We start from the raw sequence: 72089 nt of genomic DNA, 5'->3' as shown, positions 1-72089 counted from the left end.
TTCTTTGAATGAAATGGGATGTCTTTCGTGAAGGGGAGTGAGAGACCGAGAGAGATAGGTCTCAGAGAAAAAGTATGTAGAGAAAATGAAATAAAATGATAAATAAATATTTTATATAATTGGCGGAAAAATAAATGAAAAGTAAACATATATGGCGCCTAAAATTTTACTGAGCGCGCCTTATAATTTTAACACAGGCAGGATAACACTTTTTCATTTGTGTTATACTTTAATGTTGTAGTAGTCCTAGTTTGTTGTAGTGTATGGTGTCTAAGCTAAATTGATGGGAAATTTAGGAGAATTCAATCCAAGGATTGAGGAAGAGCAAGCTAAGGAGGTCTAGAGGCTAACTTAAATTCGAATTTCCATCAAAGGTATCAAATTCTAAGCTTTAAACTTTGAAGTTTTGATTGTTTTGCTGAGTTTCTGAAGTCTAGGAGCAACTATGGTGAATTTTGGGATTAGGGGTGCATGTGGTTAGGTTTTGTATGATTGTGATACTTGGGATGAGTGGAATATGTTAATAAGCTTGTTTTTAAGTTTGGTTTAGGATTGGAAGAGTTTTGGTAAGGGTTGGCTCGAGGAAATCGCAGGAAGGGAAAATGCAGTTTTGGCTGTCTGTGACTAGCGCTACAGCGCTAGCCTTTGAGCACTGTAGCACTAGGCCAAGCATTCTGAGGGTGTTTTGGTTCTGCTTGTAGCGCTGTAGCGCCCTCCTTAGAGCACTGTAGTGCTACCCTATTTCCAGAAAGGGGTTTTTGAGTTATTTTCAAGGGTTTTTTCCTGGGGGTTCGGGGTTCGATTCCACCACCCCGTTTGGTGGAATTGGAGCTTCCCGAGGGCTCGGGATTGGTCCCGAGGCTAGGGTTCGGACTTGAGCTTTGGTGATGATTTTGATCTATGGTTGTGACTAGGTGTGCACTAGGGCTCAAGGGGGATCGTGCTCAAAGATCAAAGTGAACAAAGCTAGCTAATTTAAAGGTAAGAAAACTGCACCTGGTTATATGTTTGTGATGGGACTAAGTGTTCCTGATATCTGTATAATTTCAAGGATGGTATTACGCCATGGGACATGTGATGAGCAGCCTAAGGGTGCCGTATACAATATTTGTGCACAGGGCGCGGCTTGGCCACTGGTAGTCGAGGACAGCTTAATATTCATTGAGCTTAGTTTAAGCGGGCCGGAGTCAGTGGAATAAACAGAGGGCACGGCCTAAGGGCGCTAACCCTAGTTATCATTTGTGAACTTATTATTGTTATGAAATGATATGTTTGGTGTGCTGAATACTTGGTTATCATGGATGCTTAAACTGTTGAGAACATGTTTATGTGTTATGAGATATTGGATTGTCTGTTGATTGCTTATGCTCTGTTATTGTGTTTTCTTGTTGGGCCTTGGCTCACGGGTGCTACATGGTGCAGGTAAAGGCAAAGGCAAGTTGGACCAATCCTGAGATGGAGAGCTGCGGGGTTGAATGTACATAGTCAGCTGTTCGGTCGCCATGGCCGAGGAGTGGATCAGGACAGAGATTGCCCAACTGTCTATTTTGCCTTAATATGGCTAATACTGTACTTAATTCTCGAATCTTTTGTAAATGGTTTTAATTCTATTGTTTTTGGGATCCCGTGTAAACAGAAAATGTTACTTATAAGAAATGCGGCTTTTGAGACCAAAATCTTTTAACCCTAGTTCTGTTATAGTTTCAGTAACACGTTTTTAATTAAATGACTTGTTTAGCAAGTCTAGCACTTTTATAAACATACAGTGTAACGGTATTGGCTATCCAGGGTGTTACAATAGCCGAAGGCTATAAACAGAAAGAAGAAATTTATTACTCAAATAAATACCTTCTACTGTAACCAAGCTTAAATCTTTTTACATACTCTTATTCATTGTTTTATGCATGGATTTTGAGAGTTATTAAAATGGATATCTAAGTAGTCTTTTCTAAATGGCTGACGTGACAAAATCATTTGAAGATATCAACCAGAAAGATTCGAAATAAAAGATCAAAAGCAAAGTTACTTGCAAGGCTTCTTAAATCCACCTTTGGATTTTAACGAGTCATCAGATCTTAAAAATCTTTGATTTAATCAAAGATTCTATTGTGATTCTTACTCTTCATGTTGATAACATTTTGATCATTGGGAATGATGTAGAGAAATTATCAAAAGTAAAGAAATGGTTAGCTGAACATTTCTAAATATTAGATTTGGAAAAGCCAAATATGTTCTATACATTCAAACCTATAGAGATTGAAAGAACAATCTTTTGGCAGTGTCTCAAGCGACTTATATAGATAAGAAGCTTAAATACTTTAGTTTACAAAAGTCCAAGAAAGGATTTTTGCCTTCCTGGTCAGGAGGATGTATTATCTAAAGAATAATTTCCATTTATTCTTTTGCAAGAAAAGAAGGACATGGGACAGTTTTCCTACAACTCGGTGGTGGACTGTTTAATGTATCAAATGTTATGTGTTCAAATTAACATTTATTAAACGATGGGAATAGTCAATAGTTGTCAATCCAATGTTGGGTTGAGTCATTGAATAATTATAAGGACTTTATTTTTTGAGTATCTTGAATATAATGAGGATTATATGTTTGTGTATTTAGGCAGTGACCTAAAATCCCAAAGGATGAACTGATTTTAAACCAAATAGAAATCTTCAAAGATTGATATCAAAATCAGTTTCTATAACTGTGGAGGAAACACATTAATCTGGAAATGTATGTTTCACCATAAAAGTCGAAATGAAACAGCTATTGAGCAGTTAAATAGGCTATTTGATTTAGTTGAGTTCTTTATCATTTTGGAAAGGGTTTCAGACTTGAATAAGCTATTAGTATCTCATTGCAAAAGCAATGGAGATATAACTATTCTAGAAGAACTGAGAAATCATGAGAGGGAAAAGCACATGAAATGAAGTATCATTTAATTCAAGATAATTTTACATAATTGATGTAACGATCTTGAAGATAGCTTCAAAACAGTTTCTTACAAAACTATTTACGAAGATTTTGTTAGACAAATTTGTTCAGGGTAATGTGAGTGACACGTTGAGAGAGATGCCTCATTTTGCTTTAGGGCAAGTGGGAGATTGTTGGGAATGGTGTCCTTAAAGAAATTGAAATTGACAAATGTTTTAAATGAAATAAATAATTGAAATGGATTATTATATATATAGACCATCACCGATATTATGTTGATAATATTAAGTAAATATCATAAAATTCCAAAGTTCATCTATGTGGTCTTAATCTCATACTGGTATGAGAGGATCGAGATTGAGATAATGAACTTAAAATAGTTCGCAATAAAATAAAGTAATGGAATCTTTAGATTAATTACTACTAGTACAATTCGCTAGTATTATGAATACAAGTGACCTATATCCGGGTCACTAGTGCAGTAAGACAATTTAGTGAATGTACTTTATATATAGTGATATATAGAACTAGACCAAATGTGATTTGTTTATACTTGTTTAAATATTGTTTCGTAGTATTAATCAAACACATCAAACGATGATCATATACACGATGATCTTAATCCTAAGGTTACTATGAACTCCTATATATATCATCTAATCCTTTGATTCATGCTTTAAGGTTTGTCGGAAGGATCAAGCTAAGAACAATTATTTTGGGGACTTAATGATATATATGGTTGGGGACATAGTTTAACAAATATTGAATCTATACATTCTTATAGATTGAATAATGGTTCCCTATTGGGTTGACTTTTGGAACTAAAAAGGTTGTGAGCGCTCATGTCGCAAACTTTTTGTGATACAACCTTCACTGGTAAAGTCAATGGTACACTAGGAACTAGATATAGTTAAAAGGGTAAAACAGTAATTTTATTCCCTTTTAATTGTGAATCATTAATAGAGGATTAACGTTGTATGTAATGACTATATCAATGAACACTTTATTCTTTAATAAAATACTCTGTAAATATATGTCTATAATTATCAAGAGTTCATTCTCATATTTATAGTAGAGTAATCATGAGATTAATAAATATGATTATTTAATCAAAGAGCTTTAATTAATAATCTAATATTTATTGGAGCTTGATATTATAAGTCTATGGTCCCAAGGGTGGCTCTATCAACACCATATTAAGGTAGGAGTTGATACAAGGGTACAACTGTAATTTAGAAATTTGAGAAGAATTTTATTCTTTGGGTCAAATATATAATTATATGATAATTGAGGTTGAATAATTAATTTGGAATTAATTATTAAATTTTGAAAATATATTTATATATTTAAATATAGAATTTTCGAAATATATAATAATAAATTAATTAATCTTTGAAATTAATTATTTTATATGAGTGGGACAAAATAAAAATGGTAAGTCAAAATAGTTTTGATTTATTGATTTTTAAAAGAAGATGATAATGACGATCATTAATTTGAATTTTGAATTTTGAATTTAAAATTTAAATTTCAATTATGGTTGTGATCTTTTCTTAAAAAGATAATATCATATTTTTTGGGAAGGATTTATTTAAATAAATAAAAGCAAATAGGAAAAATGCAATATTCTCTTAAAGGGAATAATCCTACAGTCCAAGCACGTAAGCTGAGGAAAAGCATGTAATATTTGCTAATGAGATTTTGAGCTTATCGGTACGTGTTATCCCTGTTTTCCCCCCAGACACGTGGCACGACACAATGGATCTGTGGGCTCTCTCGAAGAGATCAAAGGCCCAACCTAAACCCACTGGACGGGGGAGAAGAAAGTCCTATTGGCCCAATCGTCAGCAAGCCCAACATTGTTCGATGGGCACCACCATAACGAGGGAATCGGGAGCAAGACGCAGACCCAATTCATCTTCCCGGTCTCAACCTAATGGCATCATCTGCGATGTAAGTATGGGCAGCAGGCTCAATAGTCTAAGAATACACCCTTGTCAAGAATGAACCCGAGCTCTGGTAAATGAACCAGGGTCCCGGTGAATGGATCAGGACGTTAGTAAATGAACCCGGACAAAGCTTCCGGATAGGGCAGGATTGAACTTCCCTAATGCTGACACATCCCTAAGAAACACGGAGTTTGGTCTCCTCAACTAACCTACAGAAGAGGTTACATACGGAATGTACGCTGTTATTAGGAAACAGTAATGCCACTACCCTGACAGATCTCGTCCCCAAGATCTCCTTAGAAGCCCACGCGAACCAATCTGAGGCTACGTACTGATATCAGATGTAAAGCTTGGTTATGCCCAAGTCGCCCAATGGGCCCTGATTAATGTATATTATTTAGCAAAATCCTTTGTATTAAGCCTCCATTAGTGATCCAACGATGATTATATCCCTATTGGGTCCAGATTAGTCCAGCCCAAGCCCATTGCACCCAACTGCCTATAAATAGGACCAGTTCTGTACTATAGAAGGGATCCCGAATTTTCTCTTGCAAGCAATTACTCTGCCCAAACTTGCAGAAAATTCCATTATTACAGTTTTCTAAGCTCTAATACAATAGACTTGTGGACTAAGGCTCATTAACGCCCCAACCACGTAAAAACCTTGTGTGATTGTCATTAAATCCTTTCTTTTTAGTTCTCTTATCTCTCATAATTCTAGTTTCTGAAAAACTCGATAAACATTTTGGTGCTTTCATTGAGAGCCAAAGAAATCTTGAAAAGATCTTGAACGTCTGCAACAATGGTGAACACCAAGCACACCGTATTTGATCCCGCTCACCAACAACAGGAAGGAAATGAAGAACCATTGCCCAACCAACCATTCCCTTAGGACCAACCTGAGGAAATACCCTATCAAGAGCCCCTGCCTGACGACTCCCATAACTTTAAGGACAGGGCTGACTACGACGAGGTTTACTACGAAGAAGATGAAGAGAATGAGGGGGAATATCCGGATCACGACGCCAAAGATGTTGGTCCTGAAGACATGAACCCCGAATAGGAGGACCCAAAAGTGGCTAGTCTGAGAAAACAAGTCCTAGATCAAGAGGCCAGGATAGCTGAATAGAAATAGGCCACCCGCCAGATGCAAGAGTCCCTCCTGGCTCTTCAGGCCTTCATTGCTGCCCAAGAATTGGCAGCCAATCCTCCGACCGTTCTGATTCCAGGAAAGCAACCGCTGGCCCCATCGGTTAGGACCGACGCACCTAAGAACACGAGCCCAATCCCTCCTCCGGGACCACATCCCGAAGACGACCCGTCGAATCTGGCTCAAGAAAAAGGAAAAGCCAAGATGGCTAATCCTGTGGGAAAAGCAAACCCACAGAGGAAAACTCAATCCATTCCAAAAACCAGGGCGAACCCAGGGCAGCTCCCTAGGAAACAACGGATGTGTCATGTCCCAGGACGGATCATCCAATCGATCCGCAAGGGAAGTGCTCGTAGGGTGCCAAGCCCCGGACTGTCCCTAGACAGACCGGACAAGAACAACATTTTCATCCTAGTGCCTCCATGAACAAGGATCACAGAGGACACTAGCACACGAAAGATCCGAAAGCCATCAGTTTGAGAGACGATACTTCCGGAATAGACTTATGCGATGGCCTAAATGCCCAAAAGGAACGAGCCCGTACGGAGAAGATTTACCCCCAAGGGGGTGATTTGAGGAATAACCTCAATAACAGGAGGAATGAAAGAGTGCCCCTAGATGATGGAATGGACAAACAGTTCATGGAACAGTTGGCCGCATTAAAGAAGGTCACAGACCGCTTAGTCCAGAAACAAGAGGGGGTAGGCTCCGATTCCGAAGAGGAGGAAAAAGAGTCATGCGCCAAACACATCCTGGATGTGGTGCTACCAAAAGGGTTCAAAATGTCGAACCTACCCGCCTACACTGAGAACGCAGGCCCCAAGAACCATTTGTCCTACTACAACCGCCTAATGACAGTAGCTCACGTCTACGACAATGGCAAATGCCTATGTTTTTCGATCACTCTAGCCAGACCTGCAGAGGAGTGGTGGAAAAGACTTAAACAAGGATCAATCCATTCCTGGTCCGGATTGCAATCGGCATTCAACAAACAATTTGTGGCCGCCATGAAGATGGATATGCAGATCAGTGTCCTTGCAAATGTCAAGCAACAGCCCACAGAGACCCTGAGGGCCTATATCCAATGCTTCACGGAGGAAGCATCAAAAACCAAAGTGCATGATGGATAGTTCCTGGTGGCTCTCCAGGCCGAGATTAGGGCCAGATCCCCTCTCTGGGATGATATGCAGCGCAGCAAGGTGGCCATCCTCTCTGGGTAAAGAAATACTTTAAACTCTTGTGATCCATGTATGTCTCGCACCTTTCACCATACAAGTAATGTCTCCAAACCTTAAGTGTGAATACCACTGTAGACAACTCCAGATCATGCGTGGGATATCTCTGCTCATACTCTTTTAATTGCCTTGATGCATAAGCTATTACTTTCCCAGCTTGCATCAACACACACCCCAAACCCTGTCTGGAAGCGTCACATTAAACCACGAACTTCTCATTGTCTGTCGACAGGCTCAACACTGGTGCAGTAATCAATCGCCGCTTCAATTCCTTGAAGTTATTCTCACACAGATCTGTCCACACATACTTGGTCTTCATTCTTGTCAATTCTGTCAATGGAGTAGCAATTCTGGAAAACCCCTCTACAAATCGCCGGTAGTATCCCGCCAACCCAAGGAAACTTCTGACCTCAGGAACACTGCTCGGTCTAGGCCAATCTCTCACTGCCTCTATCTTACTTGGGTCAACCAGTATCCCTTCCTTACTGACAATGTGGCCCAGAAATGTAACTTGCGGTAACCAGAACTCGCACTTGCTGAACTTGGCATATAACTTATGCTCTCTCAATCGCTACAATACCAAGCGCAGATGATGCTCATGCTCTGTCTCTGACTGGGAGTACACTAGTATATCATTGATAAATACAATCACAAACTTATCCAGATAATCCTTGAAAATCCTATTCATCATATCCATAAAAGTTGCTAGGGCATTGGTTAATCCAAAGGACATAACCAGAAATTCATAGTGCCCATACCTTGTCCGAAAAGCAGTCTTTGGTATGTCCTCCTCTTTAATCCTCAACTGATGATAACCTGACCGGAGATCAATCTTCGAAAACACTGTACTCCCCTGTAACTGATCAAATAAATCATCGATCCTAGGCAGTGGATACTTATTCTTAATAGTCAACTTGTTCAACTCCCTGTAGTCAATGCACATCCTAAGAGATCCATTCTTCTTCTTAACGAATAACACTGGAGCACCCCATGGCGAGAAACTCGGTCCAATGAATCACAAATCTAGTAACTCCTGTAACTAAATCTTCAACTCCTTTAACTCTGCCGGAGCCATTCTATAGGGTGCCCTGGATACTGGCTCCGCTCTTGGTGCCAATTCTATGATGAACTCGATCTCCCGCTGTGGCGGCAATCCAGGCAAATCTGCTGGAAATAAGTCTGGAAACTCACATACCATTCTGGTTTCATTCGGTCCCACTGTTACCACTCTAGAGGTATCTACAACACTTGCTAGGAATCCTATGCAACCTTCCTGCATCAGGTCTCTAGCTTTCAATGCTGAGATCATAGGCACTCGTGGTCCATTCACTGTCCCCACAAACACAAAAGGTACCTCACCTTCTGGTTCAAAAGTCAACATTTGCCGCTTGCAATCAATCGTTGCTCCATACCTCGTTAACCAATCCATCCCTAATATCATATCAAAATCATTCATGTCTAACTCAATCAGATCAACAAACAATTCCCTACCATCTATCTCTACTGGTAACGCTCAAATCCATCTCCTTGAGACTACCAGTTCTCCTGTTGGTAACAAAGTCTGAAAACCCCTAGCATACACAGTTGTAGGTCTACAAAGCTGGTCTATCATCCTAGCAGATACAAATTAATGGGTAGCCCCTGAGTCAATCAATGCAGTATACAAAGAACCAGCACTAGAGATCTGACCTATCACAATTGAGGGACTAGCCTCTGCCTCAGTCTGAGTCAAAGCGAATACCCTGGCAGGAGCGAGACCATCTCCCTGCTTTGGCTCCTCTTTCTTAGCTTGTGCGCAGTCTTTCTTCAAAGGTTGGCACTCCCACAAATAAAACATGCCCTAATCTGGCACTCGCCCTGATGTCATCGTCTGCATCGAGGACACACTAAAAAACCCCTCCATTTGTCACCTCCGCCCTGACGGCCACCCATAGAACCTCGTACCCTCCTGTCAGAACCAGGAGGAACAAATGAATCTGGAACTCTTCTTTTCTGCTCACTAGGGCCACTGCCCCGACTAGACCCAGTAGAAGGAGGCACCATCCTCCTAGCATCGTGCCTAACAACGCTATCTTTCCATATCTGATCCTCAGCCCTCTCTGCAGTAAGGGCCTTATCCACTGCTTGAGCATAGGTAGTAGTCTCTGAATTCAAGGTAATATTCACATCATGGGTGATCATCACATTCAACCCCCGTATGAATCTATCTCTCCTGGCCGCATCCGTCGGCACTAAGTCTGGCCCAAACTTCGCCAGTCTGTCAAATCTCAGGGCGTACTCAGTAACTGATAACCTGTTGTGAGTCAGGTTGATAAACTCATCAACCTTCGCAACTCGAACTGCTACACTATAGTATTTCTCATTAAATATACTCTTAAATTCCTCCCAAGTCATAGTTGTAATATTCCTCCGCTGACTCACTACATCCCACCAGACGTGGGCATCCTCCCTAAGCATGTAGCTAGCACAAGCTACCCTTTCATTTCCTTCAACCCTCATGAAATATAAGATTAAAGAAATCATATTCATCCACTGCTCAGCCCGCAGTGGGTATGATCCACCCTCAAAGGTAGGAGGTGGTTGCTTTCTGAATCTTTCGTACAAAGGTTCCCACCTGTTCTCAACTACAGGCTGAACCGGCACTGGCGCTACATTCTGCTGAATTGGTAACCCTGTGACCTGTGAAGGGGCCTGCTGCCTCATCTGACAAAGTTCTTCCTCTGTTCTCTGCAATCTAGCCTCCATTTCGGCTAATATCTGTTGCTAGTTCTGTGGGGCAGGTGGAGGGTCCTGACTCTAATTGTCATCCTCGGCCCGACTGCCGCGGAGTCTAGATGATTTCCGAGGCATTACAACTATATGCCTGCAATCAGTGACATCGCTCATCAGGCATGATAGAAAAATCCAATTCCACCTCCCATTCTCAACAACCAACCAAGATCAACAATCTAGATAACATACAGATAGCATATAACACACAACGGGCCATGCCCTGACATCATGCATATGTTATTTCATTCATCATGCTCCTTTAAAATAAACAGGCAAATAGGGCATTCAAGCACATATTCATTCATAATAATCAACCATACCAATCAACCCTGAGTCGAGCTTTTCAATGGCAGCGAGCATACATGTTCGATCAATCTCCAGAACCAATAAACCTTGGCTCGCTCTGATACCAAGTTGTAACGCCCTACTACCTTAGAGTCATTACTAAGTGAGTTTAAAATGTGCAATTAACTCGCTAAACGAGGTTTTTAGAACAAAAGTGTGTCTAAGCAAAAGTTAAGGCTATAATCTTTGAAAATACTCTATTTCATTGAAAATTCCAAGTGCCTTACGTTTGGGATCCCAAAATATGGTTTATAAAGCATTTACAACTCAAAATAGATTTACAGATAATTAACCATCAAAATCACAATTTAATATAGCCATTTCCCAAAATGCCCCAACCAAAGCAGTCGAGCAGGCCAAACATGTACACGCCACCCCACGCTCTCCGTACTCATGGCTGGTTTACTTTTCCCTTGCCCTTACCTGCAACACAGAGCACCCGTGAGCCGAAGCCCAGCAAGAAAACTCACACAGCACATAACATATGCATATTATATAACCATTCATATCAGATAATCCACATATAAACAGATAGTCCATCAGACTAAACATATACGGCCATGCAGTCCCAGAAGCATTACCAAAGCCTGGGATCTCGGTCCTCACCGTAAGGATATTCCATGTATCCATTAGGGTCTCACCCTGGTGGTACGCACTCCACGTGCCAAATGTTACTCTCGGCCCCACTGCCGTTCTCGGCCTTCGCCGTTCTCGGCCCTTTGCCGTTCCCGGATCCTTGCCGTTCATTCAACTATAACCACATATAGCTTAACTCAAACAACATTCAAACATATAACAGTTCAATCAAGGGCTATGTCCTAGCATATAGTAAAATCTAGGGTCGTGCCCTGCAACAACACTATGGGCCCATGCCCTGCTCTACGAGTACTACAGTTTTCTTACCTGTATCCCGAGCTTTACAATGCACCAAAGTCACGAGCACGGTCCTCTATCCCAAGCCTCTCCGAAAGCCTAGTCACAACACATATAAAACACCCTTTAATACTAACCAATCCAAAACCACTTCCCGGAACCTATCCCGTATTCTCGGGACCTCCAATCTCCCAAAACAATACAACGGAAACATCCCCCGAGCCCCCGGGGCAAAGGCCCAAAAATGCAAAAATTTCCTGCCCACAAAATAGCCTAGCGTCGCGGCGCTACCCTTGAGGGCCGCAGTGCCCAGAAAGTCAGAAAGTCCCCCAGCTCCTGATGCTGCCTCGCGCCGCAGCGCCAAAGAATAGGGTCGCGGCGCCCCTTCGCGAACCCAGAATTTTGAGTTTTCCCCTGCATTTTCCCCAAGCCAAAACACCTCCAATCCAACCCAAACACATACCTAAACCCCAAAAACAATTTAAAACCACAAGTGAACTATCTAACAACCTAAAAACACCATCAACAAGCTCAATCACATAATCACACCCAAAATCCACACTTTGGTTTCAAATTTCATAAACTTAAACCAGTAAACCAGAAACTTAAACCAAAGCTTATAGAACTTAAACCATGCTTCCAAATTTCTTAAACCACAACAGAAACAAACCACAAAATTGCATAGAATCCCTACCTCAAGTGGAGAATTCAACCTCAAGCTTCCTTGATTCCAGCTTCAAGCTAAACCCTCTGGATACTCAAACTGAATTCTTAGACAAACCACCCACAAACCATCTTTCAATTTCCAACCTAAATTCTATAGGAACTTGCTAAAACACAGAGATTTCAAAGATGAATCTTACCTCTGACCAATCTTGATTTCTGTTTGACTTCAATTGCCTCAAACCACCTTAATCCTTCTCCTTAGTCTCAAAATTTCCAACTCCCTTCCTTTCTTCCTTTTTGCCCTTAGTTCTCCTTTACTTTCAGCAAAACTGAATTGCCTGAGTGAAAAAAACGTGAATGATATTTCCCTCAGCTGAAGTTATCTAAATCCCTGCCAAAAGACTATTTTACCCATCCAAGTAATTTCTTTCCTAACTAAACCTTAAGGGCACTTTTGCCATTTCACCTTTCCTACAAATCTACCATCTTTCTCATCTAAAATCTGTTACTCTTAATGGTTACTAATGGTCACTCAAGTTACTCAATCACCACTAGCCATTAGCTCACAAACTCAAAGTATAAAATTCCCAAAATACCCCTAGGCTCCACCCGAGCCGGGTATTTAATCCCATTGTGACTTTTAAAATAATTAGCTCCCTAGGACCGTCTCGGCATGTGCATCACAATAATATCACCACTCACACGTGGTACTAATCATATAACATATTTATTACATTTACGCCCTCAGCGGGCCAAAATTACCAATTTACCCCTAACATACAAACAGGGCCCACATGCAAAATTTATTCCACCTAAACATGCATTCTAATCACATAATCATTTAAATTCATATATTAACATGTTAATTCACTTATTTCCCTCCAGGCACGCTAATCAAGGTCCTAAACCTTATTAGCAAATTGTGGTGTTACATAGAAGAGGTGTGTGTCACTGACAGCGACCCGACCAAAGTAATCCGAGTCGGGAGAAACCTGAACTCAGAAGTCAGGACTGCCATTGTCTTGGCCTGGTCCCACTCAGACATGACCAGAATCGATCGCAATGTCATATGTCACGCCCTGAACATTGACGTGAATGCAACTCCAGCCAGGCAGAAGTTGAGACCTCTAGGGGTAGAGAGGGTCGAGGCCCTCAAATTGGAAGTTGAGAAGTTGTCCTCAATCAACTTCATTCGGGAGGCCTTGTATCCCGTTTGGCTGGCCAATCCAGTGTTGGTACCAAAGCCAAATAGGACGTGGAGAACTTGCATCGACTTCACTAACCTTAACAAGGTCTGTCCCAAAGATTGTTTCCCTCTGCCCCAGATCGATCAAATGGTAGATGCAACATCCGGGTATGAAATGTTTTGTTTCATTGACGCCTACTCCAGCTATAACCAAATCTCAGTGCACATAGCAGACCAGGAACACACCAGCTTCTAGGCGGACAAGGGTGTGTACTGTTACATTGTCATGCCCTTCGGGCTCAAAAATGTCAGAGCCACTTATCAGAGGCTGGTCAACAGGATGTTCCAGACCCAATTGGGAAGGAACATGGAGATCTACATATATGACATGCTGGTCAAGTCCAAAACCTCCGAGGGACACGCTGATGATCTGGCAGAGGTGTTTTCCATCATTCGGAAGTATGGGATGAAGTTGAACCCCAAGAAGTGCACCTTTGGCGTGGCATCCAAGAAGTTCCTGGGCTTCATAGTAAGCTCACGAGGAATAGAAGCCAACCCGAACAAGATCAAAGCGCTGATCAAAATGCCCTCACCTCGGAAGCACAAAGACGTTCAGAGCTTGACGGGAAGAATAGCGACTCTAAGCCTCTTTATTTTAAAGTCCATAGATAAGTGCATCCCGTTCTTCAAAATCCTTCACGGAAGCCAGAGGTTCGAATGGACGGCCGAATGTGAAGAGGCCTTCCAGAAGTTGAAGGAACATTTGGCCCAAGCGCCAATCTTGTCGAAGCTAGTGGATGGGGAGCCGTTATACCTATATCTGGCCGTGTCCGAGCACGCCATCAGCATCACATTAGTGTGGGAAGAGGGAAAGATCTAGCTCCTGGTCTATTACGTCAGCAAAAGGTTGTTGGGCGCGGAGTCCAGATACCCATTAATCGAGAAATTAACATTTTTCTTACTGATCGCCTCCCGTAAGCTGAGACCTTACTTTCAGGCCCACGCCATTAAGGTATTAACAAACCATCCCCTGCGGCAAGTATTATAAAAACTCAAATCATCAGGAAGACTCCTGAAGTGGGCCATGGAGCTTAGTCAGATCAACATTACATATGCTCCAGGATTTCCATCAAGGGGTAACCCTGGCCGACTTCATCATGGAGTGTACCGGGATCACTAAAGATGAAGAGCCCATCGACCCCTCGTGCCTCTATGGAAGGTCTTCTTGGATGGATCCTCGAATGAAAATGGGGTCGGGGCTGGGATCATCTTAATATCCCTTCAAGGACATCAGTTGTAAAGCGCCCTACGCTTCCAGTTCGAAGCATTGAACAACGAAGTTGAGCACGAAGCCATGTTAGCCGGATTACATTTGGCCCGGGAGGTACGAGCAGCATGTATAGAAGTCCACAATGACTCCCAATTGGTGGTCAGGCAGATTTCGGGGGAATACCCAAAAAAGGGGGAAAGGATGGCCGCCTACGTGACGCAAGCCTGAGAGTTACTCCAATCCTTCAAGAAATATTTCATCCGCCAAATCCCCAGGGAACAAAATGTGTTTACAGACACATTGGAAAAGTTGGCCACGAATGTTGAATCGGACCTCTCTGGGCTTGTCCCGATCGACCATCTTCCCGCACCTAGTATTCAGGCCCTTGAAATCAATGCCATCGATTACTCCACATCCTGGATGGGCCCTCTCATCCACTACTTGACCACGAGGGGATTTCTTGCGGATAGGGTGGCCGCCAAGAAACTTCAGTACCAGGCTCCCAGATACGTCATGATGGATGGAAAACTCTATCACAAGGGGTTATCCATGCCATATTTCTAATGTGTGTCTGGGACAGAAATGAGTCCAATCATGCACGAAGTGCATGAAGGTTTTTGCGGAGATCACACAGCCGGACTCAGTTTGTCCAAGAAAATCCTAAGACAAGGATATTTTTGGCCAACGATGAAGAAGGATTGTATTGATTACGTTCACAAGTGCAAAAAATGCCAAAGGTACGCGAAGATCTCGCGAACCCCTCCAACGGAAATAACCCTGATGACCAGTCCCTGGCCCTTTGCAATATGGGGAATTGATTTGGTAGGATCGCTCCCGACCGGGAAAGGTGGTGTAAAGTTTTCCATCATGGTTGTGGACTATTACACCAAGTGGGTCGAGGCAGAACCAATGAACACCATCACCTCCAAAAAGGCCCTGGACTTCATCATCAATAACATTGTGTGCTAATACGACCTCCCTCACAAAATCGTGTCCGATAATGGGAAGCAATTTGACAGCGTCCACTTCACTGACTTCTGTGAAAGACATGGCATCATCAAAAGCTTCTCCACGGTCACCAAGCGTCAAGCAAACAGGCAAACAAAGGCCGTGAATAAGATTTTGAAGAGGACATTAAAGAAAAAGCTTCAAGCCTGCAAGAGCAAGTGGCCGAAAGAACTGCCCCTTATTCTATGGGCGTACCGGACCACAGAAAGAACATACTGCCTACTCAATGGTATCCCAGTGGAAACGACAGTCCCGTCTCACAGACGAGACACATATGATCCCATCCAGAACCACGCCTTACTCCAAGAATCCTTAGACCTCACTGAAGAGATCCAGGAAGAATCTAAGGTTTAGCTGAAGATGTATCAGGGAAAGATCACCAGGCACTTTAACTCTAAAGTTAAAAGTCAAAAATTTGAAATCGGTGATCTAGTCCTTAGAAGAGTCTTCCCTGCAACCCAAGATCCAGGAGTGGGGGTTCTGGGACTGAACTGGGAAGGACCCTACGAAATCCAAAATGAAGTATGTCCGGAACATATCGCTTAAGGCGACTAGACAAAACAGAGGTCCCAAGGCCTGAAACGTAGAACACCTCCGCTGGTACTATCAGTAATCGGGAGGGCCTGATTCTGTTCTTAATATTACTTGTAAACAGTGTACGCCCTAGGGCAATTTCTTACTTAATAAAAATGGTGTGTGCAAAACATCATAACGAAATATTATAAAGAAATAAAATTTCGCATCCATCTTTGTTCTTTTTCACTCTGACAAGTGACCCAAGACTACAGTCTTTGATCAATTGGGGGGTATGCCCGTCTATACAAACAAGTCCAGGAATACAAACAAAACAGGATGCAAAATGCAAAGTTAGTTCTGATCCGGACCGTATAGACTGGGGGTAGCAAAACCTAACAAAATCCAACAGAACGCAAGGCTCAGGCCCAGTCCTAACCCGAACATACATGGTCTGGGGGTACAAAATCCAAAGGGACATATGGCTCAGGCCCAGTCCTAAATCGGACATACATGGCCCGGAGGCATAAAACCCAGTAGGACGTATGGCTCAGGCCCAATCCTAACTTGGACATACATGGTCTGGGGTACGAAATACCTAAAAATTCGATTGACCTAGTGTGGTCTGAAATAACTGAATCCCTATTCATGTCTCCTTTATAATGGCCCAGAACAATTGGAACATGAGCCTTAGGTCTAAGTTATTTAAAATTACTTATAAATGGCCCAGACCGTTGGAACCTAACCCCTAAATTAAAAATAAGCTAATCAACTAATCTCTGATGGCCCAGGCCAATGGAACCAGAACATCAGAATCAGCACAAAGAAAATTTGATGATAATTATTAACTCCCTAGCAGTCCAAGTCGTTGGAACCTGAACACCAGGATTAAAGTGAGTTAACTAGTTAAGTCATATCTAAAAGAAATCTCTAACGGTCCAGGTCGTTGGAACCCGAACTAAGTTATATTGGTAAGTCTGAAACGGTCCAGGCCGTCAAAACCCAAACACGGGTCCCCGGACAGGCTAAATGCCTCCTACAGCATTTCTCTAATGGTCTCGGCCGTTGGAACCGGGACCCAACATTTGACTCATGTTCATGCAGAGTGGATTTTGAGGAAAAATAAATGAATGAAAAAGGGAAAACGTTGTGTAGGAAATAAAATCAATATATATAAAAAATAAAAAAGCAAACAATAAAAGTTGTCTTGGACGCATTTGTGTCCATAAAAGTGATACAAATAAAAACAAAAAAAGAAGCCATGTTTACAACACAAAGGCCCAGGCCTAGGCTTCGCCCTGATCCAGAACATCCAGGACGGTCTCGTCTTGCTCGTCCCCAGCCAAAAGCTCTGCATCGTCTTTCTCCTTAGCCTAAAACTCGGCTATCTTTGCGGTCGGATCAGGATAAATGTGGAGATTCATGTTCTTGTCCTGGAGCAAGGTCGTGTAAATGGCATCGTCAGAAGTGGCCTCCAGCAAAGCACCGGCCTGCTCCTTCTCTTGGCGAACCTCCTCATTTCGCTTTACCTCCAGCTGAAGAAGGTTGTACAGGGCCTACACTCGGGACTCGAGGGTTGCAACCTTCTCCCGGTCCTGGCGAGATTGGGCCTCAGCTAATTCCAGGAGGGCCTTGGTTGATGACTCTAAGCCTCGAACACAAAGAAGCTCCACCTCCACGCTGTCCACCAACTTCTTATGGTCGACATCCTTCCTGGAAAAAGTTTCTTCATGTTGGGCCCGATTTCGGGCGGCCTCCGTGCGATTAGCCTAGATCCGAGCAGCCTCTTTGGCCAGGGCCTCCCTAGCAGCTTCCCGTTGGTTCACGACCCCTCCAGCTCCATCTGAGTCATCTCCAGCTTCATCACCATCTCGGCCACCTAGTCCACGTTCCTATGGCCCAACAACACATCCTGGAACAAACCGAAGTTAGAAAACATAGGCAACAAATATGATAAAGTAAAAGATCGTATGAACATATAACTTACCGCAGTGGTTTGGTGACAAATGGCCTTGGAGATGAATAAGGCATCTTGATTGGCTAGGGTGGCGTACCACTTCAATTGTAGGTTGGACATAGTCATCCCAACCTTGGCCAGCAAGTCCGCGCCAGTGGAGCCGTGTCTTGCCCCAACTTAAGACAGAACCCAATCTCAGATGTGACGGGTCCACGATCAGTTGGGGAGCGCTGAAGGCGTCTGGGCGTTCAGCGAACTCTACCTTCCACCGAATAGTTATGTCTCGGTACATTTCCTCCCATTTTTCCCAGCCATCTTCCTAAGCCCAGGCCACCATTATCGCCCTCTCCTCCTAGAGGACCATGTCCCATTCCTCGAGGAGGGTTGGACTGACCAGAAACATGGGAGCCTTCAGGATCTCCCGAGTGACAATGAGGCTCTCCCCAGAAGAATGCTCCTCAATCAGGGCAAGCTCCTTGGTCTTGGCCCATTTTGCAGACTCGCTAGCGGCTGAGTCCGCAGCCATTTTCTCTGCCCTTCGACCTTACGAGGCCTCTTGCTCCAAGTCAATGACTGGGGAAAGAGCGAGCAAGGATGGAACGGTTTTAATGCGCACGTCGAAAGGACGCTTACGGCTGGAGTCCTCTCGGTAACCTCCAGGTCCAGCCTCGAATCCCCAGGATCAACTCGAGCACTTTCTTCTTGGGCTAGCCCTTGGTGGCCCTTTTCGCTGAAGCCTTGGCAGCGGCCGCCCTGGCCTCGATTATCTCCTTCATTTTGGCCATCGGGTTAGACATGTCTAGGTCGCCTTAAATAAACAGAGAAATTAATCAGTAAAGCATATAAAGGGGGACAAAAATTAAAGCAAATAGCAAGGTCTAGAGTCCTCTGAGACGAACCCTTATCTAAAGAACGAGCATGACTCAACTCCCCTAGGTGGAAGGAATGAATGCAATCCCCCATGTCTTCCAGGTCAAGAAAATTATCGTATTGTAGGACCCCGGATGAGTACATGAGGATTAGCGTATCCAAGACAATGGGACATGGAAGCCCCACTTCTCTGACAGCCCCGATCAGGTAGTCTCGGTACATTTTCCTGTCCCTAACTAAGTTTTCAAAGTGAGGGGCATAAGTTAAAAGCAAAAGATAATTACCTTGCCCCGAGATGTTGGCTCCTGGAGCCCCTGTATTTGGCTGAGCCTCCTCGATGAGGGCATCCAGCTCCTCGGACGCGGTCCTCTCCGCTTGACGGGCTTGCTCCTTTTTCTTCTTCTCCACGTCTGCCCGGGTCGCGACCTCTAGGGCCTCGATGTGGACGAGGGACAACTCCTCCCTCAGGGTGGGGTCCCTCTCGCACTGCAGCCCCTGGAAGCTAAGGGCATCTATCGTCTGGTTGGCAACGAGCATCCCAACCAGACGAATATTGTATGTGGTCACAAAGCCCCCCACGTCCAGCTCCTCCATGCTCAGGGTGGCACAGTACTTCTTCTAGTCCAAGATCGATTTGGTGAGGAGAGTATGGGTGTACGGTCTTGTTTCCCATAAATGTGAGTGGGAGATAGACAAAACAAAAGGAAAACCAAAAGAATCAAGGGGGAAAACAACTTACCCACGTGCTGGAAGTCCAGCACCAACGTGGGGTTCTTCTCTAGGAGGAACCCGGATGTCATGAACCAGTAGTGTCTGACATCCGAGCGGTTCTTCCAAGTGATGTAGGGAGCCGGATAGTTACCGCGCGGCTTCAATCTATAGAATCCATCCCGGGTCTTGTGTTTGACATTAAGCTGCGGCTCCAGCTTGTAAAAATACAACTCATCTGCGGGGGTGGGTGTCGGGATCTCCTTAGACGCTCAAAAAATGCACCACCCCACGAGCAGGTTGTAGGCCTGGGGCAGGAGTTGGCACGATGCGATTCCCACTAACTTTAGGAATTGCGCGAAGTAGTCATGAAGTGGGAGCGTAGCTCCCGCACTTATATGGCCTACACTCTAGGCCCCAAACTTGCCCACGCTAGTGTGGGCCTTGTTGCGTCCCAAATTTGCTAATAGGGCTTAGGGCCTTCATTAGCGTGCCTGGAGGGAAATAAGTGATTTGTTATGTTAATATGTGAATTTAATGAGTATGTGATTAGAAATGCATGTTTAGGTGAATTAAATATGCATGTGGGCCCCATTTGATTATTAGGGGCATATTTGTAATTTTAGCCCATTGAGAGCATACATGTAATAATTGTGAATGTTGTGATATATTCGTGTCGCACAATCCAAGACAGTCCTAGGGAGCGGATTAGCTAGAAAGTCACAACGAGGTCGAATAACTGACTCGGAGCAAGTCGAGGGGTATTTCGAGCATTAGATGTTTTATTGGGTTATCGGGTTATGAAAATAAATATTTAGAGATATATTTGAAGTTAGAACATTTAGGAGGGAATATCGGGGAAATTTACCATTTTTCCCTCGGGGACATTTTTCGTACCCCAAGCCTTGGAGGTAACCTCAAAGACTTAAGTTAACTGAGACAAAACCAAGGAAGCATTCAGAAACTTAGAGAAACCAACCCTCTCCCTCTCTTGTAGTTCTCTCTCTTTGGAAGCTTGAGACTTTGATCTATTAGAGAATTTGGGCTTGCATATCAAGGGAATTGAAGTTGGTTGAGATTGAGGATTAGCTCAGGGCAAAGCTATCAGCTGAGGTAAGGATTCTAGCACCTAATTAACTGAAATTATGATGAGTTTTGTTGGTGCTTCAAAGTTATGCATGTGAGCTAAGTTGTGAATTTCTCTTGGATGTTTGGGAGTGTTTTGGGATTAGTTTTGTTAGGTTTTCTTGCTGAGACTATTGTAGAACTTCTGTGATGATTAGCTTGAATTATTGGGTTAATTTTGGGGTGAATTGGCTTGGCTTTAGTTGCGAAAATGGAGGATTTTTCTGGGTTTGAAGGGTCGGGCCGTGGCATTGTTCTTGCTGAGTTATGGCCCTCTAGAACACTTGGGAGGCCAGGAAGAAGGGCGGGTCGCAGCACACCAAGGATTGAGCCGCGACGCGCATGGGCAGAATTTTGGAGGCTGAGGCGGGCCGCGACATGAGGCTTTAGGGTCGCGGCGCTTAATGGGTTTTTGGACCCCAAGGAGTGTAACGACCCAGATTTTCAAGACTCGATAATGCGGAAATATAAATGTTTTCATTTAACAAAAAGTCTCAAAAACCCATAGAAAAAAAAACTTTTTAAAAAGTCGTATGGCCATACTTAACATTTAGTTACAAACATGTTTTATAAAGAGTAAAGTGAGCCTAGTTTAGGAAAATTACACAACATTTCCAAAAATAAAACGGCTTCCCAAAAGTTCAGTCCACATGTACATTTGCAAGGAAGACTCCAGCACTCACTGCTCTGCCTTGCCCTTGCCCTTACCTACAACATGAAACAACTAGGTAAGCGAAAACGCTTAGTAAGATCAACTTTCAAACAAAGCATGTAGAGAATTAGGGTTCCGGACCCTACACAATCAATTTCAAGAACTCTAAAGCGTCCTGGCAAACTTATGGTCATGCCTGATAACCAAGGATAAATTAATTCATAACTAGATAAAATCCTGCACTCAGAAAATCCCAGAACAAGCAGATATATCATATCACAACTATATCTTATCAACAATTATATCCCTGCACTCAGAAAATCCTAGAGCAAGCAGATATATTATATCACAACTATATCTTATCAACAAATATATCCCTGCACTCAGAACATCCCAGAGTAATCAGATATATTATATCACAATATAATTCGAGACCAACGCTCTACAATTTCCAACAATTTAGGCATAACGCGCCCTCCAACATAATTGCTAATCTATAAAAGAGAATCGAGTCTCCACACTAAGATCTAGCCAATAAATATTCTCATCAAGGGTAACTATCGTGTTACCTAGGGCATCGCTACTTATCCAAGAGTGTAATCCAATTTACACGGTTTTACGAAGACTTCTATGTTAATCAGTGGTGCTGGTGAGCAGTTTCCCCTAGGGTGTTCAGCCTCACTCAATCTTGGCAACCCCTAGTATCTCTAGGCACTCTCACTGAATGGTCAATATTCACGGCTGCTATCCGGGAATAACTTATCAGAGCACTTACTCGGATTCTAACCATCCAATGATTAAGTAAGCATGAGGGCCCCTAGGTCCCATTTATTTTGGCGCCCCTAGGTTTAACCAGCTTATCCTCATCTCATGGCCACTCTTCGCGGTAATGAGCTGGACATAAATAAAATCAAGCAGTGTGACGGGGATCAACCGTCTAGGATATGACGGACATCTACCGTTCATATTTTCTAAATCAGCACTCGCTAGACTAACGTCTCTAAGCAACTTTCTATGACAGTCTATATATGTGCATGTATCCCTATACTAACATACAAGACAATAATCATTTCATGTTGCAGCCATACAATATAAGTTGACTTACTTGGAGTCCTTAGCGCTCAGTAGGTTTTCACCCTCCAACGTTCAGTCCAGTTACGCTTAGCCAATACTGTAGTTATCCATACATTATACTCGGATTAATTATGGCACTCATAATTCATTATTATTATTTTGGGCAGTTTGGTCATTTTAATAAAAGTCATTTGTAAGGATTTATAATCATTATTTGGTTTTAAACCTATTAAGGAAAGTCATACAAAATATTCGAGACTAAACCCTAAGTCTCGGGGAGGCCTATCCTAAGGTCTCGATACCTAGGCTCGGGTATCACAATGGTATTTTCCCACAATCTGCTAAAAATCTTATTCTTTCAAGATATCGCTATTAACCCGCACTTTCGACTAGTCCGTTAAAATATGTAAGATTTTAGCCGGTATTATATCCAGAAAATACTAATAAATTCCTTAATTATTTTTAAAGAAAATAAACTCTTAAATTTTCCTTTTATTTTTCTTAAGGTTTTAATATCTAAAAACCATTTTAAGAAAATTTGCCTAATTTGTCTTAATTAGGAAAACCGTTAAAAATTTCCCATCTTGACTAATTAATTTTCCAAAATCAATTAATCAATTTTACTTACTAGAAAAATAATTCATTTAATTATTTTCTCAAAATATAGGGTTTTAAACCCTCTTTTAATTTATTAACTATTAATAAATTAAATCTCTTATTTTTAGAAAGAATAAAAACTCTTTAATAAAAATAATTCATTTAAACTCAAAGGGGTAATTTTAGTGAAAATATGATTTCAAGACTTACCAATTTATATCTTGAAATAAGCAAAATTTTACTTTTTACCTTATGTTCCAAAATCTAATTTTTACACTAAGTGTGAAAAACTTATTTTTCACATTTTTAACTACATACTTCGTTAGTTCATAACTTGAAATTTACTTACCCAATTGTTACCAAAATTTCCCAATTCCATTTTTGTTATGCCATTTAGGTCTTTGTAAAATCTTAGGTCAAAATGAGCATTTTTTATTGGGGAAATCATTTTCCAACAATGAGGTAAAAATGACCTTATTTTCAAGTCCTTATTTTTTTTCCAAACTTTGACAGTTAATAACTTTCAAACCGTTCAATATTTTCATACCAAATTTTACAGTGGAATAATAGGTTATGCCAGCAATATGTCCACAAAATTTTAGAAAAAACTGGGTTCATTTTCCCTATACAGTGGATGTCCAAACTTTGTTCCGAAAATAAGAATACGAAAAAAACAGTTTTTTTTTTTACCTAAACTTTGAAATAGCATAACTTACTCATTTCTAAACATTTTTTAGTGTTTCAAAAGCTCAATTTTATGTACTCAATCTCAATAACATCACAGTACAATTTAATTTTACAAAACAATATACAGTGGCTGATTGACCCCTTGGAAGTCACAGCACAAAACATGTTTTGTTTTAGGGTATCCTACAAAACCCTTGGGGGTTTTGGTTCCCATTTTCAAAAATCAATACACATGCATCATAAAAATTATTAAACAACTACCATAACCTTATTACATCACCAACAAGAAACTTTAAGCATTAAATATACAAAATAATGCTTAAAACTAAAAACCCTACAACAAAATCATCAAAAGTAAACTTTTTACCTTTTTGGTGTTCTTGCTTAAGGTTTGGACCTTCCTATTAGCTTTGACTCCTTCAAAACCTTTCAAAAACCCTAACCAATTTCCCCCAACAACATAGTTAATTAGCTATTTGAAACTCTATGCTTAAAACTTTACAAAAGCCTAGATTAGTGAAACTTTACCTTAGGGAAAATACTTCCTAGACCAAGACTTAGCCTCCAAGTTTCCTTGGTGTTCTTGAGGTTGAATATTGAGAGACAACTTGAGAGAGTTAAAAAAAAAAGATGATAGTGAGAGAGTGAAAGTGAGTGGTCGGTTCTTAGGGGGAGGTTAGAAGAGTTTATACTATCTAATTTATCCTAAAAACACTCAAGTGTTTTACTCCCACTTGCCCACTTGACAATATCTCAAACCTTTAAATAAATGGGATTTAAACTCAATTAGTTAATAAATGGGATTTCAAAACATCACATGGCTGGCCACCCATTGCTATATATGTGATCATTTCTTTTTTTTATTTTTATTTTTTATAAAGGTTAATAAATGTTTCATAAGAAGAAAAGTCCAAATTGGCTTTTGACACATTTTTCACTCTTATTAAGTTTTAACCACCAAACTTAACATTAATTAATTAAATTAAATGTCTCTCACATTTAATTTAATTAATCACATAATAAAATTTAACCTAAGGTCCATTCATGGAATAAAATTCCCCATTTCAGCAAAATTAGGCATTTAACACAAAATGCCTTAAAATTTCCATTTTCTTTTAGGTTTATTATTTTTGACCAAACTTTAACTTTTATGAATGTATTTTATGCCCAAAATATAATTGCCATGATTTTTCATTTTATTCTCCGAGATTTTTACCCGATCAGGGTTTTTGTGTCGGTCCAAGACCGAAAGTCTTATCTTGACTTTTAAACTCACAAAATTCATATTTTTGCTAGCAATAACTCATGGAATACTTACAAACAAAATATAATATTATTTAAAATAATATTCTTAACCCGGGGGAAAAATCCCGACCCGAGTCGTTTAAAGGTACCCAAAAACGTAGGACGTTACAAGGAGGTTTTAGGCTCGGGAATCCAAAAGTTAAGGCTCGGGATGGATTTTATCACCTAGATTGATAGAATTCAACATCCCGAAGACTAGAATTATAACCCAAAGCTATTTTAATGGATTAGAACTTGATGGATGGATGTTGTTGATACGTTGTGACTAGGTTTTCAGCGAGGCTCCGGCTAGGGGACTATGCTCGGGACATCGGTGCTCGGAAAGCTCGGGACACAGGTAAGAAAACGGTTGTACCCGTAGAGCAAGACGAGGCCCTATAGTTTGTGTTGCAGGGCATGGTCCTATATGATTGTGTTGTAGGGTGTAGCCCCATTGATTGTGTTTATACGTGTTTAAGTATTTGTTTAATTATGCTATGTGTGCATATTTGTGAATGAACGGCAAGGGCCGGGAATGGTGAAGACCAAGAACGGCAAGGGCCGGGAACAGTGAAGACTGAGAATGGCAAGGGCCGGGAATGACGAAGGCCGAGTACGGCAAGGGGGCCGGGAGTAGTGTTAATCACACGGAGTGCGAGTTGCCAGGGTGAGACCCTATTGGATACCTAGGATATCCTCACGGTGTAGACCGCGTACCTAGAGCTTGGTAAAGCACTTGGGACGGCATGTTCGTTATGTGTTTAGCCTATTGGCGGTTGTGTTATGTGCTGAATGATAGATATGCATATGTTATTTGTTTGTGTGGAGTTTTCTTGCTGGGCTTCGGCTCACGGGTGCTCTATGGTGCAAGTAAGGGCAAGGGGAAAGTCAACCAACCATGAGTACGGAGAGCGTGAAGCGACGTGTACATGTTTGGCCTGTCTGGTCGCCGCGGCCAGGGGTATTTTTGGGAAATGTTTGTATTAAACCTAGTTTTGTCAATTAGTCGACTTTAAATATGTTTTTTAGTTGTAAATATTTCTTAATAGTATTTTGGGATCCCAAATGTATATCGCTTTATAATTTTCAATGAATGATTATATTTTCAAATTGTATGACTTTTATTACAGTTTAGCTACACTTTTAACCTAAAACCTCGAATAGCGATTTAATTGCACGTTTTAAACTCACTTAGTAACGGTTCTAAGGAAGTAGGGCGTTACAGGCCTTCTCTTCCTTCTTGGCCAGCCGGTTGTGGAAGAGTCCGGGAGTCAATTCTACTCCCAAATGCTTCTCCAAGGCGTCCAGCATCCGGTAGTTCCAGAACTTGTTTTTCTCCCCATCCATCTCCCATGTGTTGCCCCGTGGGAGGCTTGTGCCCTTCCAGAACGATGGGGCCCGATTTCACGAAGTCTTCCGGGTGAAGGGTGACGTCGCGGCTCATGATCAGGGATCTGGAGAAAACAAAAGAAAACAAAAAACCAAGCAGTCAGCACCAAAACCCAAGAAAATTGGTTAAGGTACGGGGGTTTCTCCTAAAACTTCTTGGAGAAGTCCCCTCCGGACCCAGATCCGGGATCAATGGAGATCCCAAGAGCCTTGTTCAGGAACTAGGAGTGAAAGGTTTTTCTCTAATGTTCCCGTATCAATCTCAGAAAGTCCAAAGTGATCCGAGATGACTCTACCGGAGATATTACCTAGACAGTCTACACTATAGACCTACACTGTTCTACTTAGAACCACCCTACATGGTGGTCCCGACTCTAACAGACCTATGGTCGCAGAGGTAATACAAAAAAACAAAAAATAAAAGCAAATAAATAGAGGCAAAGACTAGAGAGCTTACTGTGAGGCACTAGGCCTGAAAGTCATAGAGTCTCCGGCGACAGGACCGGCATGATTTCAGCCTTGAATTGACGAAGGTGATACAGGAGTTCATCTACTGGTTGGACTGGGATCGGATCGTCTGATGGTCGTGCAGAAAAAGGCTTAGACGGAAAGACACAAGAATAGAGATGAAGTAGTCGTCGGATAATTTCGTCGGCAAACTCGGACATAAAAAGCTCTCGTTTAGCTAAAACTCTCTGCTTCATCCAACGGTTCAGAATGATTGTCCTCATCTAACGGTCCCAGACAGCACAGAGGCTTTAATTAGCCTCATCGAGTACCAAATCATGGATTCGCCAATTCACGATCTGCCCCATCTGATCCAACGATCCACATTAAGAAATTTTCAAGAATATCCTCCATCCAACGGTCACAGATGGTGCAGAGGCATTCAATAGCCCACTCAAGTACCCTATCAACATCTTTTGTGCAGACAGGGCGCTTCAGAAATCACACTGACACCCATCGGTTACTGTGACAATCAAAAGATTCTTTCCAGATCCGCACAACGCGAGTGGTATAGATGCACCAGCTACTGAGGGACACGTATATAAAACATGGTGAATTCAAAAGAACGAGGATCATCCAAATGGCTCTGAAGAAAATGAACCCACCTTCTGGGAAACAAACCAGGCTGTTGGCATTTGATTAGGGACACTGATGCAAACCTCCTCCATGCAAGATTAATCGAATGGCCCCCGTGAAAATGAACTCGTCTTCTGGGAAACAAAGCGGGATATTAGGATTTGATCCGGGAGAATGAAGCAAGTCTCCACTATGCAAACACAAACGAAGACTTCGGGGGTAAATGTTATCCTTGTTTTCCTGATAGACCCAAAACAGATATGTTTTAAAAATTTATACTCGCAAGCGCACAAATCGTATATGGAATATAGTGCTCGTGTAAGCACGAGATCGAACCCAAAGGAGTTGTCTAAAATCGAAGAGGAAACTATTTTAAACCAAAATTAATAAATTCTAACCTAGCCCCAAAGATTGATGAGAATTTGTGATAATAAAATAAAAGATAATAATAAAGATATTAAAGACAATATATATAACTAAATTTAAAGTAGAAATCAATATAGCAAAAGAAAGATTATTAAGATAATAGAATCCACAAAATATAAGTTCAATAATATTTAAAAGTACATTGATTCCCAAGTTCTAGTAATAGTAGAAATTAATCAAACCATCACTTATTCAAATTAGATATTCTATTTAAGCACAAGTTTTTATCAAAATATAGGATTTATCTTCACTTTTAAAATTATAATTTCAAAGCATTTAGTGTAAATCAATCTAATGAAATAACAAATAAATCAATGAACATTATTTATAAGGCAAAACATAATATTTTTGTTCTAAGCATTGGATGTGTACAATTTAATGACACATCTTATACAAAGAATATTATGTTTTTGCACTAATGAAAAACAAAGTGCAAATATGTGCTAACAATAAAAAATACATGATATTTAAGATGAAAGAAAATATTTGAAGAAGAAAATCCATAAACTTTATTGCACAAAATGGGAAATCAACATTCAAAATAAACACTATCTAGTTACATATTGTTTCATCATCACCTTAATAATCTTAAAAAGATTAGAAACTCATAACTAGAATAGCAAATAAAAACTAAATATTACAAACATAAATAGGAAACTTTGGAGGATGAACCCCCACATTTTTCCTCTAAAAACACATAGAAAATTAACCAAAAAGAAGAAGAAGAAGAAGAAGAAGAAGAAAATGGAGAGGTCTTGAAAGTGTAGAATGTGTAGTGTAACCCCCCTAAAATCAAGCACTCCAAACTCCCTTATTTATAGCCAAAAAAAATATTTAAAATAAAGTTTGAAATTAAATTTGAAATGAATAATAATATCCATATAGGGGTAAATTATAGGGTGTAATGATGATTTTGGGGTAAAATGTGTGGAAAATTGGGTAAAAATTTGGCATTTTTGGACATAGGGGGACACAAATATATTGTGGGCTCAAGAGGAGTGTTGGTGGCTGGTTGGGTGGCTGGGCAGAGTGGTTCAGGCGACTGGGAGGCTGCTGAGGCAGCTGGGTTCGGTTGGGAGCTGGATGGCCCAAGGTGGGCTTCGGCTAGGTGCAGATGTGAGGTGAAGGAAGGATGGAATCGGGCCTTGGGCTGGGGCAGACGGGCTGGCCTGGTGGACTCCTGGGCTGCTGGGTTTGCTGAAGGGAGGCAGGGGGCTGGAGGAGACTAAGGAGCTTGGCTAAGGCAAACGGATGGGCCGACTGGGGGAGATGGGCCCAGGAGCTGCTGGACAGAGGCAGAGGGCCCAACGGTTGGGCTGGTGGTGTATGGCTGGTGAGCATTTTTTCAATTTTGCCATTTGTTTTTCTTTCTTTTCCTTACTTTACAAAGCCCAAAAAATGAAATAAATTCCCTACAAAATAAATATAAAATATTTTCAACTATAAAATAAATCAAGTTAATTCTTGAAAATATTAATTATAATTTAATTTATATTTAACATTTAAGCTCAATAATACAACATTTTTTTACCTCAAAGTAAACAACAATAATTCAATTAATTAAGTACAATATTTTACAACAAAATAACTATAGAAACACATCAAAATATATAAAATCAAAATAAACCCAATAAATTCAAAATTACTTTAAAACTTAATAAATCAATTAAAAACTCAAGAATTAAGCAACAATTAGCACATAAAAAGTGGTGAAATAACTCTATTTTGTAGAGTTATCATTTCCCCCCAGACATGTGGCACAACACAATGGATCCTTGGGCTCTCTCGAAGAGATCAAAGGCCTAGCCTAAGCCCACTGGACGGGGAAGAAGAAAGTCCTATTGGCCCAATCGTCAGCAAGCCCAACATTTTTCGATGGGCGCCACCATAACGAGGGAATCAGGAGCAAGATGCGGACCCAATTCATCTTCCCAGTCTCAACCTAATGGCATCATCCGAGATGCGAGTAAGGGTGGCAGGCTTAACAGTCTGAGAATACACCCTTGTCAAGAATGAACCCGAGCTTTGGTAAACGAACCAGGGTCCCGGTGAATGGATCGGGACGTTAGTAAATGAACCTCAAATAGGGCAGGATTGAACTTCCCTAACGCTGACACATCCCCAAGAAACACGAAGTTTTCTCTCCTCAACTAACCTGCAGAAGAGGTTACATAAAAAATGTACGCCGTTATTGGGAAACAGTATTGCCACTACCCTGACAGATCCTGTCCCCAGAATCTCCTTAGAAGCCCACGCGGACCAGTCTGAGGCTACGTACCGCTGTTAGTTGTAAAGCTTGGTTATGCCCAAGCCGGCCCAATGGGCCCTGATTAATGTTTATTATTTAGTAAAATCCTTTGTATTAAGCTTCCATTAGCGAGCCAACCATGATTACATTCCTATTGGTGCCGGATTAGTCTGGCCCAAGCCCATTGCACCCAACTGCCTATAAATTGGACCAGTTGTGTATTGTAGAAGGGATCCCAAATTTTCTCTTGTAAGCAGTTACTCTGCCCAAAGTTGCAGAAAACTCCATTGTTAAAGCTTTCTAAGCTCTAATACAATAAACTCGTGGACTAAGGCTCACTAATGCCGCAACCACGTAAAAACCTTGTGTGATTATCATTAAATCCTTTCTTTTTAGTTCTCTTATCTTTCATAATTCTAGTTTTTGAAAAACTCGATAAACAATACGCATTATCAAGATAACTTCCAAACTGACTTGTACAAGTTGTCTTTGAAATAACTTGTACATCATGCTGACACGTGGAACGAATAGAGCCCAAAGAGATCAAATGAGCCTGTTAGCACGAGCTTGACTATGTAACGAGTCTAGAATAATCAACACAAATAAATCGATATAAGGATAAAGTTGGAATTTCTAGATTAACCAATGATATTCAAAAATTGATACAGTTAGAATTTTTTTCAAAATAGTTTCAACCTCGCAACCTTGAAACCATACTCGAGGATGAGGAAAATTTACTATCAAAAAGTAAGAAATAACTAGACTAACAAGATTACACAAACATAACACTATCTGTTCACACACAAGTAGATTGGAACACGTTTTCACCTGTTTACACATTTACATAAAGAAAACAAGGAGAAAGAATTTCAGGGCTCACCTCAGAGTCATGACCATACCAACCCATGGCTCACCTGTTCGCCTAACTATGTATATTCCATTTTTGTTCGTTTATGATATACATAAAAAATGAACATGAATAAAGGATAGTCTTACTCACTTATGGCATGGAGACATATTTTGTTCGACAGCCACAAACAAAGTTTTTTCTCTCGTGTGCCTTAACAAGGAACCAACTAATAGTCCAACTCTGTTCGTTTACCTTTGCAAACAGGTACTAACAGACTAATGGAGTAAGGGCACTAAGGAATCTATTCACCCGAGATTACTTCCAGAATACGAACAAGGATAAAAAGTGGCAAAGCATGTAAACTTTCTTTAAAAACTCTGTTATCGTTATCTCTATATCATTTCATCTCTGATCCGACAGTTTTCTCCAACTCGGGGTTTACCGAGCTAATCTCCTATTAAGGAGACAAGAGAAGAGTCGACCCCAAGATATGAGGAGAACAAATGGAGATGCTCCTCAGAGATCAACTCGCAAGCCGAACCCTGAAGACAAGCCTTAAGGGGATATTCTGGTCGCCTACCCGGTGTAACCAAACCTGCTAGGGGTATGAACAAAGATTCCTTCTCAGAGGAATCACTGTTAAATGTTGCTTTATAAAGTGATCGTGATCAAGAAAGAAGATAACCTCGAATCCTGATTATAATCATGAAAGAGGACAACTTCAAATTCTGATCGTTATCAGAAAAGAAGATAACCTCGAATCCTGATTATAATCATGAAAGATGATAACTTCGAATTCTACAATATAAATCCAGCCCAAACCTGAGGTGCTCCATTGTTGCTTTGTCTTCCTATGGTTGTGTCACCTTCCCTATTTCTGGTGTTAAGGTTCTGTTGGGTCCGAGCTCTGGTGCTGGTGGGTGCTGCAGATCTTGTTGGAAGATCTACACTGTGGCTCTAGAGGTGGTGGGCCAAGTGTTTTGTCCTCTGCCTCTTCGACGTGGTGCACCAGCATGTGCGCCTTAGTGGCCTAGGCTCTGGTGTGGGCAACGGCGCTCTGGTGGGCCTTAAGTTTGGGTGATGGCTAAGGGTGCGGTGGGGCTTGTGGAGGATGTCTCTTCTTCCTGATGTGCTTGTTTTTGGCTTCAGACCTTGGTTTTGCTTTAGTCTATTTTACTTTGACTTGTTTTATTATGTTTTGTATATGGTTTAATTTGTAATAATGGTGTTGTTCACCATGTTTAGTGACTTCTAGGACCTTGGCTTATGCATGTTTGATATTTTCCCTGAATTGTTCACTTTTGGGTGGTTGTGTTAATTTGGCTTGGAGCACCGTTGCCTAATTGTAAGATTTTTAAAAGGCCAACCACTTTTTATTGTGTTCTTTATGGGGGTCGATTGATCTTATCTATTATCGTTGTGGTGTTTGTGCTTGTTCTTGTTGGGGTCAACTTCGTTATTAGTTATTTGCTCTACTATTGTAAATGGCTTGGTTTGTCGTAATGTGGTCGTCTCCATTGTGAAATATGTGCAACTCTCTGAGTGATTGTCTTACCTGTAAGACTTTTGTCCCGTTTAACCATGGAATGATAAGTTCTCTTTAAAAGAAATTACTAATTCTTTATTGTTAAGTTTAGAAAATAATTATTGTCAAAATATTTCTTAAATATTTTTTTAAATGTATAAAAATAATTTAAATTATAAAATTGAAATAAGAGGAAAAAAATAGAAAAATTAAAAAATATATGAAAATAAAACAAAATTAATTTATATTTAAAAGTAACTTAGAGATTTAGTATTATTGCTGCAAATATTCCTTAAATAGATTTTAAAATGTGTAAAAAATTAATTTAATTAATCAAAATCTAAAAGGAAAAACTCAAATAAAAAAATATGAAAAGTTAGAGAAAAAAATTTGAATTTATATATAAGTTCAACTATTGGTAGAGATTTAGTATTATTGTGGCAAATATTCTTTAAATAAGTTTTAAAAAATGTATAAAATCAATTTTAACTTATAACAAAAATTTACTTAAAAACAACCGGTTAGTTTAACTATCAACAAAGATTTGATATTATTGTGCAAATTAAAAATAATTAGTACTTAATTACAAGGATTGATTTTCTTATTATCAAAATAAAAAATTAATACTTAAGTGTAGTTAAAATTTGATATTATTACCCTAAATATCCTAAAAAAAGAAATTAAATAAATAATAAAACGAATCAAATATAGATGATGATGCCAATTCATGAAGTACCTAACTTTCCACACAAGATGAAAGAGGCGATGAAGATCATGGGCATCTTTTCCATTAACATCATAATTCAAACCAAATAATAAAACAAGTGAAAGAGACATTGTCATCATGTATATTACTTTTGAGGATACAATCATGTAATGAATCCTATAGCTTTCCAGGTGTCAAAATTAGCTATTGATACATAAAAGTGGGAAAAAAAGTTAAGAACTTTAATATTTTAATTGTTTACTAATTAGACAAGTTGAAATCATAATCTTCTACAAGATTTTGCCTTTTTCATTATAATAAATAGCTTAGCAAAAAATTAAGAAATTCTAACTACCTTTCACTGTATTTACTAGACATCTCCAATTTGAAAAAAAATATATGAAAAATAATTAAATTGCTTAAAGATCAAAATGAAAGTTTAAATGGGTTCAAATGAATTCTTTTGACATTATAATTAAAAGAAAAACTTGACAAAATGACTTTTTTTAATGTTATTTTATATTTTAATTTTGATAATATTTTACAAAATGATATCTGTTATTCCCAAAACTTTTATTGGGATTCTAGATAATTTGATGGGATACTCTATTTGGATTCCAAAATAAGTGAGCAATAGACTCTAAAAATGATCTTTTTCTACCAATTATCCTAAAATGTATACACGTGAACATAAGTTACAAAAAATACATTTAATATTTGTATGATGCTAGACACATTTTTATTTTATATACAAATTGCATATATGGTAATTTTCTATTTATTTAAAGTGTAACCATATTATTTTTAGGGTGTTTATTTTGAGTAATTGAGTTGTTTTCGAAAATATAAGACTTATGAAAATAATATTAAACTATTGTATACAAAAGGATTTACTTTACCCTTAAAATATATGTGGAGCTTACACAAATTATTATATTTATTCTCTTAAAATTTAAACCAAACATAGGATGAGATTTAAATTTGTATTCTCATATTTACTTTATCTCATATCAAACAATCTCTCAATAAGTAGTTAGTGATGTTTTGACATCACTGCGTAAATATTGTGTTTCTAATTATTAATTGTAATAATTAATATCTAATTTAATAGTGTGTTATGATGATGACTTTCTCTAATCTCTTATAAATTTCCTTATATGGCTACTAATAAAACGGTGGTATTCCCACCCCAAGAAGAATTTAATCAGTACAAATGCCATCAAATCATATGATAATTTTTTTTTTAAAACGAGTAGTTGGAACTATTCAGGCTGTCCCACCATAACTCCATAATATTCTTTTGTTACATTTTGATAGCTTACAAAATGTCTTAATAGATGTGATGGTGTTAAACTGCCAAATAAGCCTTAGAGTTACTATTTCATAAATAATTCTCAATTTAAAATTCTTTTCTTCTCTATTTCATTTTATTTGAAACTATGTATTTAGACTTTAGGGATAACAATGACGTTTAATTTTCTACTTAGTCAAATAAAATAATCAATATGCAAATACAGGAGTAGTTTACACGCAAATTTATATCGGAGTACTGTTGGAATTATTATAATGAACTGATACAATCATAGATTTAATTCTATAATACACAATCATTAATTATGTGCCTAATTTTACACTAATAACCATAATGGGATGGTTAATAATTAACTATATATTAGAGGCACATGAGAGCACCCTTAATACTATAGTTGGCCCATTAAATTATGGTATACCATAATAAAACCCACTTAAGCCCTATTAGTGAATAACTCCTTTGGGTTACAAGGGTATGACATATAAATATATGTCTTTGGTGATTAAGGGGTTTTAAGGTGATTGGTAATAAGAACAAAGGGGGATAGCTCCACATTGTGCCTCTAGGGTTATTGCTCTAATCTTGTGGTTTTGTAGTGATTCTTGTTGGTGGTTCTTGGAATCAAATGGCTCACATGGATGGATTGGGAGGTATGTGCATTTATTGTATTTTGAATGCTCTAAATAAATGCTTGATCTTGCCTTTAATGATTATGAGTAATGATGGTTGGTTTGTATAAAGTTATTGTTTGAATGCTCATAATCCATGATAATGTTTAACAATTGGTATCAGAGCCAGGTTATTGATTTTAGAGCTCAAAATTTTTTCATAAACCCATATTCTCAAATCTGAAATTTATGATGTTTTTTCGGATTAATAAGTTTGATGTTGTGTGAATATGAGTTTTATTCCTTCAAATATGTTCATATATGTCTTGGGAGCATTTTGTTTACATTTTCATAGGTATATATGAGTTTTAACAATGGAGAAACCCTTTTCGGATTCATCATTTTTTGGTGTATTATTTTATGTTTTTGGAGTAAATGGGTATTGGAAATTGATAGAGGATTGAAAATGGAACAAAACCCCTCAAACGGCGTCGGTTTTGGTGGCCGGAGGTGGGAGATATGGCCGGGTCACGAACCGGGTCGCGTCGACCCGAGTTTCAGACCCGCGGACCCAGAAATCGTTTTTGGCTGAACAGGGACGAGAGAAAAACGACATGTCGTTTTTCCTCTGTCAGGAAAAAACGACATGTCGTACGATCAGAGTCATTTTCCCTTCAGCCCGAACGACACGTCGTTTCTGAGTCCTCCTCGCGCGTCGTTTTATCCAAACGACATGTCGTTTTATCCAAACGACATGTCGTTTTCTTCAAACGACATGTCGTACGGACATATTTAATTTTAAAAAAAAAAAAAATCCCAGGCGCGTGGGGGCGCGTGCGTAGGTCCTTTTAGGCCATTTTTCACCATTTTTCACCATTTTTAATTTTCTATCATTTATTTGTATGCACAATACTAATGCATGAATTTTATTCATATTTTGGTTGTTAATTTTAGTATTGTGGCATAAATTTTGTAATTTATTTCAACGATTAGTGCTTATTTTCTTACCTATCGTAAGAATAAGCATGGAAAATTGTTTGGTAATGAGGAACACTTAAATATTAATTTATTTAAGTATTGTATTTTCCTCCAAATAACATTAAGATCCTTATAAGTAATTAATTATCCTATCGATGATAATTGCTTACTAAAGATGCTTAATATGGTGAAGAAAATTTATTAAATATTATGAATCACAATTTATCTATCATTTCGATAGTGAATTAATGTATTTGATTATAATATTTAATAGATTGTTCTTACCTGTGTATGAGTTCTATTTTGTTAATTTGTCTAAGAACTCTAGCATACATAATGATCATTTGTTATTTTGCGATCATTTATTTATGAGAAAAAGAGCACAAATGACATGATTTTGTTACAACATGCATTTAATGGTTATTGCTCTTGTTTCTCATTCAGCTTTAAGCAATCCAAGAACCTCTGCTATGTTGACGCTGAATGGAACCAACCACAAACAGTGGGTAGAATCTCTCATGATGAATTTGACTCTTATGAGAGTGGACTTAGCCTTGAGAACGGATGCCCCTCCTAAACCTACTGTTGATACCACTGAAAAGGACAGAAATTCCTATGAGGATTGGGAGCATTCCAATCGTTGTTGTTTGATGCTTATGAGGTATCACATGGATGAGTCCATTCGTGATAGTATTCCTCAAACTGAAATTGCAAAGGATTTTCTCGCTGCGATCAAGGAGAAGTACAAGAAGTTCTCAAAGAATGAGAAAAATGAATGCTTAACTTTGTTCCATCGGACTAATTATGCCGATACAGGTGATATTAGGGCTCATATTGACAAACTGATGGGTTGTTACCAAAAGCTTAAGGGTATGGGATTGGATCTTGGTGAGGATTACATGGTGTGGTTTGTGATGGAAACCATTCCCTCTCAGTTTGATTCGATCAGATCAAGCTACAATGCTCAAAAGGAGCAATGGACCATTGAGGAGATGACTGCTATTCTTGCCAAGGAAGAAGAGGACATGAAAAAGGGAAGAGCAAGAAGTATCTCCATGGTAACAAACCCAAGCAATTCTCAGAAGAGAAAGTCCACTTCCAACAACTCTAGTGACCAAAGGCCTTCTAAGAAGAAAGGCAACCACCCTAAAGGAAATGGACAAGGGAGTTCATCTTCAACTGGTCACAAGAATGAGTATTTCAAAGGGAAGTGCAACTTTTGTCAATGTTTCGAGCATAAGAAAGTCGATTGTCGAAAGCTCAAAGCCCACTTAGAGAGGAAAGGTAAATGTCTTGTGTTGGTTTGTTTAGAATCCAATATTATTGATGTGCCCTCAAATACTTGGTGGTTAGATACTGGAGCTACGATTCATGTTACGAATTCCTTGCAAGCAGTGACAAATCGAAGAAGGCCGAATAGTTTGGAGGAGTACGTATACATGGGAGACGATACTAAAGTCAGAATTGAATTTTATGGGACTGTTAGACTACAGTTGAATACAGGACATTTTTTGGAATTGCATGATGTTGCTTATTTGCCCTCTATTAGGAGGAATTTGATTTCTGTATCTATTTTGGATAGACTAGGTTATAGTCTTCTTTTTGGAATTGGAAAACTGACTTTGTATCGTGACTCTATGTTGGTTGGAAATGGAACTTTATGTAGAAATTTATATAAGCTTGATTTACATGATGTTGTTCCTGTTACTTCTCCCTCTTGCCCTTCTTCTTCTTCTCTTAATGCTGTTGTTGGTTCTAAACGAGCAAGATTAGATTTGAAATCTTCCATGCTTTGGCATAAACGTTTGGGTCATATTTCTAGAGATAGGATGGAGAGATTGGTGAAAGATGGTGTACTTCAGGATCTTGATTTCTCGGATTTCTCTGCCTGTGTTGATTGTATAAAAGGAAAGTTAACTGCCAAGGTTAGAAAAAGTAAGTCAGACAGATGCACAGATGTATTGGAGCTTATTCATACTGACATTTGTGGGCCTTTTGTTCCACCTGCTATGGGCGGCTATAAATACTTTATCACCTTCATCGATGATTTTTCCCGATACGGTCATGTTGAGCTCATTCGTGAAAAATCTGAATCTTTAGATGCCTTTAAGATTTTCAAGACGAATGTTGAGCTTCAAAAGGGAAAGAAGATTAAAGCTGTCAATTCTGATAGAGGTGGAGAGTATTATGGGCGTTATGATGAAACTGGAAGGAACCCCGGGCCTTTTGCCAGATACTTGCAGGAATGTGGTATTGATGCAAGATATACAATGCCAGGGACACCCCAGCAGAATGGAATTGCTGAAAGAAGGAATCGCACACTTCTTGACATTGTACGTTGTATGTTAATTCATTCTAGCTTACCATAGTTTTTATGGGGTGAAGCATTAAGGACTGCTGCTTATATCTTGAATCAAGTGCCTAGCAAGTCTGTTCCAAAGACGCCATATGAGTTGTGGTCAGGCAAGAAACCGAGTTTGCGTCATTTTCACGTTTGGGGATGCAAAGCTGAGGTAAGGCCCTATAATCCACAATCCAAGAAGCTTGATCCAAAAAATATCAGTGGGAGCTTTGTAGGCTACACTATTGGTTCGAGAGGTTCTAGGTTCTATTGTCCTTCTCACACCACCAGGGTGATAGAATCAGATAGGGCTGTCTATTTCGAAGATGAATTTGGTTCAAGTCAAGGGTCAAGAAAAATTGTATTCAGGGAAGAGCGTATCTATGTCCCTGTACCTGTTGCTTCCGCTTCCGCTTCTGCTCCTACTAATGATCCTGTGATTGAACAAATTCCAATAGAAGCTCATGATGAACCTCAGGATCCAGTACAGGATGAAAATCTTGATTTGGGGGGTGATGAGGTTGTGGTGAGAAGATCACAAAGAGCCCGCAGACCTGCTATTCCTGATGACTATCTTGTCTATATGCAGGAGCATGAGTTTGATGTGGGAGATGATTCTGAGCCAGCTACTTATCAAGAAGCTGTGAATAGTCCTAAATCTGCATTGTGGGTGGATGCAATGAAAGAAGAATTGAGTTCTATGTCACAAAATGAAGTTTGGGAGTTGGTTGAGCTACCCAAAGGTTGTAGACCCATCGGATGCAAATGGGTGTATAAGATCAAACGTGACTCAAATGGGCAAGTAGAGAGGTACAAGGCTAGACTTGTGGCTAAAGGCTATAGTCAGAGAGAGGGCATTGATTTCAAAGAAACTTTTTCGCCTGTTTCCACCAAAGATTCGTTGCGAATCATTATGGCTATAGTTGTTCATTTTGATCTAGAACTCAAACAAATGGATGTAAGGACTGCCTTCTTGAATGGAGACTTATCTGAGGATGTGTACATGACTCAACCTGTAGGTTTTGAGAAGTCTGGCGAAGAACACATGGTTTGCAAACTCAAGAAGTCGATATATGGGCTTAAACAAGCATCAAGGCAGTGGTATCTCAAGTTTGATATGATTGTCACTCAAAATGGTTTCAAGGAGAATGTGGTGGATCAATGTATATACATGAAGGTCAGTGGGAGCAGTTTCATTTTCTTAGTATTGTATGTTGATGACATCCTGCTTGCATCTAATAATTCTGACCTGTTGGCTAAGACAAAACAATTCTTGTTCAACCATTTTGACATGAAAGACCTTGGCGAAGCTTCTTATGTGCTTGGGATTCAAATCCTTCGAGATAGGGCCAATGGTATTCTTCGTTTGTCTCAGAAAACTTACATTGATCGGATCTTGAAAAGATTCAACATGCATTCATGTTCTTCTGGGAAAGCACCGATAGTGAAGGGTGACAAGTTCTCAAAGGCTCAATGTCCACAAAATGATAAAGAGAAAGATGAAATGAAAGTTGTTCCTTATGCGTCACTGGTTGGTAGCCTTATGTATGCTCAAGTATGCACACGCCCTGATATTGCTTTTGTTGTCGGCGTGTTAGGTAGGTACTTGAGTGATCCCGGACTTAGCCATTGGAAAGCGGCTAAGAAGGTCATGCGGTATCTTCAGGGTACCAAGGATCATATGTTGACCTATCGGCGAGCTGACACTCTGGATATAGTTGGGTTCAGTGACGCCGATTATACGGGATGCGTGGACGATAAAAGGTCCACTTCAGGCTACATTTATATGATGGCTGGAGGATTTGTATCGTGGAAAAGTGTCAAGCAGACACTCACAGCTTCATCCACAATGGAGGCAGAGTATATGGCGTGTTATGAGGCTACTTGTCAAGCCATATGGCTGCGGAATTTCATTTCAGCACTAGATGTTGTAGACTCTATCACGAGGCCGCTGAAATTGTATTGTGATAATTCTGCAGCAGTAGATTTCTCTAAGAACACTAGGAGTACTTCTCGCTCAAAGCATATTGATATAAAGTACTATTTTGTTAAAGAGAAAGTCGCCGAGTCCCTCATTTCTATCGAGTACACGCCTACCACTAGCATGTTAGCAGACCCACTAACGAAAGGCTTACCTATATGTGTGTTTTTAGAACATGTTGCTCGAATGGGATTGTTGGGAGCCTAGCTTGTTAAGCTCAGTGGGAGTTTGTTATTTTTGTATTGGACATGCTAGTATTTCGTACGGATTGCTTATGGCTTGTGTTTTGTTAAGAACATGCATTATGATGATGAAGTCACTTCTTTATTGTTGTTGTTACATATGTATGTTTATACGTATATTTTGTTGTTCATGGAAGTGACAGGTACAAAACGAGATGAATGCGCATAATCTCAATTTTGTTGTACCTCATGCATGTTTGGATTGATTGTTGATGATTGTTTTGAATTGAATGTCTACAAGGTCAATTCATACATGATATGTGTATCCTCTAGATATGATGTTATGTATGTTTTATTTGATTACCTTATGTGGAATGATAGACATTGTTATGGTGGCTTGATTGTATTGTCCAAGTGGGAGAATGTTGGAATTATTATAATGAACTAATACAATCATAGGTTTAATTCCATAATACACAATCATTAATTATGTGCCTAATTTTACACTAATAACCATAATGGGATGGTTAATAATTAACTATATGTTAGAGGCACATGAGAGCACCCTTAATACTATAGTTGGCCCATTAAATTATAGTATACCATAATAAAACCCACTTAAGCCCTATTAGTGAATAACTCCTTTGGGTTACAAGGGTATGACATATAAATATATGTCTTTGGTGATTAAGGGGTTTTAAGGTGATTGGTAATAAGAACAAAGGGGGATAGCTCCACATTGTGCCTCTAGGGTTATTGCTCTAATCTTGTGGTTTTGTAGTGATTCTTGTTGGTGGTTCTTGGAATCAAATGGCTCACATGGATGGATTGGGAGGTATGTACATTTATTGTATTTTGAATGCTCTAAATAAATGCTTGATCTTGCCTTTAATGATTATGAGTAATGATGGTTGGTTTGTATAAAGTTATTGTTTGAATGCTCATAATCCATGATAATATTTAACAAGTACTATATATGTAATGTAAAATATGTAATCTGTACATAAACGTGTATCGAACATACTGGATATCCATTAAATAAATATGATACATATATATTTGCAAATCTATGTTTTAGAAGACTAAAATAAATGAATAGACAGAAGGTTCAAATCTATGATTTGATGGAACAAAATGTTAATAGACATATAAATCTAACAGATTTACTTCACAAAGAAGAAAATATAAAACTCAAAATGAAATTTTACCGTAGAAGCATTAAGCATATCAAAATCTTCTACCTCTCATGTGAAGGTGGAAATCAGATGGTGAGTGTTCTACAACTATGCTATCAACGATCACCGTAATAATTTTCATTTATATATTTATATAAAAGAGAGCTCCAAATGAATAATGAATAATGTAGTACTCTAAAATTACTTTAAATTACTCTATTAAATTTTTTTGGATTTTCTCATTTTTTTTATTCAATTTTTTCTAAATAAAATATAATTTTATTATACTTTTATTAAGAAAATATAATAATAGTAATTAACTCTATTTTATTTTAATTTATAAATATCTTTCTATATATAATAATAAATTAATTACTATTAACATTATTTTATTTTACGTTAGTTTCTAAATATATGTCTATATATAATAATAAATTAACTAATTGATTTAATTGAGAGATATTTTAATTGAGAGATATTAAAATGAAATGTGCATGCATATATATTTTTTCTGAAAATTCAATGCTAACTCTTTGTTGGATAAATGTAAATGTTCAGTAATTTTTTTTACCATTTTAAAAATAAAGAGTCCAAATAAGTAATCGACCAAAATATATGTGGTTCAAATAATCTATTTATATATTCCTATTTTTAACGTTTTTACAAAATATTAGGTCCAAAAGTTAATTTTTTTAAATAAAGAGTCCAAACAGGTAATCAGCTAAAATAGAAGGTTCAATATGGTGTCAACCCTTACTCAAAATATTATATATATATATATTTAATTTAATTTTTATAAAGAATTTTTAACTTTTGAATACATAAATTGTCCAAATGTTAATTTTTAAAAATATAAGTTCAAAATGGGTAATCGGTCAAAATAGAGTGTTCAAATAATCAATCTATCTATTCTTATTTTTAACCTTTTGACAAAACAAAAGGTCTAAAAGTTCATTTTTAAAAATAATGAGTAATCGGCCAAAATAACCCTTACACAAAACATAAATTTTTTTATACATAATTTTGACTTTTTATAAAAAAAAAATATCATGCAAATTGTATAATAATAAATATATAAATAAAATTACGCGTACTCTTTGGACTTTGTTTTCGACACTTCAATTATTCGATATACAATGAACACAATTATAAAAAAAAAATTAAGGTCAAGACGCACCAACGTGTCTATATTGTTAATAATATAAGTTTTATTAATATGTAAGGGTAGTTTAGTCTTTTAGCCTCTCATTATTTTGGCTATATATTTTGTTGCTTTTGTACTCTTATTTTCATCTCTTTCATTATAATGAAAACCTAGCCTCATTTTTTTTTCTCTCTCAAATCTTCTTTTGTCTATTTTGCAAAATTATCATGGTATCAGAGCCAGGTTCTTGAGTATCCTCAATTTGGTTGCGCTAGGATTACAATCTCGGTGATCGAGAGCCTGAGGAATTTGGCTCTGTCTTTGGCTTTGATTTTGAGGTTTTCGCACCAATCTTGGGGAAACGTATGTGGGGTTATGTTTCTGGAACTTCCACGAAACCGAAGGACGGTAAGGATGAGAGCTTTGCAGAACAGTTGGATCTTTGGGATGCCAACATTTCGAAAATCATCACTTGGATCAACAACTCGGTTCAACAATCAATCGGTATCCAATTGGTGAAATATGAGACGGCGAAGGAAGTTTGGGAGCACTTGGAAAGGCTGTATACACAGTCTAATTTCGCAAAGCAGTATCAGTTGGAGATTGACATTCGGGCCCTTCAATAGAATAGCATGACCGTTCAGGAATTTTATTCTGCTATGTCTAATCTGTGGGATCAGCTTGTTTTGACTGAATCAGCGGAGTTACGGGCATTTTCCCCTTACATTGCTCGGAGAGACGCACAACGTCTGGTTCAGTTTTTGATGGCTCTTCGAGATGAGTTTGAAGGTCTTCGTGGAACAATCCTGCATCGCAGTCCTCTTCCGTCGGTTGATTCAGTGGTTAATGAGTTGTTAGCAGAAGAGATTCGCTTGAAGTCTCGTGTTGATAAAGGGGGGCGAAAAAGGGGATTCTTCCTTCTTCGAATCCCTCTGTCTTTGCAATTCCTCATCGGCCAGCCTCCAACAATCAACACAAGACTCAAGCCAAGGTTGGCTACGACGAATGCAGTTTTTGCAAGCAAAAGGGACACTGGAAGGCTCAATGTCCCAAACTGTTGAACAGGGTGCAATCACCGAATCAGTCTCCTCACTGGAAATCTGGCAACCAACCTCATCGACCTCTTCATTATATGTCTTCGAACATGGCAGCTATTGTTCCACCTGCAGATTCTGGAAACACTCCTAGTACCTCGATTGATACACTCACAGAGCAGTTTCAGAAGTTCATTGCCTCGCAGCCACACGCCATGTCAGCCTCCTCACACATAGGTTTACCTTCTAATAGTACACCAGGTATCCTCTATATGGGTCCTTGATTATGGAGCTTCACATTATATGTCACCTAATTCCAATTCCTTCATGTCCATTAAATCAGCACCCTCTGTGTCTGTCATGACCGCTGATGGCACTCCCATGCCATTAGCAGGGATTGGCTCGATTTGCACTCCAAAAATGTCATTCTCTGATGTATATCATATTCCAAATCTTACTTTGAATCTTGTCTCTGTTGGTCAATTATGTGACTCTGGTTTCTCAGTTATTTTCTCTAATTCTTGTTGTTATGTGCAAGATCCTCATTCCAAGAAGCTGATTGGGACAGGCCGTAGGCAGGGGGGCTTTACATTTTAGATGAGTTGAGAGTTCCTGATGTTGCAGCTTCTAGTGTCGATTTGTCTTCATTTCGTTTAAGTTCGTCTTCATCTAGTTTTTATTTATGGCATTCTCGTCTTGGACATGTATCTGGCTCACATTTAAAGTACTTAGCTTCCACAGGAGCATTAGGAAAGTTACAAACCCATGATATTTCAGATTGTTGTGGTTGCAAATTGGCAAAATTTTCTGCTTTACCTTTTTATAAAAGTGTTTCTGTTTCTCTTGCACCTTTTGATTTGATTCACTCTGATGTGTGGGGGCCATCACCCGTTCTAACAAAAGGTGGATCACGTTACTATGTCTCTTTTATTGATGATTATACTCATTTTTGTTGGGTCTATCTTATGAAACATCGTTCTGATTTCCTCGCGATTTATCATATGTTTCGTGCTTTTGTTAAGACTCAACATAATGTTGTTATCAAATGTTTTCGATGTGATCTGGGTGGTGAATATACCTCCAATCGTTTCTCTGAATTGCTTGCTTTAGATGGTACCTTACATCAAACCTCTTGTACCGATACACCAGAGCAAAATGGGGTTGCCGAAAGAAAACACAGACACATTGTTGAAACTACTCGTTCTCTCTTATTGTGTGCTTATGTTCCTAGTGATTTCTGGGGGGAAGCCATTCTGACTACAGTTCATTCAATCAATAGAATTCCGTCATCTGTCACTTCAGGTCTGTCTCCCTTTGAAAAACTTTATGGTCACGCTCCTGATTATTCTTCATTGAGAGTCTTTGGTTCCACATGTTTTGTTCTCCGTCCTCATGTTGAACGTAGTAAGCTTACTTCTCGTTCCGCTCTTTGTGTATTTCTTGGTTATGGTGAAGGTCAAAAAGGATATCGATGTTATGATCATGTTAGTCAAAAACTCTATGTGTCTCTTCATGTTGTGTTTCTTGAGCATATACATTTCTACTCTATTCCATCAGACACCCCCAATCTACACAAATCTGATCTCACTCGTATTGATCCATTTGATTCTTGTACTGTTGATACTCTTAACTCTGCAGATGTCGGTTCTCAGCCTATCGAAGTCCCTTCTATCCCTACTACTGCCCAAGATGTTTATGAGATTGTGGATCCTGCTCCTCCTCCTCGCTACCCTCAAAGAATTCGTAAGTCCACACAGTTACCTGATTTTGTCTACTCCACTTATTCTGATTCTTTCTCTTATTTTTTGATTTCTATTCACCAACTCTCTAAGCCCTCTTCCTATAAAGAGGCTATTCTTGACCCTCTTTGGCAGCAGACAATGGCTGAAGAACTCTCTGCGTTGTACAAGACAGGTACTTGGGATATTGTTCCTCTTCCTGTGGGGAAGCGTGCTATTGGTTCCCGTTGGGTTTACAAGATCAAGACTAAGTCTGATGGGTCAGTAGAGTGGTACAAAGCTCGTTTGGTTGCTAAAGGCTTTTCTCAGGAGTATGGGATGGATTATGAGGAAACTTTCACTCCAGTTTCCAAACATACCACTATTCGTACTATCATTGCTGTTGCGTTTGCTCGACAGTGGTCCATTTCTCAAATGGACGTTAAAAACGCCTTCTTGAACGGGACTCTTCAAGAAGAAGTTTACATGGTTCCTCCACCAGGTGTTCCTCATAATTCAGGAGAAGTTTGCAGATTGAAGAAGGCTCTTTATGGGCTTAAACAAGCTCCCCGAGCCTGGTTTGAAAAATTCTCCATCGTGATTACTTCTCTCGGCTTCCACCCCAGTGCACATGATTCAGCTCTCTTTATTAGGTGTACTTCTTCTGGCCGCACTTTACTCTCTTTATATGTTGATGATATGATCATCACTGGTGATGATGCGAATGGGATAACGGAGTTGAAAACGCACTTGACTCGTGAATTTGAGATGAAAGATTTGGGTTCCCTACGTACTTTTTAGGGATAGAAGTAGCTTACTCTCCCCGTGGCTATCTTCTTTCTCAATCTAAGTACATTGCTGATATTCTCGATCAGGCTCATCTCTCTGATGCTCGCACTGTTGATACCCCTCTTGAGCTTAATGTCAAGTATTCTTCATCTGATGGTGTTGCCTTGTCAGATCCCTCTCTATATCGCACTCTGGTTGGTAGCTTAGTGTACCTTACTATCACCAGGCCAGACATCGCTTATGCAATTCACATTGTTAGTCAGTTTGTTGCATCTCCCACTACTTTTCATTGGGCAGCTGTGCTTCGTATTCTTCGATATCTTCGGGGAACTCAATTTCAGAGTCTGTTTTTTCCATCTACGTCTACTTTAGAGTTACGTGCCTACTCAGATGCAGATTGGGGTGGTGATTGTACTGATCGCAAATCTACCACTGGTTTTTGCATATTTTTGGGAGATTCTCTTATTTCTTGGAAGAGTAAAAATCAGACTGTTGTCTCTCGATCGTCTACAGAAGCAGAATATCGTGCCATGGCCTCCACTACCGCTGAAATTGTTTGGTTGCGTTGGTTACTTGCTGATATGAGTGTTATTCTCTTAGATCCCACTCCGATGCATTGTGACAATGTTAGTGCTATTCAGATTACTCGCAACTCCATTTTTCATGAGCGCACGAAACATATTGAGATAGATTGTCATCTTACTCGTCACCATTATCAGAATGGGACCATCACTTTACCATTTGTCAATTCCGCTATGCAGATTGTCGACTTGTTTACGAAGGCTCATACTATTTCTCGTTTTTGTTTCTTAGTTAGCAAACTCTCGATGCTTTCCACAAATGCATTGTGAGTTTGAGGGGGGATGTTAATAATATAAGTTTTATTAATATGTAAGGGTAGTTTAGTCTTTTAGCCTCTCATTATTTTGGCTATATATTTTGTTGCTTTTGTACTCTTATTTTCATCTCTTTCGTTATAATGAAAACCTGGCCTCATTTTTTATTCTCTCTCAAATCTTCTTTTGTCTATTTTGCAAAATTATCATATATAAGAAGCATGTTGATGGGTAGGGCGAAAAAAATACTCCTTACCACACAATCTTTCCAAAATAAATTAAAAATATATTTATTTTAATCATTTTTTAAAAATTACGCTAAGTAGGGTTATGTTTTTTTAGTTATATATATAAATATATATTTAAAAATATAGTTCTATAATAAAGAAAATAAAATAATTAAATATTTTTGTAGGTTTTGTTTGAGCCTCTGGCAATTTTACATTTAAAAATGATTAATTAAATCAATCTATAAAAGCAACTTAATCAACAAACCTTCTTCAAAAAACTAAATATTAATTTTCATTATTTTATAGTTTGTCTGTTTTCATGATCTTTGTGTAAGGTGTAATTCCAAATCATAATTTTTTTTTATATATATTTTATAATAGCAGAAAAAAATATCATATAATCTTAGTGCTTTTGGTTAATATTGTGAGACACTCACCAATCACTAAAATGGAAGGTGACCAATCAATTTTTTAGTTACTCTGATATAAATAATCACAAATGACATTCTATAGATAAATGCGAACTGCCACTTTTTGTAAGTGAACTAATCAGCAAATGATGTTAAATAAAACTGTTTATATATGTACCATATGTACTATATTTTTGTAGGGTTAAAATGAGAAACCAAACATGTCGGACAAAACATTTATTTTAATATTCTGCTCACAGGCTTTAATATAAATGTACTGTAACATTAATTTCATAGACGTAGTTTCACTACTTTTATGAGATTGGAGGGAAGAAAATTTGATTTAATGAAAAATTGATGTCTAAATTAGTAATTGTTCAACAAATTACTTTGATTACAGATGATCATAATATTGTGTGATTTATTCTAATTGACTTTAGCAAATCACTTTGGTCAAAATTGAGATATGAAAATATTGTGAGATTAATTCTGGTTGATTTTCAGAAAATTACTTTGGGTAATAGATAATTATTACCAGAATAAGTGTGATTAATTCTGATTGATTTCTAGACACTAAGATCTCAAATTTGTGAGATATTTAGGCATTAATGCACTTGATTTCACACACATTTTCAATCATCTATGAAACTTATAAAAGGAGACTTCTTCTCTCGTTCTAAGACACACAGATACAGAGTAGCACACACAATAGTCTTGATCTCTTCTGTCTTTATAGTATTTTTTGGTGATAGATGGAATGTTTGTTTCGAGTTCACCTAAGCAGACGTGGTGGTGCTTTCGTTCTGCTTGATAACTGTTATCCTGAGAAGTGATTGCTTACGAATCCTCTAGCACCATTCAGGTAGAGTGGGCAAATCTACTTTAAGGAAAATGTGTTTTGCGTGTCTCGGCTTTAGTTTATTCTTTATATTGTATTTTTATATTTTTGTTATTCAATTAAATATATTAATATATACATTTCGTTCTTCTTCACTATATTATTTATAACAATCTTAAAGTAGATTTTGACTCATTTTGAAAAGATGAACAGGTTGAAGGACGGAAGAAAATTTTAGAATTTTCTTTTAATTCTAATTTTTTGTAATTTAGTTTGCGTCAATAACTTCTACGCATATATGCACTAATCTATTTTTTTGTTTGGTATAATTTTTTCTTCTGTTTACTATAGTTTTTTTTTCTAATATTCTTTTTTCTGTTCCAATTTTTTATATTGAGTTATTTATATTCAAACGTATATGGGTGTATGCCTATTTCTTTTTCTTTTATCATTTAAGTGGTAGTATATATATATAAATTAAATATATATATACATAGTTGTATGTACTAATTTTTTTTCGGTACTTTCATATTCTATTTCTATATGAAATATCTTCTTTGCTATATATGATACATAGTTTAACGCCACAGTATAGTATACATATACGAAATAATATACAAGTGAAAATAGATACATTTATGTTTTGCATACTCATACATATATTCATATATAATTACATATGATTGATATATTTTATTTCTTGGTATATATATATATATATATTTTTATATATATGAAAATAATATATGTATTTATATGCCTCCTTTTTATATTCTATACTACCTATCACATATTATCACATATGTATACTCACATGTATATCTTATATATATTGATGGGCATAAAATCATATATATATATAAATGTTTCATGTTTATTTTCAACATTTTTCTAATGCATATTTATTAATAACTTCCTAGTCGATTTATATATTAATTGTCAGCATAGTTTTGGTAGTTTTGGTTAATCTATACATATATTTGGTTATACACATATACATGAAATTTTATATGTAAAGTTACATATATATATATATATGTTCATATATATATATATATTTGTTGATTGCCTTTAAATTGTCTTATCCATGTATTTATATTTGCTATGTATTAAATATATTATGCATGCTATATATATACATATTATGTTTAATGGGTATTTAGTTTCCATATGCAAATTTATATTATTTTACAATATAAATTTATATGTACTTATTTCTCTAAGTATTATATATGTAACCGTTAAGATATAGCTGAAAACATAGATGTTATTCCTAGTGAAAGCACTGGTGGATCTCCCCGAACTGCGGCTTCGAACACAAAGAACCAGTCCTCAAGGGACCAACCTGTGCAAGTTTCGATTCCAACAGTTCTTGTGAGCCATAATGAGAAACCAAAAAAATTCAATGGTGTGAATTTTAAAACCTGTTGGCAGTAGAAAATGCTATTCTACCAACAACATTCAGTTTTGTAAGATTATTGAAAAGAGATTCTCCTACTGTTGGAGAGGATGAAGTAGATGTGCAAACTCAACATGTAGTTGAGGCATGGAAGCATGGTGAATTCCTTTGTAGAAATTATATTATGAATGGCTTGTTTGACTCATTGTATAGTGTGTACAGTGTGAAGAAAACAGTTAAAGAATTGTGGGACTCCTTGGACCACAAGTACAAAGCTGAAGATGTTGGAGCCAAGAAATTCTTGGTTGGCCAATTCTTGAACTACAAGATGGTGGATTCCAAAGATGTGATATGCCAAGTGCAAGATCTTTAGTAGATTATCCATGGAATACACGCTGAAGGGATGATCTTGAGTGAGTTTGTCCAAGTAACTTCTATTATAGACAAGCTACCCCATGCATGGCTAGGCTTCAAAAATTATTTGAAGCACAAGCAAAAGGAAATGAGTGTTGAAGATCTCATTCACAGACCTCGCATTGAATAGGATACAAAAATGTTGAGAAGCGATCCTCAAATCCCAATGCTACCAAGACTAATATGGTGGAGCATGACAAAGGCTCCAAGAGGAAGAAACCTAAGCCCATGCCAGGGTCCAAACTAGGACCAAAAGGTGGAGTTTCAAAGAAGCTGAAATTCCAAGGGAAGTGCTTTAACTGCAACAAGACGAAACATAAATCGTCACCTTGTAGACTGCCGAAAAAGAAAGGCAATGAGGCTAATGCTGTGGAAGCCATGTCCTAAGAGGTCGCTGACCTAGACCTATGTGTTGTGGTCTCTGAAATAAACCTGGTGGATGCTAATCCAAAGGAATGGTGGCTCGATACTAGAGCTACTCGTCATGTCTGTACAAACAAGTCTGCCTTCTCCGACCTTACTTCGGTGGAAAATGAGGAGAAGATCTACATGGGAAACTCGGCAACCTCTAAGATAAATGGGCAAGGTACTATGTACTTGAAGATGACGTCTGGAAAGAGTGTCAAGCTTCAGAATGTGTTGTATGTGCCTGACATTCGTAGGAATCTGATCTCTGGAACGCTTCTGAGCGTATATGGATTCAAGATGGCTTTTGAGGTCCAGAAAATTGTACTAACTAAAGCTAGTGTTCCTATTGGGAAGGGTTATGTAAAAGAAGGAATGTGGAAGATAAATGTAATGTCTATTGAGCCAAAGACAATTTATAATAATAATGATACTACTTCTTCCATTTACTTGCTTGAGTGTTATAATATATGACATGGTAGACTAGGTCATGTTAATTATGATACTTTGCGTAGACTGATTAACTTGAATCACATACCCACATTTAATATTGATTACAAACATAAGTGTGAAACTTGTGTAGAGGCAAAGCTAACCAGATCATCGTTCCAAACGGTTGAAAGAAACACTAAACCCCTTGATTTCATTCACAGTGACATTTGTGATTTAAAGTTTGCTCAAACAAGAGGAGGTAACAAGTACTTTATTACTTTCATTGATGATAGTACGAAGTATTGTTATTTATACTTTCTAAAAAGCAAGGATGAAGCTATAGAGAAATTTACTCTCTATAAGCAAGAGGTTGAAAATCAACTTAATAAGAAAACTAAGATGATAAGAAGTGACCATGGTGGTGAATATGTAAAACCTTTTGATGAATTCTATGCACAACACTGAATTATTCACGAGGTCACACCACCTTATTCTCCTCAATCCAATGGAGTGGCAGAACGGAAAAATCGCACTCTAAAGGACATGATGAATGCTATGTTAATAAGTTCTGAATTGCCACAGAACATGTGGGGTGAAGCCATTTTGTCGGCTAACTATCTTTTATTGGCTATGCACAAAATAGCAACACATATCAATTTTTCGTACATGAGTCTAAAAACCCTGACATCCACAAGAATACAATAATGGAATCCAAAAATTCATTGTTCTTTGAACATGTATTTCTTTGCAAAACTAATGGGGATGAACCAAGCTCTTCTAAACGAACATTTGAGACTATGGATGAGAATATTCATTATCAAGAATTTGAATATGAGAGTGAAGAAGTCCAAGTATAGTCAAGACGAAGCAAAAGGGCAAGGATAGAATATTCTTTTGGACCAGATTCTCTAACTTATATGGTAGAGATAGAATCTCGAACATATAAAGAAGATGTGAGCTCTACTGGGAGTCATTTATGGAGGGAAGCCAAAAGAAGCAAAATTGATTCCATCATGCAAAATCACACTTGGGAATTGGTTGACCTCCCTCCCGGATGTAAACCTCTAAGGTCTAAGTGGATTTTCAAAAGAAAAATGAAAATAGATGGAACAATTGATAAGTATATGGCTAGACTTGTAATAAAAGGTTACAAACAACAAGAAGGCCATGAATACTTTGACAACTATTCTCCTGTGACGAGAATAAATTCCATAAGGATGTTTTGGCAATTACTGCATTGAGAAATCTTGAAGTCCACCAAATGGACATAAAAACTGCATTTCTAAATGGAGATCTTGAGGAAGAGATCTACATGGAATAACCTGAGGGTTTCGTAGTTCTAGGAAAAGAAAGGAAAGTGTGAAAATTGGTAAAGTACTTATATGGATTTAAGTAAGCTTCGAAGCAATGGCATGAAAATTTTGACAGTGTCATGATGACAAGTGGCTTCAAAATCAATGAGTGTGACAAATGTGTTTATATCAAAAATACAAACGATGGATATATTATTCTTTGTTTGTATGTAGATGATATACTCATTGTCGAAAGCAATCAACGAATGATAAAATCTACCAAAGATATGTTGAACTCAAGGTTTGACATGAAGGACATGGGACATGCTGATGTAATTTTAGGAATAAAGATTACAAGGATGTCAGTTGGACTTAATTTAAGTCAGTCACACTATGTGGACAAGATTCTTAAAAATTTGGTAAAAATGATTCTGGTGTGTCCAGAACACCAATTGGCATTGTCATCATATGTCCAAGAATAAAGGCGACGGTGTCTCTCAAGCAGAGTATGCTAGAGTGATAGACAGTCTAATGTACTTGATGAGCTATACAAGACTAGATATTTCCTACAGTGTACGTAATTTAAGTCGATTCACGAGTAATCCAGGTGTTGAACACTGGAAGGAAATTACAAGAGTAATTAGGTACTTGCGGTATATTCGTAACTATGGGTTGAACTATACCAGAGATCCAACTGTTCTTGAAGGATACAGTGACGCAAGCTGGATATCTGACATCCAAGACTCGAAAGGTACTAGTGGATATGTGTTCACTCTAGGTGGCGCAATTGTTTCATGGAAATCCTCGAAACAAACTGTAATCACAAGATCCACAATGGAATCCGAGTTGGTAGCTCCGGATAAATGTAGTGAAGAAGCAGGATGGTTGCATAATTTCTTGGAGTATATTCCAGAATGGCCTAAACTTATGCATATATTGTGATAACCAAGAAACAACTGGTCGAGCACAAAATGTTTTGTATAACGGTAAGTCTAGACACATATGTTGACGACATAATACCGTTAGACAACTGATCTCAACTGGAGTTATCTCGATTGATTATGTGAAGTCAAAAGATAACATTGCAGATCCGATAACCAAAGGGTTAAACAGAGATCAAATTGAAAATACATCAGAAGGAATGAGACTTAAGCCCAAAGGAAATTAAGGTCGATATAAAGGAAACTCAACCTAGTTGACTGGATATCCCAAGATCTAGGTTCAATGGGACAACCTAGTTATTGAGATTGAGTAGGATCACTGTAGGGGATTACCCCTACCCGTTCCAATGGTGAAACAATGGCCGTTGTAAAAGAGGTTAAGCTCAAGTTTTTTAATGACCCTTACACATTGGAATTCCGAGCAAATTAATGTAGGTGCTCTTAGATAATAGGCCAACTATGTGAGAGAGAAATGGGGTCGTTTCGAAGGAGAATTGTGGGGGCTCAATTCTCTAAAACCTCTCACAGAACCAGGTAGATGTTCACAGCCAAAAATGAACATAACCATGAGAACCGAAACTATGCCGGAAAGATATTTGTGTGAGATATATCATCGTTTACACAAATGATAGAACAGTTCAAAGACATTGCGTCTATTGATCAGTTACTAAAGTAAATATATTCTCACAATGGGAGGTTCAAAGGCTAACACCCACCTATCATACGTAGGTATCAATCATAGAACCCTATCACCTTGTTGCGTCGAGTCGTGTCGAGTCATTGTTTCTTAATGTTGATCAATTTCATTCATGTGGGGGATTGTTGGAAAATATTAGTGAATAAGAAATTTATGCCTAAAATGGCAATGATTCTGCAAATCACTTTTATTAAAGATGAGATTATCATAATATTGTGTGATCTATTCTGATTGATTTTAGCAAATCACTTTGGTCAAAATTGAGATATGAGAATATTGTGTGATTAATTCTGATTGATTTTCAGAAAATCACTTTGGGTAACAGGTGATAATACCAGAATAAGTGTGATTAATTTGATTGATTTTCTGAAACTAAGATCCCAGATTTGTGGGATATTTAGGCATTAATACTCTTGATTTCACACATATTTTCAACCATCCATAAAGCCTATAAAAGGAGGCTTCTCCTCTCATTCTAAGATACACAGATACAAAGTATCACACATAATAGTCTTGGTCTCTTTCTCTCTTCCATCTTTGTAGTATTTTCAAGTGATAAAGGGGATGTTTGTTTCGAGTTCACCTAAGCCAATGCAGTGGTGTTTTCGTTCTACTTGATAACTGTTGTTGTTGGGTAAACTTATACAGGATCTTATTTATTTTCATGTATATCTTATATTAAACAAATTAATATAAGAAAACCTAGAACATGTTTCCAAAATTGAATTCGTACAAAGATAATGATAAGAACACTTACATTATTGTGCAGCGTATTGAGTCCTTCCTTTAGTTTCTCTAACCCTTGTATCCTTTTTGTCGCAGGGTATCACCAAGAAATTGAACTGTTCTTTAATTTTCTTCACAACCTTCCAAAGTATCCTTAGAATCACCTAGACTACAGTGAGCAATTCTCAACACATGAAATAGATACAGAGAGAAGAAGAGAAAATAATATTGAGGCTTAGAAAATGACTTATGATGTAGAGAGAATCTAAAACCTAGAGCATCAAGACTAGATCTTCTATTCTTCTAAAAACTTGTATTTTCATCTCTCATTTAGCATTCATTTTATAGACTCAATTAGGTCACTTATTTAATTAAAAGATCAATAAAATAATAGCCAATAATCAGCCCTAGGTCGAAATTATCATGGGTTTTAGGCCTGTGAAATTTCCCATTTAATTTATAAGCCATGTATTATTTTATATTGATTTAATTAATTAAATAATTATTTAAATCCTTTATCAAATTAATTATTTATAATTTGAATCTTGATTTAAACTTATTTTTTAATTTAGATACCAATTTATCTTAATTAATAAATATGCCCTAATTTTTCTTTTCTTCTCTAAATTACCTAACTCTGTGAAACTATCCAAAATTGACCTGGTCAACTTTGATAATTCTAATTGATAATTAAATAAATTAATTGAGACTATCTATATGATTTTATCCAAGGTACAGTGGGGACCATGAGCCTATGAAATCAAGCTCCAATAAGTTATCATAAATTTAACAAATAAATTTACTAACTTATTTGTTTATCCAAAAAACAGCTGTGGATGACGTGGCAAGAATTTTCAACACGTGGCCGACACATGGCAGAGATGTTGCTCGCCTATCGACCAGAGATACTTCCATATGCGGAGTTTAAGTTTTATATATGACCAGCCTGGTTGTATACTCCGTTTATTTATGTGTAAATTTGTATAGTTGTAATGATAATCGAGAATATCTCTTCATTATAACCTGAATATCTGTTTATTAACGAAATATATGATTAATTGACTCATGTAACCCTCCTTGAGCCTATAAATATACAAGAAATAGCTCAAGGGGGGATCTTTTTTCAAATCCTCTTTTCTGATATGAGAAGAAGAGAATTGTATAGTGTTATCCTCGTTTCCCGTCGTGGGCCCGGGATGGCGTTCCTGGCCCACTAACTGCCCAATTGAGGTTGGGCCCAGTCCAAGCCCATTTGGCAAGGAGCAAGACGGATATCGATAGCCCAATTCTGGGCAAGGCCCGGAAAGCGTCCGGGAAGTATTGTCCGGGACGGTCATCCGGGAGACGGTTCAGCTGGCTGAAGATAACAGGCGGGATCGGTACGAACGGTCCCGAAGCCCGATAAACGATCTGGGCTCCTAGTGGATGATCCGAGCTTATGGTAAACGGAGAGGGACAGAGGTAAATGGACCCGGGTCGAATCCCCAAGGTTGGCAGGATAAAGCATCCATGACCCTGACTCCGCCTTGCGAAGCGTGGGAGTTGTCCCCACGTTTCACCTACGGAAAAGGCCACCTCGGGATTGTACGCCGCTGGTTCAGACCTGTGCCGCCATTGCTCTGACCGATCTTTTCCCCTGAATCTGTCTCGTAATTCGAAATGTCCAGACCAAAAGCTCCAATTTTTCGGATGATAGTTACGGTTTGGGCTGGCCCAATGGGCTCAAGTTAGCATTTTTCTTTGATGTTTTATTTATTCTGTATTGGGCTTCCGATAGGGAAGCCAGCAATATTTATACCTTTATTGGGCCCAGGTCAGCCCGGCCCACCCCCTGTGAACCTATAAATACATGTAACAGAGCACTGGAGAAGGGACCTTTTTTTTGGCATGCATGCTGTTACTCTGCTAAAACGAAGAGAAAACCCCATTGTTGTAGACTCTCTAAGTTCTAATACAACTATCTCGTGGAGTAAGGCTCGTTAACGTCCCAACCACGTAAAAATCTTGCTTATAACCTCTAAACCCTTTCTCTTAATCTCTCTTATCTTTTATTATTATAGTTTCCGAAAATCTCGGTAAACATTTTGGTGACTTCATTGAGAGCCTGAGAAAGCTAGTGTTGACATCAAACCTCTAAAACAATGGTGAATACAAGACACACCACTTTCGACCCTACTAACCTAGAACAAGGCAATGGAGAGCCACTGCCCCCCCCCAACCTCTTCCTCAAAGTCCACCTGAGGGCGCTCCTCATCAGACGTCCCACCCTGACGAGTCACAAGACTACGAAGGTGGAACAGAGTACGAGGGAGGACTATTACGAAGAAGAAGAGGGGAATGAGGGGGAATACCATGACAAAGCTGAGGATCCCGAGATCCCAGGAGTGGACCCCAACCAGGAGGATCTGGAGGTGACTAGATTGCGGCAGCAAGTCCTGGACCAGGAAGCCAGGATTGCTAAGCAGGCAGAGGCATCTCAGCGGATGCAAGAGTCCCTCCAAGCCCTACAGGCATTCATAGTCGCGCAGGGTCTGGCGACCAATCTCCCAGCTGGCCCGCCTCCGGGAGCGCAACAGCCCACTCCGCAGGCCAGAACTGGAGCCCCCGAAGATGTGAGGCCAACCCCTCCCCCGAAGCAGTTTCCTGAACCAGACCCAGGAAACCCGGACCGAGAGAAAAAGAAGGTTGGGGAAAAAATCCAAGGGAAAAATCCCCCCGTCCTGAGAGCCGGGACCCGTCCCCAGTCGCTCCCTAGGAAAGAGAAGCTGCACCCCGTCCCAGGACAGGGCCACCCGACTAATCTGCAAGGGACGCGGCCGCAGGATGCTAGGCCCCGGTATGCCCCAGGGCAAGCCAGATGGGAAAGGTCTTTCCACCCCAGTGCTTTGGTGAACAAAAATCACCGGGAATGCCCGCATAGCGGGGAGCATCACGCCCTTAGTTCTGGGGATGACACGTCTTGGGTGGACCTGCACGATGGGCTAAACACTCGGAAGGAACGGGCCCGTAAGGAAAAGATCTGCCCCCGAGGTGGCGACCTTAGGAACAACATCAACGATAGGAGGAACAAGAGAGTTCCCCTAGAGGATGGCGTGGCCAGGCAGCTCATGGACCAACTAGCCACTCTGAAAAAAGTCACGGACTGCTTGGTCCGCAAGCAGGAAGGAGCAGACACCGACTCCGATGAGGAGGAAAAAAGCCCTGTGCGAGGCACATCCTGGACGTTGTGCTCCCCAAGGGGTTCAAGATGCTGAGTCTCACTGCCTATACCGGGAACACCGGCCCCAGGGATCATTTGTCCTGGTACAACCGGCTTATGACCATGGCCCATGTTAGTGATGACGGCAAATGTCTCTGTTTTTTGATCACTCTCGGCGGTCCTGCCGAGGAATGGTGGAAGAGACTCAAGCCAGGATCCATCCAATCCTGGTTGGGGCCACAATCGACATTTTGCAAAAATTTTGTGGCTTCCATGAGGATGGACATGCAAATCAGTGCCCTCGCCAATCTTAAACAACTCCCCGCGGAGACACTGAGGGCCTACATCCAACGTTTCACCGAGGAGGCCTCCAAGACCAAGGTGGACGATGGGCGATGCCTGGTGGCATTGCAATCCGAGATCCGGGCCGGGTCCCCACTCTGGGATGACATGCAGCGTAGCAAGGCTGCTACCTTAGAAGAATTCATAAGGAGGCCCCAGGGGTTCATCAATTGGGAGGAGGCTCAGATCCAGGCGTTCGGATGGCCGCCGGCGCCTCAGCCCAATGCCGCGGCATTCCCGGGATACAGGGTGCAGTTCCCGGCACAGCCCTACATCACTCCCCCGATTGCCCCAGGTTCGGCGACTATGCCCGGGGTTACCTACACCACGCCTACAGTGTACGGTCCTGCCTCTTCAGGATATGCCCCGGTCCAGTCTGCCCCCTTTTTCGGATATGGAGCCGCACCAGTGGGTCACAGTGCTGCCCCCGTCTGGGCCCAGCAGTCCCAGATGGGGGGGACTAAGGCAAGTGCAAAGCCCTCTCGGGGGAAGAGGTCCGGCAAGGGCCAAAATCAGTTTGAGCCGGCTAAGAAAGGCAAGAGGGGCTACGAGCCCCAGTATTCGGAATACACCAATTTGGTGGACACCAGGGAGAACATCTTCCTGGCCACAGAAAGGGCAGTTCACTACCAGAAACCTGCCCCCATGCTCAAAGGAGGGAGGAATCCGAGAGATACCAACAAATGGTGCGCCTACCACAAGGACGTGGGCCACCCGACTGAAGAGTGCCGACATCTCGAGGATAAGATCGAGAATCTGATTAAGGTGGGGCATCTCCACCAATGGGTCAGGATTCCTGTGGGAGTCCCGGGCCTGTCAGCAGGTCCCGAACAATCCGCGGTCCCGGGTGCGCCCAGAGCATATCCGCCTCAAGGAGGATATGCACAGGGCCCGGCGGTGCAGACCGCTCAGGGGGCCCTCGTCGCGCAAACACCCGGCCTGGAATTCCTTATCCATCCGAGACGGCACCCCCTCGCGTGGATGGACATGTGGCCACCATTTTGGGCGGGCCTCACCTGGGAGGACCGTCTAGGAATGATCAGAAACGCTACCTAAGCGAGCTCGGCCACGATCAGGAGGTGTGCGCTCTGGTCCAGGCCCCGGCTCAGCACCCGAAACTGATGAACCTCTCTATCACCTTCACGGAGGATGACGCTCGTAACGTCCATTTCCCGCAGCATGACCCGCTGGTCATAAACGCTCAGATCGCCAACAAGCTGGTGTCCCGGGTGCTGATGGACGACGAAAGCTCCGTCAACATATTTTTCAAGCCCGCCTTTTCCGCGATTGGCTTGACCGAAGCGGATCTGGCATCGTGCCCAAACTAGATCTATGGCTTCAACAGAGCACGTTACTCCCCAAGGGAAAGAGCCAGTTGCCCGTAACATTGGGGAGCGAGTTCCAGCACTCGTTCAAGTTCTGCACTTTCGTGGTGGTGGATTGCCCCACTGCTTACAATGTCATTTTTGGTCGTCCCGCACTAGTCGAGTTCGGGGCGATCACCTCCATCCGTCATCTTTTCATGAAGTTCCCTTGTGAAAATGGAGGGGTGGGGACAGTCCGAGGGGATCAGAAAAGCGCCCAGAAGTGCTACCACGTGTCCGCCCGACCAATCTACATGGTCTAGGAGGAGCCCTTCGAGGAAGTCATCGACCTGGTTCTCCCTCCCCCCGCTGGAAGAGTGTTCCGGGAGGAAGATGAGCTGGACCAGAGGATTGGAGACGACCGCGTCCTGGAGCCCATGGACGAGATTGAGGAGGTGTGCATTAGTGACACCGATCTGACCAGGATAATCCAAGTCGGGAAAAGTCTGCTGGCAGAGGTCCGAGCCGCCATAATCGCCCAAGGAGAACCAGGATATTCTAGCCTGGTCCCATTCAGATATGACAGGGATCGATCGTAACATCATCTTCCATGCATTGAACATCGACCCGAACGCAACCCTGGTCCGACAAAAACGAAGGCCCTTGGGAACGGAGAGGGTTGAGGCCCTCAAGCTGGAGGTAGAGAAGCTGTCATCGATCAACTTCATCCGTGAGGTTGTGTACCCCGTGTGGCTGGCCAACCCTGTTCTGGTGCCGAAGCCGAACGAGACATGGAGGACATGCATCGATTTCACGGATCTCAACAAGGCTTGCCTGAAGGATTGCTTCCCGCTTCCCCGAATCGACCAGATGGTGGATGCGACATCCAGGTATGAGATCTTAAGCTTCATGGATGCTTACTCCAGCTACAATCAGATTTCCATGCATGTAGTAGACCAAGAGCACACCAATTTCCAAACCGACAAGGGAATATACTGCTACATTGTCATGCCCTTCGGGCTCAAGAACGTCGGGGCCACTTATCAGAGGCTCGTCAACCGAATGTTCCGGGCCCAGCTAGGGCGAAACATGGAAGTCTACATCAACGATATGCTTGTCAAGTCCAAAACATCCGGGAAACATTCGGACGACCTGGCCGAGGCTTTCGCAGTCATTCGGAAGTATGGGATGAAGCTGAATCCCAAGAAATGCACTTTCGGCGTGGCCTCCGGGAAGTTCTTGGGGTTCATAGTGAGTTTCCGGGGAATATAGGCCAATCCGGAAAAGATCAAGGAACTAATTGATATGCCCTCTCCCTAGAAGCATAAAGACGTGCAAAGTCTGACCGGGCGGATAGCCGCCCTAAGCCGTTTCGTCTCTAAGTCCACGGACAAGTGCATCCCGTTCTTCAATGTTCTTCGGGGAATCCAACGCTTCGAATGATCAGCCAAGTGTGAAGAGGCTTTTCAAAAGCTAAAAGAGCACCTGGCCCGAGCGCCGATCTTGGCGAAACCAGTGGATGGAGAGCCCCTATTTCTCTATCTGGAAATGACCGAGCACGCGATCAGCGCCGCACTAGTGCGGGAGGAGGAAAAAGCCCAGCTCCCAGTCTACTACGTGAGTAAAAGGTTTTTGGGGGCTGAGTCACGGTATCCGCTGATTGAAAAATTGACATTTTGTCTACTGATGGCGTCCCGGAAACTCCGGCCTTACTTCCAGGCCCACACCATAAAAGTCATGACCAACCACCCCTTGCGGCAAGTGTTGCAGAAGCTCGAGTCGTTAGGGAGACTCTTAAAGTGGGCCATGGAGCTAAGTCAGTTCGATATAGCCTATGTTCCTAAAGTATCAATCAAGGGGCAAGCCCTCGCCGACTTCATCGTGGAATGTTCCGGGATCACCCAGGCGGACGACCCCGTGGATCCCGCAGCACCCGTGTGGAAGGTGTTCGTGGACGGGGCCTCGAACGAGAATGGAGCAGAGGCTTAAATCATCCTAGTGTCGCCACAGGGACACCAGTTGCAAAACGCTCTGCGTTTCCATTTCAAAGCATCGAACAACGAGGCCGAGCACGAGGCATTGCTGGCCAGGTTGCGTTTGGCCCGAGAAGTAGGGGCCATGAACCTGGAGATCTACAGCGATTCCTAGCTGGTTGTCAGGCAGGTCTCGGGAGAATATCAAACCAAAGGGGAGAGAATGACGGCTTATGTGACTCAGACGAGAGAAATACTGCAAGCGTTCAAGAGACACACCATCCGCCAGATCCCTAGAAACTAAAACGTGTTCGCAGACACGTTAGAAAAATTAGCCACTGATGCCGAAACGGAGCTGTCCAGACTGGTCCCCGTTAACCATCTCCCCATGCCAAGCATCCAAGTCTCCGCGATCAATGCCATTGACCACTTTGCGTCCTGGATGGGACCCCTTGTCCACTATCTGACAACCGGCGGGTTGCCAGCAGACAGGGTCGCAGCCAGGAAGCTTTAGTACCAGGTCCACAGGGATGTCATGATGGACAAAAAACTCTACCACAGGGGGTTGTCCATGCCATGCCTCAGGTGCGTGTCCAGGACCAAAATAAGCACCATCCTGCATGAAGTGCACGAAGGCTTCTGCGGAGACCATACAGCCGGACTCAGTCTATCCAAAAAGATCCTGTGCCAAGGATATTTTCTGGCCAACTATGAAGAAAGACTGTGTTGACTACATCCGCGAGTGCGAGCAGTGCCAAAGGTACGCGAAGGTCCCGCGAGCCCCACCAACGGAAATAACCCTGATGACAAGCCCCTAGTCTTTCGCTATGTGGGGAATCGATCTGGTAGGATCGCTCCCCGACCAGGAAGGGCGGGGGGGATGAAATATGCCATCGTGGTCATTGACTATTATACCAAATGGGTTGAGGCAGAATCTGTAATGCCCCGAATTCCCTGATGTGGTTTAATGGCGGGATTAGTAAGGCGGGAGGGCCATACTTGTTTAATTAAGCCATTAAATGATATTATGCATGTATATGTGAATTATATTATAATATGATGTTAAATGCATGCATGTGGGTTTACATTTTAATTACAGGGGTGTGATGGTAATTTGGCCCGTTGAGGGTATAATTGTATATTTGTATGCATGTCGATGATATGTGTTGAGACCACATTATAATGTGGGTTTGTTCGAGCTATTCGGCATGAGACGTTCTTGGAATATTGATTAGCGGTCTAGTCACAACAGGTTTAAGTGCGGCACTCGGGTGGAGTCTCGGGGTGATTTTAATGATTAGAGCGTTACCGGGAATTAAAGGGTAACGGGATGTGAATTATTGGTGCTTGAGATTATCGAGAATAACGGGAATTGGAGAGCGTTAATTATGATTAACGAGATAGGAGGAAAATACCAATTTTGCCCTTGGGAGCCTTTAGAAACTATTAATTGACCTAGGGGTAAAATGGTCATTTCACCCCTAGGATAGATATAACCATTGTTGGCTGAAGAAGAGAGTAAAAATAGAGCAAGTTTCTGAGTTCTCCCGTACCTTCTTTTCTTCACCTTTCTCTGTGATTTTTGAACCATTCTTGAGGATTCAAGCTTGGGAAGCAAGCCTTGGGAGTTTGGGAGTGTGTTCCTCCATTGAAGAGCATCAAAAGCTGAGCTTTGGGTAAGTTTCTAACCATAGAATTCTCTGGTTTTCCCTGTTTTGGTTTTGTTTTGCAGCTGAGATTTCTAGGGTGAATACTTGGTTTTGTTGGGAGTTTTGGCTAGGGTTCCTATGCTTGTGATGTTTGGGGTGTGTTAGGATGGTTTTTGGGTTCATTTGGCATTAAGAATGGGATTTGGAAGCTTGGGAATCAGGTTGGAATCGAAGGAAATGAAGAAGGTCGGTTCAGGGGAGTTTTGGTTTGGAGGTAGCGCTATAGCGCCCACCCTAGGGCGCTACAGCACTCCTCAAGAGGCAGATGGGCATGTTGGGGGTTCTGAGAATAGCGTTGGGGTGCTGGGGGTTCAGCGCTGTAGCACTACCCTGTTCCTCTAAAGTCCCGTTTTGGGTGTTTTTAAGGGTTTTTTACTTGGGGTTTCAATCCTTAAGGCCCGGGATCAAATCTACTCACCATGTGGGCATGTTTCGAGGTCCCGAGAGTGGTGCTTAGGTTAAGACCCTAATATTGTTGATTCTCATTAATGGAGGTTATAATTGGTTGTGATTAGGTAACCGCTAAAGAACCAAAAGATCGATCGTTCTCAGGGGTCGTCCTTATTATACTTCTCACTTGAACCTGAGGTAAGAAAACTGCACCCTGTGTATATATGACATGAGTGATTATTATTGAGGCATGTTGATTGATAAATGTGGACATGGATTGCCTATTAAATGCTAGCGAATGTTGAATACTTGTATATGTACTGACTAGTCAGGGACACTGACCTAAAGAGTAAAAAATGGCATAGCGTCATGAACGCCGAGCCAAATGAAGATTATATCTAATCGATATCAGCGTTGAATGGCTTTAAGGCTTTAACGCTGGACCGACCCTAAGGTCGATCAACTTATAAGCGCTTGGCTAGTCTAAGACTAGTTATTCAGAGCCAGGGCATATGGCCTCGGTGACTGTTTGTCACATGGCTAGGGAATGTTGTTCCACGGTTATGACCTTAAGTCATGAGGAAGGTTATGTTGGTGACTATTCACCATACACCTATCCTGCTCAAACTTATGAAAGGTTCACTTATCAGTTAAGCCCGAGTGACCCTATCGTCACATGGCTATAGGGGGTTGTACCCGCTTTTGTGACTTTTGCGACTGTCACCTATTTGTTTGGACTGATGGTCCTGAATGATTATTACGATCATTGTTGATATTATATCATGCATTATTGTGTTTTCTTCCTGGGCCTTGGCTCATGGGTGCTATGTGGTGCAGGTAAAGGGAAAGAAAAGCTCACCCAGCCTTGAGTGGAGACCTTAGGTGGTGATGTGTACATAAGCGGCCACTTGACCACCACGGCCAGGGCGTTCTCAGAGGAACTAGGGGGTTCACCCTATTTTGCCGCTTAGGTCGGCAGGATTGTAAATTTGAAACAGTAATGACCATTTTGTACTGAGAACAACTTGTAAATGTTTTGATTAGCTCTGTAGAGCAGTTTGTAATGAAAAATATCCATTCCTTTTTATTAGTTTTCCACCTTAACCTGTTAATCACACTTAGAGCATGTTTTTAACCAAAGGACTCGGGTAGCGGGTCAAATTTCTGGTTCACCGTTCATCGTAACTGTTCTGGGGTAACTAGGGCGTTACAGAATCCATGAGTACAATCACCTCGAAGAAGGCCCTGGATTTCGTCATCAACAATATCGTGTATCGGTATGGGCTTCCCTATAAGATTGTATCCGACAACGGAAAGCAGTTCGACAGCATCCACTTCACAGATTTCTGTGAAAGACATGGTATCGTCAAAAGCTTCTCCGCGATCGCCAGGCCCCAAGAAAATGGGCAGGTAGAGGCCGTCAACAAAATCTTGAAAGGGGCGTTAAAGAAAAAACTCCAAGCCTGCAAGAGTAAGTGGCCCGAAGAGCTTCCCCGCATGTTATGGGCTTATCAGACCACCAAAAGGACATCCACCGGGCACACTCCTTACTCCATGGTCTATGGATGCGAAGCCGTCATCCCTGTTGAAACAACCATCCTGTCTCACCGAAGAGACACTTACGAGCCCGCCCAGAACCACGCCTTACTCCAGGAATCCCTAGATCTCATCGAGGAGATCCGGGAAGAGTCACAAGTGCAGCTGAAGATGTACCAAGGCAAGATCGCCCGACATTTCAACTCTAAAGTAAAATCCCGAAGGTTTGAAACCGGCGATCTGGTCCTGCGAAGAGTCTTCCCTGCAACCCAAGATCTGGGAGTAGGGGTTTTGGGCCCGAATTGGGAAGGGTCGTACGAGATCCAGCACGAAGTGTGCCCCAGAACGTACTGTTTAAAGCGGCTCGATGGCACGGAACTCCCAAGAGCCTGGAACGTGGAACATCTCCGTAAATACTATCAGTAGTCAGGAGAACATGTTCCATTTTTATATTTTCGTTGTAAATAATGGACGCCTCAGGGCAATTCCATGAATAATAAAAATGGCATGTACAAAACGCCATAAATAAATGTTATCAAATAATGAAAATTCTACTCAAGTGACCCTAAACCAGTCTCCGCTCACTTTGGGGGGGTATCCCCGGTATGAGCAAATACCAGGCGGGGCGTAAGGGTCAGGCCTAGTCCCGACCCAGACTGGCAAGGTCTGGGGGGTACAAACCCTGTTAGACAAAGCCTCAGGCTGGTCCCGCCCCGGATGAACGATGTCTGGGGGTATAATAAAGAGGACCAAGCCTCAGGCTGGTCCTGCCCCGGACGAACGATGTTCGGAGGTATAAAAAAGGGGACCAAGACTCAGGTTGGTCCCACCCCGGACGACCGATGTCCGGGGGGATAAAAAATGAGACAAAGCCTAAGGCTGGTCCCACCTTGGACGAACGATGTCCGGGGGTATAAATTAAAAGAGGACCAAGCCTCAGGCTGGTCCCACCCTGGACGAACGATGTTTGGGGGTATAAATTAAAAGAGGACCAAGCCTCAGGCTGGTCCCATCCCAAACGAATGATGTCCAAGGGTATTAATTAAGAGGACCGAGCCTCGGGCTAGTCCCACCCCAGACGAAGATGTCCGGGGGTATAAATTAAAAGAGGACCAAGCCTAAGGCTGGTCCCACCCCGGACGAACGATGTCCGGTGGTATAAATTAAAAGAGGACTTAGCCTAAGGCTGGTCCCACCCCGGACGAACGATGTCCGGGGGTATAAATTAAAAAGAGGACCAAGCCTCAGGCTGGTCCCACCCCGGACGAACGATGTCCGGGGGTATAAATTAAAAGAGGACCAAGCCTCAGGCTGGTCCCATCCTGGACGAACGATGTCCGGGGGTATTAATTAAGAGGACTTAGCCTAAGGCTGGTCCCACCCCGGACGAACAATTTCCGGGGGTATAAATTAAAAGAGGACCAAGTCTAAGGCTGGTCCCACCCCGGACAAACGATGTCTGGGGGTATAAATTAAAAGAGGACCAAGCCTAAGGCTGGTCCCACCCTAGACGAATGATGTCCGGGGGTATAAATTAAATGAGGACCAAGCCTAAGGCTGGTCCCACCCCGGACAAACGATGTCCGAGGGTATAAATTAAAAAGAGGACCAAGCCTCAGGCTGGTCTCACCCCGGACAATCCGGGGGTATAAATTGAAAGAGGACCATGCCTAAGGCTGGTCCCACCCCGGACGAACGATGTCCGGGAGAGAAGAGCATCCGGTATGCCCCAGGGCAAAGCCGTGGCCCGCGACTGGTAGAGTGAGGGAACTAGGTTTCACAGTAAAATATTTGAACCTCATTGGCCCAGGCCATCAGGGTTTCGAAGTTAAAAGTCAAAGTGGGTCTAGTCCAGGTTGTTGGAACCATGACCAAACACTCAGAATCAGTCATGCACGGTGATAAAAGGAAATTTCTAAAATGAATAACAAAAATAAGATAAATCGGAGAAATCAATAAAAATGGTCTTGGACGCGTACGCGTCCAAAAAAGTTATTACAAAATTATACCAAAGATAGAAAAAAGAGGCAAGGTGAAGATCCGGGCCTAGGCTTCATCCTCCAGAAGCTCGGCGTCTTCCTTCTCCTTGGACTCAAATTCAGCCCTCTTTGATTCCGAGCTGGGAAATATCAGGAGGTTCATGCTTTTGTCCTTACGCCAAGCCATGTAGATGGCCTCCTCAAAAGTGATGTGCAGCAAGTTGTCCGCCTGCTCCTTTCCGCGGTGGGCCTCCTCATGCGTCGTCATCTCCTAACGAAGAGAGCTGTCAAGCTCGCAGACCCGGGTCTCCAAGTTCTGGATCTTCTCCCCGTCCCGAACAGACTGAGCCGCAGCCGCCTCCAGAAGGGCTGCCCTCTCGTTGGCCTCGGTTTCTTTCCGGGACAAGGCCTCTTCAAGCCTGGCCTTGACTCGGTCGAACTCTGCGCGGTCTGTGTCTGCTTGAGCAACCACTTTGCTCAAAGTCTCACGAGCCTGGGCCGTCTCCCTGTCCACGGCCTCCTTGGCGGCCTCCCTTTGGCTCACGGCCGCCTCCAGCTCCAGCTGGAGCGTCTCCATCTTCATGGCCGCCTCGGCCACCAGGTCGGCATTCCGATGGGATAGCAGAGCATCCTGGAACAAAGCAAAGTTAAGAGGAATCCTTATAAACAAATAAAAAGAGGGAAGAAAAAGACACGAAGTAAACTTACTGCGGTGGCCTGATGGCGGAGAGCTTGGGAGATGAACAGCATGTCCGGGTTGGCAATCGTGGCATACCGCTAAAGTTGGAGGTTAGACATGGTGTTCCCCACCTGGTCCAACAGGTCCACCGCAAAGGGGGCCGTGTCCTGCCCCATCTTAGGGCGAAAGCCCGTCTCGGCAGCTGTCCGGTCCATGATCGACTGGGGGACGCTAAAAGCCGCCGGGCGCTCAGCGAACTCAACCTGATGATGAATCATCAGGGCCTTGTACGTCTCATCTCTCCAGTCCCGGCAACACTCCCAGGTTTGGGAAATTAGCCGGGACTGCTCGTCCCGCACGATGGCTTCCCCCTCCTTAGGTAGTGCCGGATGTATGGGGAGGGCTAGTAATGCTGGAATCTCCTTCGTGGCGAGGCGGCTTTCCCCGTACGACTCACCGGTCGAGCCAGCCTGCCTCGTCCGGGGCCTCTTTTTCCCGATATCGGCCTCTGCAGCACCCAGGTCCAGGGCCATCTTCTCGGAACTCCAGCTTACCGTGGGTTCCGGCTCCAGATCGATCACCGGAGGTTGGGCAAGGCCGGGGATGGCAACCGGGTCCACAACCATGACAGGGACCGCGGCAAGTGCACCCTCGTCGGGTCGAGGTTCTACCCCGGGCATCTCCTTGTTGAGGGATGGGTCCAGGGCCGACGCCTCTGGATTCTTCTTGGCAGCCTTTTTGGCCGCGACCTTGGCCGCCCTCGCGGCCCGGGCCTCGAGGAGTTTCCTCATTTCGTCCACGGGGGTTGACATGTCAGAATCTCCTGCAACAAACGCAAATAAAAAAGAGTTAGTACAATTAATCAGGAAAATCGAAGTCAAAACTAAGGGTGACCTGGGACGAACCCTCATCTAAGCCCCGGGCGTGACTCAACTCATCTAACACGAAAGAATAGACTCGATCCCCCATGTCATCCAGGTTCAAGAAATTCCCATACTGAAGGAACCCGGACGAGAACATGAGAACTTCCGAGCCCACGGGGATGGGAGATGAAGGTCTCATCTCCCCATTAGCCCCAAACGCGGGGCCTCGAAGTGCTAGCCTATCCCTAGCTAAGTCCCCAACTTGGGGAGCATAAGTTAAGAGCAAGGGTGAGTTACCTCGCCCTGATACGCTAGCCCCGGGGGTACCCGTGTTCGGCAGGGCCTCCTCGAAGAGGGCTTCCAGCTCCTCTGAAGCGGCCGCCTCCGTCTGGGCCAAGTCCCTCTTCTGCTTGGCCGCATCCGCTCGCGCCGCAGTCTCCACCTCCGCGATATGCTCCAGGGCCAGCTGCTCCCTGATGGCGGCAATCTTCTTGCATTGGATTCCCCGAAGGCTCGGGACGACAATAGTCTGGTGGGCCGCGAGCATCCCGACCAGTCGGAGGTTGTCCGTGTTGATGTAGCCCCCTACGTCTAGGTCTTCCGCGCTCAGCCCGGAGTAAAACCTCCTCCATTCCAGGATGAACTGGGTGAGAGGATTCTGGGCAAAAGGTCCTGCCACCCGAAGTAACACGATGAGAAAAAGTTATAGATGTTCATATCTATGATTAACACTCCCACTCAATTATACTACCGAGTTCCCAAGATGTAAGTATGGGCTAGTCTGTAGGGTAAGCTAGTAACAAACAAGTCAAAGAACTCAAATAATACAATCAGTTAGAATACTAACCAGTCAGAATTGAGATTGAATTGACCTATGGTCAACTATATTACATGACTAGAATAGATAATAACGGTATGTTTACTTATCCTATCTACTGTCAATATCGGTCCAGTCCAATGTAACAAATACATCTGATCTTATCTACTTTGCTAATGTTCTGGAAAGAATATAACACTACAATGTGTAAGTAGATCATATTGTAGATTGGCAAGTCTGATAACTCTACAAAATAGAGTTATTTTACCATATTTTATTTGCTAATTGTTGCTTAGTTCTTAAATTTTTAATTGATTTGTTAAGTTTTTAAGTAATTTTTAATTTATTGGGTTTATTTTGATTTTCTATATTTTTGTGTGTTTTTATAGTTATTTTGTTGTAAAATGTTGTAGTTAATTAGTTGAATTATTATTATTTAGTTTGAGGTAAAAAAATGTTGTATTATTGAACTTAAATGTTAAATATAAATTAAGTTATAATTAATATTTTTAAAGAATTAACTTGATTTATTTTACAGTGAAAATATTTTATTATGATTTATTTTATGTTTATTTTGTTAGGGAATTTGGTGTATTTTTGTGTTTAAAAAACAAGGATAGAAAGCTAAAAAAGAATGGAAAAATGGTGGCATTTCCTTCACCCACTAGACCCACCTGAAGTGCCTCAGCTCTCCTAGCCTTTGGGCCCGCGCCTGCCACCCGAAGCCCACACCAGGCCCGCACTTGGCACAACGTCCACGCAGCCTTTAGTCCTCCTGGGTCCATGCCTCCACACCTGGCCCACCAGCGAACTTCCAGCCATTCAACCACACGGGCCTGCGCCTCTCTCCTAGCCCAGCCGCCTGAACCACTTCAGCAGCCCAGGTCCAGCAGCCCAGCCCAGTTGGGCCTGTTCCCTCTGCCTCCAAGCCCACTCGGGCCTCCTGCCCAGCCAAGCCTCTCAGCCCAACTAGCCCCCTGCCACACCCACCAAGCCACCAACAATTTCCCTTGAGCCCATCATTTGTACCTTTGTCCCCTATGTCCAAAAATGCCACATTTTTTACCAAAATCTTCCACACATTTCACCACAATTTCATCATTACACCCTATAATTTACCTCTACATACCATATTTACTTTATTTAATTAATTTAATCAATTTAATTAATTTAAGTTGATTATTTTAATGCTCTCATTTGGCTATAAATATGAAATTTCAAGACCATTTTAGGGTGCTTAATTTTTTGTTACCATCTTCTTTCTATCATTTTCTCTCTACCATTCTCTCTTCCATTTTGGTGTTTTTTAAGAGCATTTTCAAGTATGTATTTTATTTATTTTGTAATTTCTATTATAGTTATGTGATTCTAATTTTTTTCATAAGATTATTAATATCATGATCAAGCAACTTGTAACTAGATAATATTTATGTTGTATGTTGATTTCCCTTGTAATGCAACACAGTTTATGGATTTTTCTTCTTCATATATGTCTTTCATCTTTAATATCTCATATTTTGGATTGTTAGATAATATTGCACTTTGTTCTTCATTTTGCAAAACATAATATTCTTTGTGTAAGATGTGTCATTAAATTGTATACATCCAATGCTTAGAGCAAAAATATTATGTTTGACCTTATAAATAATGTTATTTGATTTTTTGTTGTTTCATTATGTTGATTCACATTAAATACTTTGAAATTATACTTTTTTGAAAAGTGAGGAAAAATCCTATCTTTTTAGAAATAATTTGTTCTTAAAAGTATAAATCTATTTGGAAAATGATAGTTTGACTTATTTTAACTATCACTAAAACTTGAGAATCAATATACTAATAAGTATTATTAAACTTACATTTTGTGGATTCTAGTATCTTAATAATCTTTCATTTTAACACATATTTTCAAATTATTATTGGTTTATTTGTATTCTCTTAAATAGATTTATTTTATGTTCATGACATTAAATCTCGTCAATCTTTGAAGCTAGGTTAGAATTTATTAATTTTGGTTTAAAATAGTTTTCTTTTTTATTTTAGACAACTCCTTTGGGTTCGATCTCGTGCTTACACGAACACTATATTTCATAAACGATTCGTGCGCTTACGAGTTATAAATTTTTAAAACATATCCGTTTTTGGTCCATCAAAGTCAGTGTAAATCGTGTAAATCTTGTGCACTGACTGATCTTAGGACTAACTTATATTAGAACATATAATCATATTTATATTCCACTGTGATTATGTCACTATAAATACGATTAGCTATATGCTCATGATTTAATAGAAGATTATATTAAACAAATAATCATGAAAATAAAATATGTGAGCAAAGTG

The sequence above is a fragment of the Humulus lupulus genome, chromosome 7 (genome assembly GCF_963169125.1).
Source record: "Humulus lupulus chromosome 7, drHumLupu1.1, whole genome shotgun sequence".
NCBI lineage: Eukaryota > Viridiplantae > Streptophyta > Magnoliopsida > Rosales > Cannabaceae > Humulus > Humulus lupulus.
Note: the sequence above shows the minus strand (reverse complement) of the source record.